The 66,743-nt window shown below is 41.8% G+C and overlaps 1 protein-coding gene and 1 pseudogene across 6 annotated transcripts; both read left to right on the top strand.

The window, feature by feature from the left end:
- LOC119485677 overlaps window positions 1–2,269 on the top strand; it is a 14,191-nt pseudogene extending 11,922 nt beyond the window's left edge.
- Window positions 2,270–19,771: 17,502 nt separating this feature from the next.
- On the top strand, window positions 19,772–60,564 carry LOC119485093 (high affinity choline transporter 1-like). 6 transcript variants are annotated; one of them, XM_037764386.1, is made up of 10 exons: window positions 19,772–20,329; window positions 21,652–21,966; window positions 44,276–44,484; window positions 45,356–45,469; window positions 46,525–46,680; window positions 52,808–52,956; window positions 55,013–55,156; window positions 55,408–55,561; window positions 56,826–57,043; window positions 59,599–60,141. In XM_037764386.1, the coding sequence occupies exons 3-10, from the start codon at window positions 44,301–44,303 to the stop codon at window positions 60,139–60,141; spliced, it is 1,662 nt and encodes a 553-aa protein (XP_037620314.1). In that variant the 5' UTR covers window positions 19,772–20,329; window positions 21,652–21,966; window positions 44,276–44,300. The 6 variants fall into 6 exon arrangements, with proteins under 6 accessions (XP_037620314.1, XP_037620313.1, XP_037620315.1 ...); XM_037764385.1 differs by lacking the exon at window positions 21,652–21,966; XM_037764387.1 differs by lacking the exons at window positions 19,772–20,329; window positions 21,652–21,966 and adding an exon at window positions 35,514–35,877 and having other exon boundaries at window positions 59,599–60,564.
- The last annotated feature ends 6,179 nt before the right edge of the window (window positions 60,565–66,743 follow it).

The raw sequence follows: 66,743 nt of genomic DNA on the forward strand, positions 1-66,743 counted from the left end.
TCGAGGGGAGCTGAAGCCGAGTCCAAGAAGTTAGGTTCAGCTGACCAATTATAACAGTGGGCAAACTGACCAATCAGAGCAGACTAGGCTTTTGAGGAGGGCGGGGCAGGAGCTCAAACAGAGCGTTTCAAACAGAGCGTTTCAGACAGAGCGTGAAAAGAGGTGCTGCATCACAGCCGCATGAGAAAAGTAAAGCGTTTTTTTTTTTACTTTAAATCTTGTAACCATGTTCTAGTAAAACCCCAAATACAAGTATGCACCTGAAAATAATCAAAATAGGGTGCTCTTAAGCTGCTGTAAACAGAATACATATGATTCTCTCTCACCTGTTTTCAGTGAAAAAGCTCTGATAAACCCCAAAGTTAGCGACTAGCTGGTGAACATTTAGCATTTAGTAGGTAAAAAATGGATGCAACAAGCCGGTCAAGCTCCCATGAATTCGTGACATTTTTTAATTTTTTTCAATTTGTTTTCTTTTTGTCTTTATTACTGGAGCACGTATGGCATTTGGCAGGGGATACACTCATCAACGTTGGAAAAGGAACCATGGGGATTGGATAAAGTGCACCGCCCATGGCATCTTCTGACCACCCAGCAAAACATCCACCCAGCCTTGAATCCTTTAATTTCCCTCAGGAATTTCAATTAGGTGGCCAAAGACACAACTCCAAATTAATGCTAATGTTGCTGGATGTGTAAAAATGAAACTATTTGCTAACACGTTTGCTATAACAACTTTATAAGGTCATAGTATGTCACTGATGTGTATACATGTTGTTCCAACTTCCCCAACAAACAAAAAAGCCATTAATGCAGCTTTAAAAATACACAAATGTAATATAAAACCTTCGATAGCAAAAGATTTCAATTACAGAATAGAGCCTAGGTTCCTATGAGTGCTGTATGGATCTTGTATTCTGAGGACTTTTTACAAGTATTTATTATTATTATTTATTTTGTCCAGACTGGAACCTGACACTGTACGGTTCTCCATCTCCATATGTACGTGGTGAGCATAGTTTGGTCCTGCCCCTGACCCTACAATACCTCACTCCGTCTTACGTCTCAGTCATTGGAATCGGAGCTGTGGCCGCTGCTGTCATGTCATCCACAGACTCTGCCCTGTTGTCTGCAACTTCTGTTTTCTCTTCAAACATCTACAAGAACATCCTGCGTAAACAGGTGAGTACAAGATGTTGATGGTGGCTCAATGTGTCTCTAGAGATGAGGGTTAGGATGCACATTTGTTGCAAATTAAGAAGTACAAACAAATCAAATCCAAATCAATCCCATTTTGGAAAGCACAGGTATGTGAATGAATAATGAAGCATCTCTGTATAACTCCATGTTTGTAGGCATCAGACAATGAAATGCAATGGATGATTCGGGTCTCAGTGGTCGTGGTGGGTGTGGTTGGGACATCCATAACATTCTACAGCAAGAGCACCCTGATCCTCTGGATTCTCGGAGCAGACATTGCCTACACCCTTACATTCCCCCATCTGGTCTCCGTGCTCTTCTTTAAAGTGACGAATGGTTACGTGCCGCTGTGGGTTATATCGTAGGGCTGACTGTCAGTAATTTTGTTGGGTAGGAGAACGTTTTAGGCCTTCCTGTTATTCTTCATCTTCCCGGTTGCATATTGGAAGATGGCGTCTACATCCAAAAGTCCCCTATCAGGACCGTCTCCATGCTCTGCACTTTGGTAACTGTCTTAGTTTTTTCATTTCTGGCTTTGTTCATGTTCAATCACGGCCTGTTGCCTGAGAGGTGGGACATTTTCAAAGTAAAACGTAATGTTACTGTGTCAACTGCGGATCCCGTCACAAAGCATCTCAAAGAAGAAGCTGGGAGTGATGCTGAGTGTGACGAGAACAGACATGGAGTTGCTTTACAGCCAGTGTTGCAGACTCAGGATCGTGACCGGTTGTCTTCCCTTTTGAAAAGTTGATGACCTGAATTTTATTATGATCCTGATAAGTGTGTATATTTAGAGAAATTGCAAGTTAAAGTTACCTTTATTTTAAGCTGTTAATTGCTAATCGGTGCTGATGAGGTACCCTGCTGTTCAAAAGTCTGGAATTACCTGTTTTATTGATGTTTTTTTTTTTTCAGTCAATATTAACATAGATAGAAACTGTATAATTCAGACACCAAATGTATTATTTACACGTTACACACCCCAAAAGAATACCAATTTAATGATTAACCTTATTAATTGAGCCTACTTCTCACTTGATTTATTACCTCAGTAACATTGTGAACATGAGTTTATGGTCTCAATAACTAGTTTTAAGTCTTCTTCAATTCAACATGATGTTCATTTCGTAAATGATTGTCCCATTTAGAGTCAGGTAGACCATAAAGCAGGGGATGCTTTAGGGCGTGGTTACCTTGTGATTGACAGGTTGGCATAGCAACATGCCGTTGTCCGGTCTGGAAATTGTCTGTGTTTTATCTTAGAACTTTAACCCTTTCACAGTGTGTTTTTAGTTGTAGTTGTTTTGGTGGCATAAAATGGCATTTTCAGTGTTCGGACGGCTCCACCCTTTTGATGTCCAAAAACCAAGATGGCGACGGCCAAAATGCTGAACTCAAGTTCCTCAAAACCGTAGTGCACAAACCAATGGGTGACGTCACAGTGACTATATACACTTCTTATATAAACTCAGAAAAAAAAAGTTCGGAAACTTGTGTTTGGTGGATTATTTCTCTGTTGTTACAATGCTAATGGTCATTGTATTTTACATGGTTGGAAAGCCTGTTTATTTACCTTCACAATGATGTCCAACTTGTAAGGATCATGTATTTGTGGGATGAGCAGCACAGCTGATTATGTGGGTAGCGGCCCAAAGAAAAATTTGCCGAAATGCTCTGCCAATGGTAAACAGTGTATTCCCCTGTTGGTGTTGACTCTTGTTTTGAGTTGTTTGGTGGATTGGATGATTGAACTCTCTATCAGTAACAAGGAACAAACAAGAATATTGGCAATTTGACACTTTATTCATTTAATACCACGTCAGGAGCCTCAGTAGCGGTGGAAGATCCATACGCAGCCACAACAGCCTGGCACCTCCTCCTCATGCTGGTCACCAACCATCCCACAGCAATGTGTGACCAGGTTGGTGACCAGCATGAGGAGGAGGTGCCAGGCTTGTTGTGGATTCGTATGGACAAAAATTCCATAATAACCTTTCAGCATATTGTAATTCAAGTGTTCTGAGAGAAAACTAGACTTCTGCTCCTCCTCATGGCTCTGTTTTCAGGCTTTAGAACATCTAGCCCGAGACGGGAGACTTTGACCAATCACAGGACATTTCAGAGAGAGAGCGTTCCCTATTGGCTGTTCATTCAACGGAGGCAGCTGTCAATCACTCGTGAACTCCAATCAAACGGTCAACTAGGCAGCGCTGATTAAATATGAATCAATATTCTGTTACTGTAACGCCTATTTTTCTCCTCTGATGTTGTCAGAATCATCTTGTAGTGTACTGTTTAGCTGTAAAACGACAAAGTTTGCCCGGGCTGGTGGGCGGTCCTTGGTATTTCCTCAACTGATCTCAACATGGCAACAGTCTCCAAGTAAGGAAATTAAATATTAGTTTGCATAATTTGGTTGAAATTAATATCTTTTTTTGCTCTCTTAAAGATCCATCCATTACTATAAAGCGTATGTCATGCAAGAGAGCTGTGAAACAGCTGTGCCAATTAAACGTGATACGACAGCTCAGCAAAGGGAAAGTTTTAGCTCATATCTCGAAGGTTCAATATGTCACGACATGAACACACATCACCACAGATCTGCACCCAAAGACAGATGGAGTATGATTTTCCATCTGATAGTGACCGATAAATAAACAATAAGGAAATTGATTTGGTGAAACTGTTTATATGACTCGGACCAATGCTATTTTAGCAATAATACTAATGTATCTCACCTCGTAGGCCTACATGGTCACATAATTTATTAATTCATTTTAGCATACACAAGTTTCAAGGATAAAACATGAGACGCTACTTTTGCTAATAAGAAAATGTGAAAGTCTGCTCCGGCTGGTGGGCGGTGCTTGGTATTTCCTCAACTGATCTCAACATGGCTGTCGAGTCACAAACTTTCTCATTTTACAGCTAAACAGTACACTACAAGATGTTTCTGAGAACATTTTATGCTAGGCATTACAGAATATTAATTAATATTTGATCGGCGATGCCTAGTTTGACAGTTTGTGAGTGATTGACAGCTGCTCAGAGACGGCAAGGCTCCAGCTCGGCTCTGATTGGTTGTTTTCCTCCGGTCTGTGAAGTCTTGCAGATGCCATTAGGAGGACCGGAGGACACAGAGGCAGATGATTTTTTTCAGATTACCTGTCTCATACACTACTGTCAGGATATAGTGACCGTTTTGTTAGAATAACTTTTTAAAATCATATTTAAGACCTTGGTGCTTTTAGATATTTCTTGAATAATCCCATTCTGTCCAATTTGCCAGTTTCATCAGGGCATTTGATATTTGACTACCTCGGTCTCTCAAGGAATGATAATCAGTTTGACAATCAGTTCAATAAGTTTGAAAATATTCTTGTTCACACAAGTTTTAATTTCTATGTGTTGTCTTTTGCTTTGTTATTGTGTCTGTATTTAGTTGTTCTAGTTAAGTTAGTTACACATGTGCATACAATTAAGGTGGATTTGTCATGTGTATTAGCACATTTTTTAGCACCAACTGTCTGTTTTGAGTATTATTATGACTATACAGTAATAATAGAGAGGGCATTTACCCTGTGTCCTATACAGACACTGATACTCTGCTTGCTGTTATGTAATACTTTTCTTAGTCCCCAACAAATCTGGCCAGTGAGCTAAATTTGCTCTTACATTAGTGTAACATAATATTTGAAGGGCAGATCATCTTCTGCAGCTGGCCTTGTGCTACAGTTGGCCTTCTGATTTTTTAACAGGGCAGATTCATTCTGCAAAAAAACCCAGCATATAGATTATGGCTGTGTAAATGCAGTAGTAATCACTTCAGGGATTCCCCATTGGTTTAGCTGAATACGCAGAATATGTTATCTAAGCTGCAAAGAGGCTAGCTGATTTAATGACATGTCTAGAGTTGACCTTTTGTCAGCATGAGGTTGTCACCATATGCTTTTGAACAGATGGATGGCATTGTATAGGGCCTAAAAAGGCCGCTGAGTAAAGAAATGGGTCAATCTATTTTAGAACAGGAAGTTAATAGGCCTGCACCATTCAAATTTAGACAAGAATCCCTGACATACATGTTTCTTTGTGATGACACTGGTGTCATGAAGATGCCAACACCAACCATGTTACCATGTAATCAGAAACAAAAATAGTTCTCAAAGAAAGTGACAACTAACCCTATGATGGAGGCATACTGTATTTACAGCCACTAAAGACAGACATTTAACATTTGAGATGTACAACAAGATATTCATGGACAACCTTAGACCCAGTTAGTGTTATGTCATAACCAACTCACAGAAGCAATTCATCCCATACCCTGACAGTCAAAATGGTCTACTTCTAATGCCTTAAAAACTCAATAAAATCTAACAAAATCAAACTCGTTATGGCACAGGATGTAGAGAAGAGTCATCACTCTGTTGGGGTTATCTGAACAAAAACATGCAGTTGTACAGTTGTGTTACACAGGATGGAAGTATGCAGTATGGAAAAATATGGAATTTAATTTAAGTCATTTCCAGGTATGCATAAGTATGGAACAAGATAAAAGAGAGAATGGAAAAATATTTGTGTTTCAAGACTAGGGCTATCACAATATCAGATTTTCACTAAACGATTATCATTGCTAGAATAATTCAACGGTTATAAATGAGACCCCACATGTTTATCCATGTCTTTGCCTGACCCAGTTTCCTGTTCCTGACCAGCCAGGGTCTGAAGCGGTCTACAGTAAAACCTGGTTCCTGTTTTACTGTTGGAACATGTTGCTGGTTACCCAGTCATATGTGTTATTATTCCTCAGCCTTACTGAGCCTCAGCCCCGACTCCGCTTCTATCGTCCCTCTGGTTGCTCCAGTCAGTCCGTCTTTATTTGCAGCCTGAGCCCCGGGTCCTGTAACACACTCCCTGTGGCCAGCATTCTGCCTGGCTTCCAGTTCTACCGTGTGTGTTTGCATGATCTAACCTGCCCGCCTGCTGACAGCTGCTGAAAGACCTTATCCTTGTAAACTGCCTTTTAACTCTATCTGCTCTGTACTGGTGTCTGCATTGGAACCAAATTTCCAATGTGAGCTACCTGGTTAGTTGACAAGTTAAATGAGCATTATATATCCAGCTTGGACTTAGGCCCATCCTAAGAAATGCATTTCAATGAGGCCCAGTCGATATAATTGAACCTGATTATTGATTAAAACAACAAACTAAAAAGACCAAAACAATACAGTAACTAAGGGGTTAAAAAAAACCTAAAGAAATGTGCACTGACAAGGATTTGTCAGAACCAATTTAAGAAAAGCTTTTTTCTGTTTGAAACTGTCATAAGCTGAGTTTTGTTGAAGGCAAATGATAGTTACATTTATCTTCTTTTTGATATTTTAAACCATTTGTTGTTGTTTATCATTTGATCATTTGTAACCATATAATCTTTTGATCATTTACAACTGTATTTCATTTCATTATGTTCATTCACCATTTGAAAATTCTCGTCTTGAGTTACTTTAAAAGTGATTCATTATATTTTTGTGTGATTTCTATGATGTGGAAGAAAAGGGAATGAGGCGTCTTGCCTCTGAAAACAAAACGGTTCTTTGAAAAGATTTTACATTAATAATTTTTACTAGATGTGATTTTATATTAAAGCTTAGAAGAAGATGGCGCCGTAGAGAGAGGGCGACATGCCGGGAGCTCTGTAACTGTTTTGGTTATTTTAGTTTTCTTTAAGGTTAGTTTTGTATTCTTAGGCCAGTTTTAGGTCATTTTGTTAAGTTTTTCTAGTTCTAGGTTTCTTGATAGTTTCAGGCTCTCTAGCACCATGTGAGCGTCAGCCAAGCTTACACTAATGCTGCTGTCCCTCACGACTGGAATGGACGACAGCGACAACAACAACAACAACAACAACAAAGCCCCCAGGGTCACTTACAACAGAGAGACACCTCTGAACATCAGAAAGACGAGCACTCACCACAGCCCTGACCTCCTCACTCCGGATTCAACACTCTTTACCGAACTGAGGAGGACAGACAGGCGAGTCGGGGTCCAACCATGGTCTGGGTCCCAACATAGAAGGAGAGGCAGGCGAGCGTAACGGGGGTGGGGGGGTCTCTTCTTCTGTTTACTTCCTCTATAAACAGTTGCTGCGGTGGCAGCCAACAGTCTCTGCGTTGTGTTTGATTGTAGACCAATGGCTGACGGTTAACGTTTCACTTCAACGAACCACAGACAGCTCCGATGTCGATTCAACATATTTATTTGCATACAAGCACTTCGGGACACACGTTCACCTGGGAGATACAAGCCCGGTCTGACTCGTTCCCCCAGTGATGAGCTTTTATAGCTCCATCGTTACCATGGATACTGTAGTATTAAATTCTAAATATAAAATAACTGCATAAAAATATGAACATAGCACAAATATGTACACCTGACGATTATCAAGTAAAGGTAAAATTACTAAAATTATTAATAGCAACAATAAAATTCAATTCAATACAATTCAATTCAATTCAATTCAATTCAATTCAATTTATTTTTGTATAGCGTCAAATCACAACAGAAGTTATCTGAAGACGCTTTATATATAGAGCAGGTCTATGACTGTACACCATAGTTTAGAGACCAAACAAGATCCACCAAGCGCGCTGTGGCCAGGAAAAACTCCCCGATTACTGGGAAGAAACCTGGAGCAGAACCGGGCTCAGGGTGGGCGGCCATCTGAGAGAGAGAGAGAGAGAGAGAGAGAGAGAGAGAGAGAGAGGGAAGCAGTCACAATAATAGCCCAGCAGCTGTAATAACTAATTCAAGTAGGACTAACAACAAAAAAACAATAGTAGTGGATGTAAAAGAGGAAATTGGGAATTGATGTCATTGGGTCGTCCTCAGACGGGCTTTCAAGCGGAGCTTCCAGCTGTCTCAGTCCACCATACATCTGGCTAGCTCGCCAGCACTGTCCAGCATCTCTCCTCAGTACGTCCATGTGTGTTGGTGTGGGACGTCCCTGTGATCGATGCCTGGCGTTGGTTCCCGCAGCATCAGCATGCTTGCTGGGAGTTCTTGATGTCTTTGGCAGTGACCGAGAAGTGTCATTCTCCAGGCTGCCACTTTGTCACTAAGTGTTGGTAGTCCCTCATTAGCCTTGGTAGCCCCTCGTAAAGACGGAATTAATTAATGATGGTAGCAGTTGGTGTAAAGCAGGCACCGGACGCTGTAGCAGATGCAGCCACAATACCGGAGACATCCAGATCCAGGTGAAACCCCGCTCCATGTGTACCCCTGCTCCAGGTACAACCTCGCTCCAGGTGTGACCCTGCTCCACGGTTACCTGCGAGACAAGGAAGCACAGGGACTCCCAGGAAGGAATGAAGTTAGTAACAATGAGTGGGACATACTTTTGGAGAATCTAGGAACCTCAAGTAACCCTGCTGCATACTGGGAGCGCAGTGCTCTAGTGGGGTGATAGGGTACTATGAGCTCTTTAAGATATGATGGGGCCTGACCGTTTAGCGCTTTGTAGGTGAGGAGGACGATTTTAAAATCTATTCTGGATTTTACAGGCAGCCAGTGTAGAGAAGCTAATACAGGAGTAATATGATCTCTTTTTCTAGTTCTTGTCAGTATCCATGCTGCAGCATTCTGGATCAACTTGAGAGTCTGAAAAGACTTATTGGAGCAGCCTGATAATAAGGAGTTGCAGTAATCGAGTCTAGAGGTAACAAATGCATGGACTAATTTTTCTGCATCGTTTTGACACAGGATGTGTCTGATCTTCACAATGTTACGTAGATGAAAGAAGGCAGTCCTTGAGGTTTGTTTTATGTGAGAGTTAAAGGACATATCCTGATCGAAGATAACTCCCAGATTCCTTACGGTGGTGCTGGAGGCCAGGGCAATGCCATCTAGAGTAACTATATCATTAGATAATTTGTTTCGGAGGCGCTCAGGGCCAAGTACAATAACTTCAGTTTTGTCTGAGTTTAACATCAGGAAATTGCAGGTCATCCAGGTTTTTATGTCCTTAAGGCATGCTTGAAGTTTAGTTAACTGGTTTGTTTCGTCTGGCTTGATCGATAGATATAATTGGGTATCATCTGCATAACAATGAAAGTTTATGGAGTGTTTTCTAATAACATTGCCTAAGGGAAGCATATATAAGGTAAATAGAATTGGTCCAAGTACAGAACCCTGTGGAACTCCGTGACTAACTTTGGCGTGCATGGAGGACTCATCGTTAACATGTACAAACTGAGATCGATCTGATAAATAGGACTTAAACCAACTTAGTGCAACTGCACTAAGTGAGATTCTTCCTGTTTGGTGGAATGACATATCCTTTCCAGTTTCCTCGATGCTTGCTTTAATTTGCGTGTTTGAGGGTTATACCATGGAGCTGACTTCCTTTGTTTTATTAACTTCTTTTTTAGAGGGGCAACAGAATCAAGTGTGACTTGCAGTGAGTCTGTAGCACTACGTATCTACAAGATGATCAATTTGGGTGGGGCTAAAGTTAGCATACGAGCCCTCTGTTACAGGGAGACATGGTATTGAATTTAATGCTGATGGAATCACTTCCTTAAATTTAGCTACAACACTATCAGATAGACATCTAGTGTACACACTTTTGTCTTATGGTGTATAGTCTAGTAATACGAATTCAAAAGTGATTAAATAATGGTCTGATAAAAGAGAGTTCTGTGGAAAAACAATTAAATGTTTAATTTCAATGCCATATGACATAACAAGGTCGAGGGTGTGGTTAAAGCGGTGAGTAGGTTTATGCATGTTCTGCGAGAAACCAATTGAATCTGGAGCGAGGCATGGATATCGGAGAAGGAAATCTAGGCTGCCCAGTGTCTCAGCGGAATCCAGGCCTGCTCCTGTGTCGGGGGGTTCAGCCGACCCCTGTTCCACGCGTCCTGTCGGCGGTCCGGTCGACTCCTGTTCCAAGTGTCCTGCCGGCGGTCCGGCCGACTCCTGTTCCACGTGTCCTGTCGGCGGTCCGGTCGACTCCTGTTCCAAGTGTCCTGTCGGCGGTCCGGCCGACTCCTGTTCCACGTGTCCTGTCGGGGGTCCGGCCGACTCCTGTTCCACGTGTCCTGTCGGAGGTCCGGTCGACTCCTGTTCCAAGTGTCCTGTCGGTGGTCCGGCCGACTCCTGTTCCAAGTGTCTGTCGGTGGTCCGGCCGACTCCTGTTCCAAGTGTCCTGTCGGTGGTCTGGCCGACTCCTGTTCCACGTGTCCTGTTGGCGGTCCGGGCGACTCCTGTTCCAAGTGTCCTGCCGGCGGTCCGGCCGACTCCTGTTCCACGTGTCCTGTCGGCGGTCCGGCCGACTCCTGTTCCACGTGTCCTGTCGGCGGCCCGGTCGACTCCTGTTCCAAGTATCCTGTCGGCGGTCTGGCCGACTCCTGTTCCAAGGGTCCTGTCGGGGGTCTGGCCGACTCCCGTTCCAGGTGTGCTGTCGGGGGTCTGGCCGACCTCCGTTCCACGTCTCCTGTCGGGGGTCTGGCCGACCTCCGCTCCACGTCTCCTGTCGGGGGTCTGGCCGACCTTCGCTCCACGTCTCCTGTCGGGGGTCCGGCCGACCTTCGCTCTATGTCTCCTGTCGGGGGTCCGGCCGACCTCCGCTCCACGTCTCCTGTCGGGGGTCTGGCCGACCTCCGCTCCACGTCTCCTGTTGGGGATCTGGCCGACCTCCGCTCCACGTCTCCTGTCGGGGGTCTGGCCGACCTCCGCTCCACGTCTCCTGTCGGGGGTCTGGCCGACCTCCGTTCCACGTCTCCTGTCGGGGGTCTGGCCGACCTCCGTTCCACGTCTCCTGTCGGGGGTCTGGCCGACCTCCGTTTCGGTTGGGCCGCAACCGCCACCTGCTTTTCCGGTTGGGCCGCAACCATCACCTGCTGTTCCGGTTGGGCCGCAACCGTTACCTCCTGTGTCGCCTGGGTTTCAGCCCAAAAACCTTGTTCCTGTGACTGCTGGGCCACAGTTCCAAGCCCCCGAGTTTCCCGGCTCTGACTCTGCCTTGCCCCCGGGTCATCTGCCGGAGTTTCTCGGCTCGGACTCTGCCCTGCCCCCGGGCCATCCACCCGAGTTCCCAGACTCTGTCCCGGTTCTGCCCCCGGGTCATCCACCGGAGTTTCCCGGCTCTGTCTCTGCCCTGCCCCCGGGCCGTCCGCCTGAGTTTCCCGGCTCTGACTCTGCCTTGCTCCCGGGTCATCTGCCGGAGTTTCCCGGCTCTGTCTCTGCCCTGCCCCCGGGCCGTCCGCCCGAGTTCCCAGACTCTGTCCCGGTTCTGCCCCCGGGTCGTCCACCGGAGTTTCCTGGCTCTGTCTCTGCCCTACCCCCGGGCCGTCCGCCCGAGTTCCCAGACTCTGTCCCGGTTCTGCCCCCGGGTCGTCCACCGGAGTTTCCTGGCTCTGTCTCTGCCCTGCCCCCAGGCCGTCCGCCCGAGTTCCCCGACTCTGTCCCGGTTTTGCCCTCGGGCCGTCCGCCTGAGATAATCGGTGCCCGCTGTTCCTCTTTTGTACTTAGTTCCCCTTCCTGCCTTTTGTTGTCTTTTGGATTTTTTCAGCTCTATTAAAGCTCGCTTTTATTTCGAACTACCTGTCCTGCCTGTTACTCTGCGTTTGGGTCCCCTTGTAAACTCAACATACGACAGTTTGGGGTTAAGCTATGGGTGGGTAACTGCTCTAGTGGAAGCGCAGAGAAGTGTGTAAGACTACAGCTCTGCGTCCTGGAATGACCTCTGGTTTGTCATGGATTTGGTCCAATAACAATCTTGGTCAGATTTCTGGATAAGAGAGCCGCACCATCCAAAGTAGGATGAATGCCGTCTCTCCTAATCAGACCAGGAGTCCCCCAGAAAGAGTTCCAATTGTCAATGAAGCCCACATTGTTTGCTGGACACCACCTCGACAGCCAGCTGTGGAATGACTCCATGTGGCTATACATGTCGTCACTGGTCAGGTTGGGGAGGGGGCCAGAGAAAACTACAGAGTCCGACATTGTCTTTGCATATGCACACACCGACTCCACATTAACTTTAGTGACCTCCGATTGGCGTAACCGGGTGTCATTACCACCGACGTGAATAACAATCTTACTGTATTTACGCTTATCCTTAGCCAGCAGTTTAAAAAATTATTCAATGTCGCCCGCTCTGGCCCCCGGGATGCAGTTAACTATGGCAGCTGGCTTCGCTAACTTCACGTTCCTCAAAATGGAGCTTCCGATAACCAGAGTTGGTTTCTCAGCGGGTGTGTCGCTGAGTGGGGAATATCTGTTAGAAACGTGAAGTGGTTGGTGGTTAACCGTGGGCTTCAGGGTACGACTATGCGTCCTTCGGACAGTCACCCAGCCTCCCGGCTGCTCGGGGGTTGCCAGGGGGACGGCTAGCAGAAGCTACGCTTGGCCGGTCCGCACCGGCTAGGGGCTGGCTAACTACAGAAGAAGCTAGAGATAAAGTGCGGAACCGGGCTTCTAACTCGCTAACCCTCGTCTCCAATGCAGCAAGTGCACTACACCTAATACATGTACCATTATCTCTAAAGGAGGCAGAGGAATAACTAAACATGACACACACAGAGCAGGAGAGAGCAGGAGAAGGAGGAGAGGGAGAGAGAACAGGAGAGCAGGAGAGAGCAGGAGAGGGAGAGAGAGAAGCCATCGCTAACGGCTAAGCTACTGCTAAGCTACTGCTAAGCTACGGTACGATAGCCCAGCTAGCGTTAGCCGAGCTGAATATGTGCGGTTAAGTCTCTAAAAAGGAGCGAGTTATGAGTTCTTAAGCAGAACTAGTGTAGGTAGAAATGTAGCGGGTAATTAGCCGCTGTAGTGAAGAGTATTGTCAAGTCAAACTGAAGTTTCAGAAAATTAAGATTTATAAATATTAATAAATAGAAATTAATAAATTAATAAATAGAAATTAAGAAAATAATATAAATAGAAAAATAGAAAATAAATAAATCAGAAAGTAATTTGTAAATTAATAAGTCCAGTAGCAAAACTGAGTGCTCAGTGAGTAAAGCAGAGGGAGGGAAGTAATTAATCAAATTACGCCAGGAGTTTATAAAAGCAACACTCCTCAGTGCCACAGGGAAAAGGGTCCTGAAAATATAGCGGAGCGCTAACTAGCAGGGCTTTCATTTAAACCAGGACTGCAATCTGCAGTAAAACTGTGCGAAAAAGGACATCTACAAAGTGTGAGAGGCAGCCGGTAAGGATACTGAATCACAGAATGAGAGACGGAGATCGCTGTTGCTGGTGTTTTAGTTCGTCTGTTTGTGCCGGTGGTTGACTTTGTTTGTGGTGGATCGTTTGTTTGGTGCTGCCGATTGTTTGTTTTGAGTGTCTGGTGGATGATGCGGTGAGAGGCACGGTGAATTGTGGGGGCTTATGGGAAATGTAGTTTAGGATTGCTACGTGATTTGATATGAACTCAAAAGTAATTATAAAATATAAGATACTTTGTGCTTAATTAAATAATTAAAAATAGTAATTAAATAAAATAATATAATGCACATATATGTATGTATATGTATGTATATGTATATATGTATATATGTATGTATATGTATATGTATATGTATATATGTATATGTGTGTGGGGATATGTGTATATATATGTATATATATATATATATATATATATGTATGTATGTATGTATATATATACATATATATATATTACCTTTATGTTAAGGCTTATTTGTATTTGACATGAGACATTTAATGGGAGTGTGTCTATGAATTTTGCATAGTCTCTCTTTGTTCTTATTTATACTTATTTGGTAATAATGTGAATATTTTCTTTTCTGTATTTTTTCTATTTGAAAGGTTTTTCACCTAACGCCTAATGGCTAATGGCTAATCACTAAATGGAATGGATAATAATTCCAAAGTGAAATGAACCTGCAATTCAACCTAAAAAATAAAGGAGAGAAAAAGGAAAAGCTGTTTCATTGAGTGGATTCCAGTTAAAATCTTACAGTGGATGTTTCAGTCTCTTTCAAGTTTGGACACCGCACATATTTAAACAATAACTTGACAAGTATAGAACTATATTGCCCTGGATGTGCTAGAGCAGCTACAGAACACAGCAGCACACAGACAGACAGGCAACCGGAAATGAGGCAACACGCTTACCGTCAGCACGTCAGTAACAATTTATTAATGCTGAAATTGTGTATTTAATGTAACATGCAAGAGGCATATGTTACACGAGCCGGGTCCTGGTTCGACGAAGGCGCTCATAGCCCCCCACTCCCATGTTACCGGCAAACGTGCAGTCTCTCAACAACAAGCTGTGCGAGCTGTGGGCTTTTTCCAACCGGACATCATCACGGAGACCTGGCTATCAGCTGAGGTACCGGACCACGCCATCGAGCTACTGGGTTTCACCATTCATCAGGCGGACAGAGACCAGGAGCTCTCCGGGAAAACGAGGGGCGGAGGGGTATGTCTTATGGTTAACCGGACTTGGTGTGACCAAAAGAACATCAGGACCATCAGCACCTTCTGCTCCCCCGACTTGGAGTACCTCATGTTGCAGTGTCGGCCTTTTTGGATACCCAGGGAGTTTACATCGGTCATCATCGCCGGTGTTAATATTCCCCCCCAGGCAGACACGAACTGAGCGCAGTTACACAGAGCAATAAACGTGCAGTAGACTGCGCACCCGAAGACCGCATTCATTGTTTCGGGGGACTTCAACCGAGCCAATCTTAGGAAAATGTTTCCAAAATTGTCGCAAAACGGGCTTACACACAGGGGGAAAACACACTGTACCACTGCTACACCCCCTTCCGCAACGGCTACAAAGCCCTCCCCCACCCGCTGTTCGGCAAATCGGATCACTCCTCCATCCTCCTTCTTCCTGCCTATAGGCAGAGACTGAAACGTGAAGCCCCCGCCTATAGGACCGTTCACTGCTGGTCAGACCAATCAGAAGCCATCCTTCAGGATGTTTTGATCACGTGGATTGGGAGTTGTTCAGGACTGCGAACGACAGCATCAGTGACTTCACAGACACAGTCACCAACTTCATCAAGAAATGCACGGAGGACGTAGTCCCCCACAAAAACAATAAAAACCAAAGCAAATCAAAAGCCCTGGATAAAAAGTGATGTCCGTGCAGCCCTCAATGCACGGAACACAGCCTTCACATCAGGCTCACCAGAGGAATACAAGTACTCACGTTACTCATTAAGGACAGTAATCAAACAGGCAAAGAGGGACTACAGACAACGGGTGGGGTCCAGGCTCACTTCCAACACCACGTTACTCATTAAGGACAGTAATCAAACAGGCAAAGAGGGACTACAGACAACAGGTGGAGTCCAAGCTCACTTCCTTAACACCACTAATATCCTTCACTGACACACCCTTTCCCTCTCCCCCCACCTCAGCTGAAAACCTGGACTGCCCACCACCCCCACACCCCTCCTCCACGACTGCTGCAGAACAGGACTGTCCCCTTTCCATCACAGAGGCTGTCGTTCGCCTGCACCTCCTGCGACATGGGCCACCCACACCACCGCTGTAGTCAGGAAGGCCCAGCAGAGACTGTACGCTCTGAGGCGGCTAAGGACCTTTGGACTGAAAGCACAAATCCTCAGGGACTTCTACCGGGGCACCATAGAGAGCCTCCTGACAGGCTGCTTCACCACCTGGTACGGCAACTGCACCAACTTGGACCGTAAGGTGCTGGGAAGGGTGGTGTTCTCAGCCCAACACATCACCATGTGCGAGCTGCCCGGCCTGCAGGAGTTGTACACCCTGCGGTGCCTCAGGAAGTCCCTGAGGGTCATTAAGGACACCACATACCCCCACAACAGCCTGTTCTCCCTCCTGCCCTCTGGTAGAAGATACAGGACCCCCAGGACTCACACCAGCAGACTGAGGAACCGTTTTTTCCCCCAGGCCATCAGACTCTCCATCCTCCTTCTCCCCGCCTATAGGCAGAGACTGAAACGTGAAGCCCCTGCCTACAGGACCGTTCACTGCTGGTCAGACCAATCAGACGCCATCCTTCAGGATTGTTTTGATCACGTGGACTGGGAGATGTTCAGGACCGCAAACGACAGCATCAGTGGCTTCACAGACACAGTCACCAGCTTCATCAGGACATGCACGGAGGAAGTAGTCCCCACAAAAACCATAAAGACAAAGACAAATCAAAAGCCCTGGATAAACTGTGATGTCCGTGCAGCCCTCAATGCACGGAACACAGCCTTCACCTCAGGCTCACCAGACGACTACAAACATTCACGTTACTCTTTAAGGACAGTAATCAAACAGGCAAAGAGAGACTACAGACAACGGGTGGAGTCCAAACTCACTTCCAACAACCCAAGGCACTTGTGGCAAGGACTCCAAACCATGACAGACTTTAAAGGACCCAGACAACAGATCACAGACACAGCACCCAACCTCCCAGACAAACTCAATCATTTTTATGCCAGGTTTGACTCCTCTGTCAGACCCTGTGTCATGTCCTGCCCCACCCCCACCCCTGCAGACAATCAGAACCCCCCCTTACAACCACTACCATCCAACACTGACAACCCCCTTCCCTCTACCCCCACCTCAGCTGAAAACCTGGATTGCCCACCACCTCCACACCCCTCCCCCATGACTGTTGCAGAACAGGACCGTCCCCTCTCCATCACAGAGGCTGATGTTCGCCGGACCCTCCTGCGTATCAACCCACGCAAAGCGGCCGGCCCAGACGGCATTCCTGGACGCGTCCTGAAGTCCTGCGCACACCAGTTGGCGGGGGTTTTCACAACAATTTTCAACCTGTCACTATCTCTCCGGACTGTCCCCACCTGCTTCAAATCCACCACCATCATCCCCATCCCCAAACAACAAAAAGTAACCAGCTTAAACGACTGGCGCCCCATAGCCCTCACCCCCATAATCAGCAAGTGTTTTGAGAAACTGGTTAAATCCCTAATCTGCCCCATGCTTCCCCCCACACTCGACCCCCTACAATTTGCATACCGCCCAAACAGAGGCACAGAGGACGCCATCGCCCATGTACTACACACCGCCCTCTCCCACCTGGAAGGAAGGGACACCTATGTGAGGATGCTGTTCTTGGATTACAGCTCAGCGTTCAACACCATAGTGCCCTCCAGGCTCGTCAGTAAACTCAAGGATCTGGGCCTGAACACACCACTGTGTGACTGGATCCTGGACTTTCTGACGGGACGCCCCCAGGTGGTGAGAATCAACAACCTCACCTCAACTTCACTGACTCTAAGCACAGGAGCGCCTCAGGGCTGTTTTCTCAGCCCCCTCCTGTACTCCCTCTACACCCACGACTGTGTGGCAACAAGAGCTTCAAACACCATCGTGAAGTTTGCGGACGACACAGCAGTTGTGGGGTTGATCTCCCATGGCGACGAGATGGCTTACAGGGAGGAGGTGACCACCCTGGAACAGTGGTGTCAGAACAACCACCTCTCCCTGAACATCTCAAAGACCAAGGAGGTCATCGTGGATTACAGGAGGGGGGGTTGCACTCACCCCCCAGTCATCATCAACGGCACAGCGGTGGAGAGGGTGGACACCTTTAAATACCTGGGTATCAACATCCATAAGGACTTGACATGGGCCACCCACACCACCGCTGTAGTCAGGAAGACCCAGCAGAGACTGTACGCTCTGAGGCGACTCAAGACTTTCAGACTGAAACCGCAAATCCTCAGGGACTTCTACCGGGGCACCTCCTGACAGGCTGCTTCACCACCTGGTTCGGCAGCTGCACCAACGTGGACCGTAAGGCGCTGGAAAGGGTGGTGCGCTCGGCCTAACACATCACCGGGTGCGAGCTGCCCAGCCTGCAGGAGCTTTACACCCAGCGGTGCCTCAGGAAGTCCCTGAGGGTCATTAAGGACACGACACACCCCCACAACAGCCTGTTCTCCCTCCTGCCCTCTGGTAGAAGATACAGGACCCCCAGGACTCTCACCAGCAGACTGAGGAACAGCTTTTTCCCCCAGGCCATCAGACTTTTAAATCTATAATTAATTTGACACATTCTTACACAAAAATATTTCTTATACTGTATATACTGTATATATTGTTAATACATATGTTCTTAATATGCCCTTGTATAAAGTATTTCCTTTTATAATTGTAATGTAAATGTAATTGTAATGTAAATGTAAATGTAATATAATTTATTATTTAATGGAGCTTCCTAGCGAAAAGTATTTCACACGTTTGTACCTGTACAACCGGCGTGACAATAAACATCTTGAATCTTGAATTGAATCTTAAACAGATAAATCATGCATCACTCTCTCCCTCACAAAAAGTGCAATAAACAAGTGCAATACTTCAATCAATGCAATATGTGCAATATATATATATATATATAAAAAATACCTGTGCAGTATTTTTATAGTATGCAAACTCTACTGCTCCCATATATATTGTGCTTCTATATTTACCATATACCAAGTACTTCCTTTATTATTATACTGTATATTATATTATATATTGTAAATACACTATCATCTTTATTTTGATTTGATTTTATGCTACTTAAAGGGACTATTTGTAACTTTCAGAAATGCTTCTTAACAGCGACACCTGTGGCCGTGAAATCAACGAAAGTCAGCGTCAGGCGCGTGCTTGTGCTCGCTCTAAATGGACATGAACGAGCATCGCTCAAAACAGTGAGGCGACACACGTCAGCTAAAAGCACAATATCACTCTATATTTCAGCTGCTTGGCAGTAATGTTAGCTGACCAGACGAAGGTCTCTCCATGAATCAATGCTGATACTGTGTATGCTTCTCCTGCCTCAGCGCTGGCTTCAGCAGCGGGGCTCCCCAGCGAGAAACTCGTCTCCCTCCGCCCGCAGCCGGAGAGAGCAGGAAGACACCGGCAACCGGTCGGTAACGAGACGGTAACGTTTCTCTCTGCGGAGCCCCGTTACTTCCCAAGACACGGGAAACCTCTGTTGGTCTGGAGGAGCTGCAGCAGTTATTTCTGCACAAACGTCCACTGTTCATTCACTAGATATTCTCAGAGCTAAACTAACTCTTCTGCAGTGTGGAGTGAGCGCGCGTTCACGTCTAGAGGTAGAGCGAGTACGCAAGAGCGCGCATGTGTGCCGACCCACTACATTTATACGCTTAGAAAGTTACAAACAGTCCCTTTAACTTACTGTTTTGTTAATGGAGCTTCCCAGCAAAAAAGTATTTCACACGATTGAACTTGTATAACTGGTGTGACAATAAACATCTTGAAGCATTTAATCAACCTGGAGTGCATTTGTTGAGTATAAAGTAACTGCGTAGTTAGACACACGTGTTTCAAATATGTGAGGAGTGTGTGTTTAACACTCGCACGTGTTTCACACATGTGAGGTGTGTGCACTTATGTCTCTTTTGTGTGGACATTGCGTGCCAAGAAGAGTTCCTGTTTGTGTGTGACTGTGTAGGAAAAGTACAAAAAACGCCTTGGATTGGCACGTGGTCAAAAATCTGTAAGGGTGGCACCAGTCCAGCCATTACAGTTCCAGCTTGCACTAGTTGTGCAATGGTACGTGCTGTGAGGAATGCACTGGGAAGGAAAACAAGTTCACTCTAGTCATGTTTGTTCCCTTTTCTCTTTTCCTGTCCCAGCACTTTCTTCACTTCGGGGCTCACGATCTTGTTGCACCGGGAGGTTTTGTCAATTTGGCGAAGAATACCTTTTGGCATCTCGCACTTTGCGAGATATCTTATCGGTGGAAAGTTGTTTGCTTTTGGAAGGCAAGAAATTGTGAAATTGTAGTAGAACATTTTTTCTCTCTTTTCAGCAGCTATTGAGCACCAGCCAATAGACAAATTAAGTTAAGGGAAACGTGGAAAAGTAGAGGGCTTTTTCTCTACTAAGCACACGTTTGCTTTGACAAAAGAAAAACCTAAAACAATCAAAATTTAGGAGGTTACAGTACTTTTGCTTTTTAATTTGAGTTTTTACTTTTAATTGTAATAACCGACTGCTGTGCTGAAGTTTTAAATAAAATAATCGCTTGACCGTCAGACGTTGTTGAACTTTTCTTCTGAAGAGACTTTTTGCATCCAAGAAAGACTTTTACGTCAACACGAGGCGCAGTTCGGCCCCCCGAGAGGTAAGCACAGCGACTCCAGCACTATGGCCACATTACTGATATAGATAATACACATACATAACTATCAGGTATTAGGTCTGCGTAGCTTCCTCCCCGGGCCGGACTTAGATGTTCCATGCCTGGAGAGATCCATATCTGTTGAATTTTTCTGTAGGCTAGTGTAGCCCAGAGTGGTTGAATCATCAATCAGCAATAAATAAATAAATACATCTACATGAGTTAATATTCAGATTGTCATGAATAATCAGTAACAAATAGATGAATACATCTCTGAATATTTAGAACATCATAATATTGCACTACAAATAAATAAACCTCATATTGTGTTTGTTTAAGATAGTGTATTGGATGTGAAAAAAAAATGTTTTGTTGATAAGCTGGGTGAAAAGCCAGTGAAACAAACTTGACCTTCACCCGAGCCAATCAAAAGCTTAAGCCCACCTTCCAACAGTCCACTGATTGGTCATGCTAGTTGAGGTGAAAGGGCAAAGCACCAGGCTTGGTTGAATCCTTGAACAGAGCGTAGCCATTTTGTTACAGCGTGGATCCAATCAGAGAAAGAGAGAGCTTTGTTCGTCCTAGCGGTGGACTGAGGCCTCACGCCATTCTGTCACTGTGTGGATAAAACCAGAGAGAGAAGTGCACTTGAATTCATAGCGCTGGTGAGTCAAGCAAACTGTTGACATGTAGCTTGAAGTCCGCTAACCGTGATGCTAGTTTTTGCTATGTTAAACTAATGCCATGTAGATCCCATTTGGTTAGGCCAAAAGTGTTAGTAGTTTATAAAACTCGATCTGTCATGGGTTAAAGAATACTGCTGAGGTGTAGTGGACATGTTCTGCCGTGTTGATATATTGAACATGACTGTTTTATGTTGCTTTTTATGTATTTGTTTGGATTATTTGAGTAAATTGCTGCAGTTTAACTGCTGACTGGGGTATAGTTGCTAGTTGATGTCACTGTTAGCACTAGTATCTGACAGTTAGCACTAGTACCTGACAGTTACCACTAGTGTCTGTGCAGCTCACAAGAGTGTAGTACATTGACTATAATTGAGTTGCTATTTGTGTTTTTCAATTATGCACCTTAACTAACACTACAGTTGAGTTGTACTAAAGGTATTAGCTCTCTGGAATTATTTTGGTGGTTATTTCTAAAACAATATCATTTTGAAATGTGAAATTGAAGTGACTTGCTTCCTGTATGTTGTACAACAGTAATTGTGAATTGGAGTACTATGTTGATTACATCAGCTTTATCCTATGATCAGAAATGCTCATGGAATTAGCATGAATGTAATTTTATTCTGACCTTATTTATAGGTCAAGTTTTTCAGTGGGGTCATCTTTTATGACTGCCCGAGACTTCAGAGGAGATTTCAGAGTAGAGATTCCAGAGAAACCCTTTTCCAGTACTGGATGGCGAGCCCAGCCCACAAGATAATGAACCTGTTGCCTTCAGCCAGCGGGCTGTGACTGAAGAACATTCACGTATTTCCCACCTTCATCAAGTGTGGTAGGATTGAACCGTACACACAAATACAGCCCTGGACTACATACATACCTCTATTCATATCGGTCCCACACCGGAGTGGGAGTGAGAACTGTGACTCTTGTAAAGACTTTGACAATACACAGGTCTTTATTATTTTCTTTATTTTTGTGCGCACTGTTTTTTATTTTTCTTACTGGTAATTTGTAATTGAATGTTGTAGTTGGATTTGCATTATAACTTGAACCTACCTTGATTCCCACCTGGTTATTACCTGGTTTACATGCAGTCAAAATTTATAGCTGTGTCTGTGTCTCTGTTTCACTGTTGTCACTCATCCTCTTGCCTCCCGACGATCCTAAATTCTTCTGAAGCTTGTCCCATCCTTAAAGTTACTAAAGCTCATAAAGTTTTTCAAAATTAATGGCGGTGCCTCCAATAAGATTAAAGAAATACAATAAAAGCATGTATCCAACTAGGTTTTTAATCTGGTATATTAATTCAATTGACCTTTTGTAAATAGTTCAACAAAACCTGAAATATATAAGATGAACTACACCACGAGTATGCTTTAAATACAAAACTCCCAAGCTGTGGGTATTTATTAACAAAGGTGCAAATAAAATAATAAAGTAGCAATGAATTCAATTCACTAATTAAAATAAAAATACCAACCCAATATTAATAAGCAAAATTAAATATTAGTGTTTATCAGCATTGACATATAGACATCATCAATTCACTGTGGGCCCACGCTCACACACACACACACTTAATCAAACCACAATGAAACAAAATAAAATGTTGCAGGCCCGTCGTGGCTGGGGAGCATTGAGGCCTAAAAACTGTATTGGCCGTTTCACTTGTAAACACAAGCAATAAAATAAAAGGCACGTGCAATTTCAGTACTCACGACTCCATGGAACATGCAGGGGGGTAGGTGAGTGGATGAGGGGAATAGGGGGCCGGCAGAGCATAGACGAGCACCAGCTTGCCGGTCCAAAGCCAGCAGCGGCGGCGGCGGCGGCGGTGGCGGCGGCAGCAGCGGCAGCAGCGGCAGCAGGGAAAAGCAGCTCTCTAACAGTGGTCCAAGAGAGTTTTCCTCTCTCTCACAGTCCAAATGTCCGTCTCCTCCTGAAGGTCACACAAGTCCAAACCATAGGATAACTGGTCGTCAACCCCGAAGTTATGAACGTTATGCCTCTCGGAAGCGTACAATCTCAATGTTCACTTGACCGTGACAACTGGCGTCTGCTTCACTCCAAAACACTGTGACCTGCAGCTTACGCTAAGCCCCACCCCTCTACCTGAAACTTGACTTTGATTGGCTGTTTGCTTTAGGACATAGCAATGAAAACAAAGAAAAACAATGATTGACCTCTATGCTGCTAATCAAGTTAGACTGTAAGGCTGATTACACGTGTTGGATCATGTACAAAACAAACAGACTATGCTCATTTGCATAAAATATGAACTTTGAACTCTTTTTGTTTTTAAACCATATTTATACATTTTAACCAGCTTTTTAAAACATTTAGCCTTGTTTATTTTTTAAAACTATTTGCATTCTGATATCTAAATGAATTTTAGCCAGGGCTACAACTGTAAGATGGATATTGTTGATAAATTGGGTGTTAAGGTCCCAAATGCAGAGAGTGGTTTAACTGAGACTGAAAAAGATGAGGAGGTTTTCGACTTTTTAAAGCAATACGGCTCAATAAGTGGGATCTTCGCTGTAAAAGATGATGCATCAGAGTTTAACAAAAACGTTATAGTGGAGTTTAATGCAGGAACCTTGCTGCAGGCATTAGAGCCCCTGTTGCCCTATACCTACGCACTGCCTGATGATCCTGATGTTACATACTGTGTTCGAGCCTTAGCGGATGTGTACACACATAAGGTAGGGGGCAGTGTTACAGACACTTACCTGAGTGAACTGAAGGGGCTAGCCAAGCTAAGTGGGAACGATTTTGAGGATGTGCTTAGGGATGTAATGTCAAAAATAGAGAAATCCATCGGCGCCACTGAGCTCAGCGAACCCCTTGGTGCTCCTCAACATGCACATGACTCTGAAGAAGCTGAAGGACCCAGTCAAAAGGCTGTTCCGTTCCAGCCCTTGCTTAACGTTTCTTCTTAGACTAAATATAGCCTTTCTACCGGGGGCCAGAACTTGGCAGCTCACTGCCCTAGACCCAAGACACCTCTAGCTCTCAGTTCCACTGAACTCAACCCACCTGAAGTACAGAAAATAGTGGTAGAGCACATAGTTAAAGTGAAGACAAAGCCACTCATGCACATTCCTCTTTGAGACTGAGAGCTTTCTCTGGGAAGACTCCTAGACCATACAGTGAAGCTGATTTTGACACTTGGCGTTTCCATGTTGAAATCATGATGAAAGACACTTCTGTCTCTGACCTCGAGAAAACCCGTAAGATTCTTGAAAGCCTTCTTGTTCAGCTTTTGATGTCATCAGACATCTCGGTCCTGAAGCTCCACCGAAAGCCTATCTGCAGTTGTTAGATTCTGCCTTTGGCACAGTTGAGGATGGTGAGGAACTCTTTGTGCGATTCATGAACACATTACAAGATCCGGGAGAAAAGCCCTCCACCTACCTGCACCGTCTCCAAGTGGTGCTGAATCTCACTGTGCGCAGAGGTGGCATGTCACCTCAAGAGGTTGACAAGCATCTCCTCAAACAATTTTGCACAGGCTGTTGGGACAATGCCTTATTTGCTGACCTTCAGCTGGAGCTCAAAAAACAAACTCCCCCTTCATTCGCCAACCTGCTGCTGCTCTTACGCGCGGCAGAAGATCGACAAGAAGCTAAAAATACTAGAATGGAATGGCATCTCAGTGTCACAAGGCAGAAAGCCGTGTCTCATGTACATGGTGATTGTGAAACCGATGAAACAAAGGTGGAATCTGATGCAAGTGGTATTAATGAACTGAAAAAGAAAGTTGCAGATTTGAAAAGTCAGTTAACAGCCCTAATGAAACTAAGAAAAGATACAGCTCCTAGGAAAGAGCAAACAAAGAAATCTGAAACTAAAAAACCTGACCAGTCAAGAACAGCACCTGAACCGTCCCCACATGACACTGTCACTACCAAGCCAAAGCCGTGGTACTGTTTTCGTTGTGGGGAGGACGGTCACATTGTTGCCACCTGTGAATCTGATCCAAAACCTGCCCTAGTAGCAGCAAAGAGGAAGGAACTGAGAGTGCAACAGCAGTTATGGGAGAGCCAGAACAGTGGTACAGCTACTTTAAACTGAAGTCAGTTCCTGTTGAGGGACAGACGGGAACTGCAACGGGTCAAACACGTTTGATAGGGACAAAAAGTACCGCACAGGTGAAGATAGAAGGAGACTATGTCAGTTTCTTATCAGATACGGGCTCCCAATTCACCACTGTTCCTCATTCGTTCTACCAACAGTGTCTGTGAGCACAACAGATTAAACCACTCTTTGAGTTACTAGAAGTTGAAGGAGCCAATGGCCAATCTGTACCCTATTTGGGATACATTGAGATGAGCGTTGTATTTCCCAAAGAGTTCCTTGGGTTTGAAGCTGAAGGGCCAATGCTCGCACTGGTAGTTCCAGATTTGCGGGCAGCTTCTCAGTCTCTGGTCCTAATTGGTCCCAATACACTTGATGTATTATATGAAACATATCTTGATGCCACTCTTGACATGCAGCCACCAACATCAAATGGCTCTAAGACAGTACTGAAGATCCTTAAGCTCAGGCTACCAATAGACGGTGGCTGGTCACAATGCGTGACAAGGATCCTCAACTCATCCCAACAGGCCAAACGGTGGTATTAGATGGTTCTGTTACCATAAATGGCTTCACCACTGAGAAATCAGTCATCCTTGTGCATCCTTCTTTGTCGTCTTTGCCAAGTGGGTTACTGGTAAAAACCTGCATCGTTGATCTGCCTACTAAAGCACCATATAAAGTACCTGTTGTACTTACCAATGAAACAAGGTTAAACGACGTAACTCTATGTTTGATTGTTCGTTCTAAAAATATCCAACAGAGGTCGGTCAATAATCAAATAAGGGGCCAGGCTTCTCCTCCTCCCCTTCTTCTCCGTCTTCTCTCTGGCGTTACGTGCAGAGTTTACTCCAAGTCGAGAACGGAGCCGGCTAATAGCCGAGAGGAGTTCGAGTCGGGGTGTTACGATAGCAACAGGACGTGGACAGTGAGAACTAGCCGCTTCTTTCAAGAGCTACGGGCTCGCTAGCTGCTGTGATATTGATCCTTGAGTGTTATAGGCAGCCGATTAATGAATGCGCCGTTTGCCGGCAAAAAGCCTCAGTTTCTGACACTCTCAGGGCAATCGTCTTGTAAGTTCTCGGTTTATAAAAAATAAGCGGTAGAGGGTATTACAACTCCTAGCAAAAGGGCTGTAGTAGTAACGCTTTTCTAACGGTTATTTAACAGTGCCAAGTGGGGTATTACACGTCCGGCCTAGCATGAGCTGATTTTCTTTTCTAGAAATAACCACTATTATTAATATGAATTTATCTGATTAAAGGTATTTATTTAAGTATAAACTTGACATTGCTGTATGAATGTGACATACCAGAGTAATAGCAAATATATTCAGAGTGAAGAAAAATTGCATGTTAATTAAGGCAAGCAAACATTGTATTTTTATAGTGTGTGTTATTTTAATATGACTTAAAGCTAGGGTAGGTAATGTATGTTAGAAATATTTCCGTTTTATTTGTTGAAATTCTCATTATATCCTGACAGCAATCAATAAATCAAAAGAACAGAAAGAAAAGATTTTTTTTTCTTAATTCAGCCCAAATGAAATTAGGTGCTATTGATAACATTAATAACATTCAGCCACTAGATGTCGCATTCTCCCTCCCCCGTTCCATTGCATTTACTTCACAACAAGTCATTGCCAATTTTTGACTAACTTTGTTGTTAGGAAGGCTGGACAAATCTAAATTTACTTTTGCTTGAGTGGTTTACAAGACATCAAGGATGTGGTTAAGTGTTTGTGTGTGTGTGTGTGTGTGTGTGTGTGTGTGTTGTGTGTACATTAATGTACATGTACACAATGTACATTAATGCTGAATTAATGTTGCAGTGGCATTGTGATCACATAGCTTTGTCTTGACTTATTGTTGACGTATTGTCTGATATTGTGACTGTCTTTAGTGCAAATTAGCAAACACTGAGATGCTAACACGCTAAACTACAATCATGAACAAGGTAAACATTACAGTATACCTGCTAAACATCAGCTTGTTAGCATGCTGATGTTAGCATTTAGCTCAAAGCTCCACTGTGCCTAAGTACAGCCAAAGAGTATAGAAGTAAAGAGAAGAAACTGGTCCTTTTTTGACAACAGCACTGCCGCTATTTTGGATTGGAAACAACAATGAGTCCATTGATGTATAAAGGGACGTCTGTAAATCAGAGGATCATTTTTTTTTTGAGGTAAATCAATTTCCCAGTATGAACAATTAAATAGCCGTCATTTAAGTCATTATGTCGTAAAATTTGTAAAATTCACTAATAGCCGAATCCAGAGTTATTTTCTTCGGCATAATGAACGGTCATCAGACCCACGGGACTGCACTGCCCTGCAAGCTTGTACGACATATCCGGTTACATATCCAGCTTCCTGCTAGCTGTATGCAGCTGTAATAATGGACATAGTCTCTGAAATTCATCACTTTTATTATCCACTAGATAGATGCGCTGTATGCTGTAAGCCTGTACCGTGGTGGATGTATTAACGTCTCTGTTCCCAAACAACCGGCTATCGGCCAGTAGCTAGTAGTGCTAGTAGCTTGACATCAACAGAATTTAATGTAGTTTTAGGCTATTCAGTAACATGCAGGGTAAAAGCACAGGATACAACCTCTTAGGTCTGAGGTCTATTGGACATCCATTTTTTGACATGAAAAAGTTTGAGATTGCTCTCAAAATTTATGTCCATCACTCACTTTATGCTCCTCTGGGAAGCGGCCGGGCAAAATAGTTTCATAAATAAATAAGTAAATTGTATAATAGTATATTTATAATATTTTTACTGTCCAACACAGGCCATTTCGGTAGAGACATTAAATATGACAATAGTACTACTACTTACTTTTGTATGACACTTTGTAGGCGTACATTTTACTGGCGTTTTACTGATGTTGCAATGGAAAGACCAATTGACTTTTACTTCTTATCAATATACGTTCTTTGGTACAGCCTCACAGATCCGCTAACATAGCTGATACACTTGCTTTTGGTTGTTTTAGTTAGTTAGTCTATTGTGTATTGTCTCTTGTCTTGTTGTTTAGTTGTAGTTTTGATTTACTCTACATTGAATCTAATATTGGCATTCATTTATTCTAATGAATAGATAATTGTCTATTATTATTATTATCATTATTATTACAATGCAGGAATTATAATAATCCATAATTAAATAGTACCTCTCATAGCTTTCTACTGTTTAGTTATACAGACTTTGTTATATCATTAAATTGATCTATCTTATCTGAGTTTTCTAATACACATTGTACCATTGAGCTCAGTTTTCCCCTCTACTGTAATTGCCATAACAACAATACCCCCTGTGTCAGAATCGGCAGTTATGCGATGCTAGCTGTAATAGAAGTAGCAAATATCTGTGTTAGGTTGCCAGAATGGCATTCATAAGGCCACTCATTGTGTTTTTGTTGTGGTTTCGAGTTCTACTGCTATGGAGATTAAATGATGATTGACTTATTAGTATTCTATCAGAAGATTATGCTGGTGCCAGGTGATCAGGGAAACACAGAGAAGGACACGTAACAGTATACCTGCAGATTATTTCACATTGTTGCTGTGATGCTGAGCCCAATTGAATGCGGTCTACGGGCAGATTTGTTCTGTCAATAAAAGACTAGTATCTGCAGGAGCTCACTGTAATTAGCTATGGATTTTATTCTTGATTACCAACAAACTACACTGAGTGACCTCATTGGTATGTTAGTGCAGTGCTTAAATTAAGTTGGAGGTGTAATGCTGTTGTCACTGTTTGCAGTAACTGTATGTTGTGGCATACTCCTCTCTGTCAAGTATGCAGGTTTGTCTACAGTATAGCTGTCAGTAAAAACAAAATATTAGAAATGATGTAATCATGATCCACACTCTGACATGAAAGTGAAACTCTGGTATTGCTCTGGATTTTATTACTTGTCACTCTGGTTTCAATTACTAGTGATTAGATGCAGTAAAAACAAACAAACAGCAGAATGGTACACGCAGCAGTTTCCAGACAGACAGAAACCGAATCGAACCAAAGACAGTGTCAAATCACCAAAGTTTGGCATGAATCAAACTTGTTGCCGCAATATACAGTGCAATCAGGAATCATTTTGTGTTATACAGCAAATGCTGGGACAGGAAAAGAGAAAAGGGAACAAACATGGCCAGAGTGAGCTTATTTTCCTTCCCAGTGCATCCCTCACAGCACGTACCATTGCACAACTTGTGCATGCTGGAACTGTAATGGCTGGACTGGAGCCACCCTTCCTGATCAAAAAAACACCTGCTATGACGTCAGAATGTTTAAAATTGACACCCACAAAGATGTTTTTACCAGGTGGCAACTGTTGGAAATATATCATGATAAAACTGTTGTTGTGTAACAAACTTAATTATGTTGTGAGTTTAGCGAGTTTAGTGTTAAATACTAGGCTTAGACTGTCTACAGATAATTGACTAATGTAAGACGGGGCAAGAATGATCACCTGGATTATCTCGTGATGGAATGTTGAGTGGGCCTGTACAAAGAGCAGTTGCAAGGTCAAAAGGGCATTGGGGGTAAAACCGGAAGGGGGAAGGGACAGGATGTTCGTGCAGACCCAAGGTTGTAAAAGATGGAGTCAGACATAGGATGGAAAAGTATTGGTTCTGCTAAAAGCCTGACCCCTCCCCCAGGGTGAGCCTGCTGTGTATAAAGTTAAATGTATAGCAGAGATCGGGGTTCATTCTCTGCGAACTGACAACCGTGTTGCATGGTACCAGGGACACATTGATGAATCCAGAACTTCTGTAATAACTCTGTGCAACTTTGATGAGTATATCTTCGGAATAAATTGATACTGATTATGCTTTAAACTTACTTGTATTTGTTTATGATTTACTCTGAGCTTGCAGCTGCTTAGAAGATAAACCAACACGCATGAAGGTGACGACTCCCTGAGGGGAATTCCTTCACAACATCCGGGTCTGAGAAGTGAAGCCAATGCAGAAGTGCCTTAACCTTGCATTCTTTCTAATAGCCAACATGAGTTTATGTTCTCAATCTCTAGTTTCAAGTCTTCTTCAATACAGCATGATGTTCATTTAGTAAATGATGGTCCCATTTAGAGTCAAATAGACCGGGGATGCTTTAGGGCATGGCTACCACAATGTTGTCCGGTCTGGGAGTTGTCTGTGTTTTTCGTCTATAACTTTTACCCTTTCACCGTGTGTTTTCAGTTCATGAAAGTTAATTGTAACATTTTGGTCGCCGAAAAATGTCTTATTCAGCGTTTGGTGGTACTTAGCTCCACCGTCTTGGGGTGGATGTGGCTCAGGAGATAGAACAGGTTATCCACTAATCAGAAGATCAGTGGTGCTCCGCCAGTCCGCATGTCAAAGTGTCCTTGGGCAAGATCCTGAACCCCAGATGGCTCCCGAAGGCTGTGCCATCGGTGGTTGAATGAGCATTTAGATTAAATCCTGATGGGCAGGTGGCACCTTGCATGGCAGCCTCTGCCATCAGTGTATGAATGTGTGTGTGAATGGGTGAATGCTGACAAAGAGTAAAGACTAAAGAGCTTTGAGTGGTCAAAAGACTAGAAAGGTGCTATAAATGCAAGTCTATTTACTCTTGTGTCACTTATGGTTCCAAAATCCAAGATGGCGACAGCCAAAATTCCGTCCTCAAGGCTTCAAAACGACAGTCCATAAACCAATGGGAGACTTCACGATGACTAAGTTCACTTCCTATATACAGTCTACGGCGGGGGTCTCCAACAAGTTGCTCACAAGTGACCAGTAGCTTGCGACCCATTTCTGAGTCGCTCGTCAAAGGTTCAAAGAATATGTAAACAAATTTCATAAAGCCTCGTCCACACTGGGAACGTCAGGAGCGCGTGGCCGCTGCGTTACCTGTTGTTTTCTATTTTAGCGTCCATGTTAACAGGTTAGAGTTGCCACGTGCGTCTCACGCGTGTCTCTTCTAGAGATTCGAGGTCTCACCTTTTTTTGACGCGCGCCACTCTGTTCACAGCAACAACAGACAGTGAAAGTGATCCATTGACTGTATATTGACATCATACCATCAACAGTACTACAGTTTCGATGTCTATCTGTAGAATATGTTACAGAGATGAAGATGAGTAAAGACTTATTTTTAAATCAACACTTCCTGCTTTAATTTCAAAATAAAAGCCCTTAAGCGTTTTTTCTGTGGACAGAATTCATTCGTTTGTTAACAGGAGGCTTTTATTCTGAAATATGTGCCGGGCAGTGTTGTAGAACATGCAGTGACTTGGAGAGCTCCATGAATTAATATAATACCAGGTTTTAATTGTGGATTATTACTATTACTTACAATTACATATACATAACTACATACCATTGTGAAGCAGCTTTTTCTGACATGAATGTCATGAAATCTAAGTTCAGAACAAGACTGACGAACATTTAAATGACTCCATAAGAGTGAACCTAAGTTGATCCACTCCAGCAGACACCTCTCTTGTTGACTCCATGCAGTGCCAGTCATCTCACTGACTGTTAAAAAGACTGAATGCATGTAATACATGCATGTGAACTACAGATGATGAAGGGAGTGAAGGGAAGTGATGTGATACAGTGACAGACAGAAAATAAGTAACAACATAGCTTTGTTTTCTATGAAATTAATCTGATGTGAATTTAATAGTGTGAGCTTGATACATTGAAAATATAAAGAAATGCATACAAAAAAATAACATGCACATGCTGCTGAATTTAAGATATTGATGATGTCAAAATGTGAGTGTTGGATATCAAAATTTTCTAAATGTTAACACAAAAGAAGCTTATTCAGGTGGTTTGGATGGAGCTGAGCAATGTGAATAAATGTTATTAATTATATAAAATATGAGGAGCTCCCGGCCATTTTCATTTTGTCGAAGTAGCTCTCAGAGGAAAAAAGGTTGGAGACCCCTACTCTACGGTTTTTACTTATTTGGCTTGAGTCTTTTGGCATCCCAGTGTCTGTCTGCAGCTTCAGGAGACACCTGCGCCAATCAAGCCCAAAGCCAGAAACCAGAGAAGTAAGTCTCAAACTTGTGATGTCATAGGGTATAAAGTGTGGAGCTGCTCCACAGACAATGAATGTTCTGAATGGAGACTGACTTTGTGGACCCACAGAATGTTTGTTTACTTTTTATACTCAAATGAGCTTTATTCTATTGAAGTGTTGTCAGTTGTGAAACAGAAAATGTCCCCATATACTCAGGACCTTCCCCAGGGTGCTCTCAGTGTCATCTAAATAAAACATCTCTCCCGATTCATTGTCTATGGAGCAGCTCCACACTTTATAAACCTATGACATCTGAAGTTTGAATTTTAGCGCTCTAGTTTTTGGATTTGGGAGAGAGCTGTTCATGTTAAATACTACTTATTGGACTGTCTTAGACCATAGGAATAATATGTATGAATTTTGAAAATGGGCATAGTTCCCCTTTAATCCACAATCATACCTGTCATCATGCACATAGTAAATGCCTTTCTGCCTCAATGATATCTCAAAATGGATGATGAAACACCAGAGTGTAGAAGAGGACTGATTAATAATATAGAATTTGCATGCGTACACAGTTTCTGAGGTTTTCTTGGTGCAGGAAGAGGGGCAGGGGCAGCATTGCCTCAGCTCTGCACAGCTGATCTCTTTGTTGTTTCAAGCTGAGGAAAGGAGAGCAAAAACTCAAATCAAGCTGCTAGATATCTGTAACTGAGGTAGGGTGAAAGTGGTTATGTTTTTATATCCTCAATGAAGAAGAACTCATGATCTTTACCAGCATGTTTTTGTTAGTTCTATTGGCACAGTTGTCAATTTAACAACAATGTATTCATATTAGGATGGTTTGTACATTTTATTTTGTTTATTTTGAAGGCTGGCTGCTGGATGATGAGTTGCCCTGAGAATGTTGCTCTCTTCTTTCGCTGTTAGGAGGCAAGAATTCACACATATGTCAGGTTTGTTGAATGTGACATGGTTTAGTGTTCCCCCACTAGTCTGAGAATATGTGAAAACTGTCTGAAAATGATTGGCTGTGAGACAGTGTGTGACAAACAGCTAACATTTGGCTTCACCTGGACCATATAAAGACTCCTTTACAGTGGTCTGTAAATCAAGACAGATTTTGATATACTCATGTCCAAAATTCTATAACTTTTAGTGCTGTCAAAGTTAACGCGATAACACAAATTCGCAATTACACAAATTTGTTTCAACGCCACTAATTACTTTAACGCATTAACGCAACTTGAGATTTTTATGTTGTAGTGGTCTCAGTTTAAGTGAAGATACTGATATCATAGGAAACTAAAAAACCTAAGGAATCCATCGGTACCAACCATGTCATACTGGCTTGTTAGGGAGGAGGTTCAATAACATTCCAAACTTACACTAAATTTTGGCGAGGAAAAATGGCATGGCCATTTTCAGAGGGGTCCCTTGGGTTCTATGGGTACCCACGAGTCTCCCCTTTACAGACATGCCCACTTTATGATAATCACATGCAGTTTGGGGCAAGTCATAGTCAAGTCAGCATACTGACACACTGACAGCTGTTGTTGCCTGTTGGGCTGCAGTTTGCCATGTTATGATTTGAGCATATTGTTTTATGCTAACTGCAGTACCTGTGAGGGTTTCTGGACAATATCTGTCATTGTTTTGTGTTGTTAATTGATTTAAAGAGAAATATATTAATACATTTGCATAAAGCAGCATATTTGTCCACTCCCATTGATAAGAGTATTAAATACTTGACAAATCTCCCTTTAAGGTACATTTAGAACAGATAAAAACATTTTTATTGACAGCTCTAATTATTATATATCAAGAAGGGAGCTCCTCTGCAAACATGAGCACTTTTATTATTAGGTCTATTTTTGACCAAACTCATGCCTATTTCTTCACTGCAACTACTGCTGCCCCATGCTTTCTGTCTGGTTCTTCCCAAAGGCTTGATACACTAAACTTTATGGACAGAACAAGCAAAGCTTTGTGAAAGTCCTGGTCAAGGAGGCAGTTGTGTGTGCCCACACTCACACATGAGAACACTCTAATGCAACTGAAGGAAAAAAAACTGGGACAGCCTGGAGAAGGAGATGTTTTTCTCCATGTATTGCGGGTGTGTGAGGAACCAGATGGCATCTATCCCACTGGCTGTACAGTCACTGTGAAACACAGCAGGTAGGTGAGAGATAGAGAGGCGCAGTGAGTAATTTCTGATTTTAGTTTTAGAATAGGTAGAAATAGAGAAAGAGCCTTGATGAGAAGCTGACCGTTTGAAGATGGTGAATAGGGACATTAAAGCTGCAGTGTTTTTGGCATCATTGGGCAACAATCCCATAATAACCTTTCAGCATATTGTAATTCAAGTGTTCTGAGAGAAAACTAGACTTCTGCTCCTCCTCATGGCTCTGTTTTCAGGCTTTAGAACATCTAGCCCGTGACTTTGACCAATCACAGGTCATTTCAGAGGGAGAGCGTTCCTATTGGCTGTTCATTCAACGGAGGCAGCTGTCAATCACTTGCGAACTCCGATCAAACGGTCAAACTAGGCAGCGCTGATCAAATATGAATCAATATTCTGTTACTGTAATGCCTATTTCTCTCCTGAGATGTTCTCAGAATCATCTTGTAGTGTACTGTTTAGCTGTGAAATGAGAAAGTCTGCTCCGGCTGTTGGGTGGTGCTTGGTATTTCCTCAGCTGATCTCAACATGGTCGCCGGGTCACAAACGTTCTCATTTTACAGCTAAACAGTACACTACAAGATGATTCTGAAAACGTTTTATGCGAGAAATAGGCATTACAGTAACAGAATATTGATTTATATTTGATCAGCGCTGCCTAGTTTGACCGTTTGATCGGAGTTGATCAGCGATTGACAGCTGCTCAAAAACGGCAAGGCTCCAGCTCGGCTCTGATTGGTTGGTTTCCTCCCATCTGTCTAATCTTGCAGATGCCATTAGGAGCACTGGAAGACACAGAGGCACATGATTTTTTTTCAGATTATATGTCTCATACTGTCAGGATATAGTGACCGTTTTATAAAAATAACTTTTTTTGATCACAGTTGCTCCAACCTGCCTACTGCAGCTTTAAAGAGAGGAAAAAAGAATGAGAGATGCTTTAGTTACAGAGAGGCAGAGTTGAACAGAGAAGGGAGTTGTTAATGAGGTGATCATGAGCTGCTGGAGGTGCAAGTGACCCCCCCCCCCCCGTAAAGCCAAAGTCATTCTCATGTGGACCAAAGCTAAACAGGGGCTGGATCTGCCCTGCATTCTGGACACAGCTAATTGGCTGCACACAAGAGCACTGATGCAGTCACCAATCAGGTGGCAGTGGTGGCAGCTTTCTCCTTTGTATCCCGTCTGACCCTCCCACCTCGAGAGGTTTAAAACCAGGGGAGGGCTGATTGCTGATTCTAGAGAGTTCCGTCCTTCCTTGTTGACCTCATGGGCTGTGAACATCAACTCTGACTCTTCTCCCTCTTCACTGCAGAGCACTTTGTTAAAAACTCTTTTTTGAAAAGAGAAATAGTTTTGAAATAGCCTTTTTGTTTTCTGAAGTGTAAGAGATTGAAGAGCACTTGTTAACTTTTTGTGTTGCCTTCCATCTCTTGGCAAAGTTTTCCACTCCCCAATACTGTGGATGAGTGTCGCAGGAATCTTTCTCCTCCTGGACTGAGTTTATCACCTGGCCTGTTCTCTGTTCTGTGAGAGGAGCCTCTGTTCCCTCTTCACATCATCACTAAGAACTGACACGTACTGTTAATCCTAGGTATGTATCCAACCATTCAATATGCTCCTGTGCTCCGTTTTTTTTCCTCGAGTGTTGTTTACCTTATCTACATCTTTTTGACTTAGCGTACGTGTTTTTATCTAGTGTGTGTTTGTGTGTGTGTGTGTGTGTGTGTGTGTGTGTGTGTGTGTGCATGTACAGTATGTGTGAGTGTTTTTCTTTGAGAAAGCTTGGTCAAGTTAGGACACACCAAGTGAGAGTGCATGCCTGTCCTAGAAATAGCCCTGAGGGGCACTGCTCTGGAGCCAAATAGGCTCTTCTTGCTCGTATTTTGTGACCGCAGCTGCCTATCTTTGTTTTCTGTATTCTCTATCAATGGTTTGATGGTTGATAAGCTGTAATTTTCCGCTGCACTTGGTCCGAGAAGTAACGGAGGCTGAGACAATGGTCAGACTGACTGATGAAAATATCTTTCAGTTACATTATAATGATTATAACTTGTTTTGAAGAAATAGTTTGTTGAAAAACTAATTAAAAAATCTGTTGTTTTTTTTTGCTTAAATAACTAAATGATTTTCCAGAGTGGCTGTATAGCATGCAGTGAGCAATTGTTGTCATTTATCTTGTAAGTTACTTGATGCAAGTTTTTAAAAAAAAAATGTAATTTGTCGGTTCTTAATTTCCTTTTTCTTTTCACGGCGGTATTTCACTATATGGAATAAAAACTCTTTTTGCCTGACTTCCTCACTGTCACCACGTATTCTCTCCTCTCATCAATCGTCACTCGTAATCCAAGTCCTCATCCCAGAGGGCTGATTCATTACCTCGCCTCGAGTGAACTAACAAAGTGAGCGGCTCCCTCTGAGGCTAAGAGATTAGCATTAATTTGTCCTGCTTTGCCTTCGATGCCGCCAACATGTACTTTTGACAGATCCTTTTGTTGCACCTGCCTCTGTGTCCTGTGAGTGACTTTGTCAGAGATAGTGAACGTCCATCTTTGGTGCTCTTCCAGCACCGTTGCACAGCAGTTCGTGAAATAGTCACAAGATTTTTATTATTGATTCATGTACATAAACACGAATTTCACATTTTATTCGTGATGGTCAGCACAAAATCAATTCGTATGTAATCCACATAATTGTGAACAGGGAGGTATAGAGAGTGGCGAACAACACATAGGGAGATGTTAGGGTGAATGGGTGAGTCATAAAACACAGGACTTTCGCCCAGGAGACTGGAGTTCATGTCCCGTAAATTACAGCACATCCACAGTTATTTTAACCCAAACCACGATCTTTTCTTAAACCTAAGTAGTTTTTTTTCACATAACATCCGTAATTAAGTTACGCCATTACCATAGTTATTTTAATCCAAACTGCGATCTATTCCTAAAGCTACCTAAGTAATTTTTGTCACGTAACTTCTGTACTTACGTTACGCCACTTCTGGTGTTATTTAATCTCAAACCGCAATCTTTTCCTAACAAAGTAGTTTGTGGCCTAAGCCTAACCAAGTCGATCTTTTCCTAAACCTAACTAAGTAGTTTTATTTTAAAAAGACTGAAGCGGAAATTGACACGTGCGTCACGTGTTGCTGGACATTCGTAGGAAAACACAAGAAAATTACGTTGTTGAAAGTCGTTCTGAGCAAAAACAAAGGGAAATTTGTGTCTATGCACATGAATCAAATAGATTAAATTTTACTATTTACTATTTCACAAACTGCTGTGAGACTGTGTTGTATCGTCTGTGTCTAATCCACATCTTGTGACATCTAAAGCAAGAATCAATCAGAAACCATGTTAATGTCCACTGGCCGTATACAGCAACATGTAACATTCTGGCATAGTTTTAAATGTACAGATACTGCAGGTATAGACACGTACGTGAGTGAGAGAGACTTTAAATCTAACTTTAACAGCCAATATTTCAAACTCTTATTAGTTGGTAGTTAGTTAGCAGTAATTCAATGGGCTGTTTATGGTGACTGCTGACTCTTCTTTGCAGTTGTCTTGGTTGTTGTTCTGCTTAATCGGTAGATGATTTCAAGAAACCTTCTAAATCAAGGCTGGATCTGTTCCAGAGAACTAACCTCCGAACTGTTGCGGGACGTAAGAGTCAGCTTGTCCATATTAAGAGAGGAGAAGAAGGGAGGTAGCTGCCAGTTTTGTTTCATGATCTCTTTGTTGGCCCTCTCACTTTCTTTCTCTCACTTTCTTCCTCTCACTTTCTTGCTCTCACTTTTTTCTTCTCCCTTTCTTGTTTGTGTCTGGAGCGTAGCAAGGTCACATTTCACTGGTGCTTTAAATCCACTTGAAGTCTTGTAGCCTTATAGCCTGTGTGAATGTGCATGTAGACTTGTAGTGAAATTTGCCATTAACACTCAGGTCGGTGTTACCTGTTAATAGCACACGATATCGTCCATAAACACTCTCCACATCGCCAAATTGCAAGGGGTGGAGAAGGAGAAGAGGGAGGCGACAAGCACACAGTTGTCAGAAGAGTTGGTGAACGGAAAAGTACTGAGAGGCAGGGAGAGGAGGAGATGTTTGTGTGGGGGGGTATTCATAGAAAGAGTGTATAGCTGCGCTCATGCCAAGACGCACTTCTGCACCTGTATGAAAGAGAATACCACATGGAATATTTAGACAGAGAGAGCACTCATGACTAAAGATACTCTCATCACAGAGGAAATCAATCCTGTCGCTTACCTGCTTTCTCTCAGTCAAAGGTTATATTTAATCTCCGGCAAAAAACCTTCAAATATCAATGTGCGAAGTCAAACCTGCAGTATATCTACTGTTAAAGCTGGGGAGGCAGATTATTTTTGGTGTTATTGGGCAAAAAGTCCATAATAACTTTTCAGCATATTGTAATTCAGGTGGTACCCCTGGGTAGGAAGTTTTCTGGAAAGGTAAAAGAAATGGCAGAATTTGAAAATACGGCCCTCATCCTGCAGCTCTCCTCTCTGTCCTAAGCCCTTCCCACCAGACAAGCACGGGCACATGCACACGCATCATACAGTAACCTGTACGAGTACTTGTCATTCATTTCAAACATTATCCCGATCATCATTGTGATCCTGATGCCGTAATGTAGTGGCGATTCTATGAGAACTACCCTCCTGTTTTCTTTGCTAACTCGTGGGCCTGTAAATTCCTTTGAGATAACGTACTGTGCTTCGAGGCTCTAGCAATCCGCAAAATCAGGGAAGCGTTTCAGAGATGGAGAGAAAGTGTTGCTAATAGTCTGGCCCTCTGCTAACTGTAGCTGTCATGTCTGCTCTGCAGTGGAGTGCTACATTCTCTTTATACATCCATGTTGAGCTCACGCAGAAGGCTAAACTATTAGAGAGATAGAGAGAAAATGCTGCTTTGCCCGAGCTACTGCCGTAGCTACCGTAGCCGTGAGGCTAGCTCACAGCGCTAGCCGCAGCCGCAGCCGGTGACCAGACGTCCCAGTTTGTCCCAGAGAACTCCCCGTACAGACTTAGGCCTTTCTAAAAAATTCTTTAAACTCGGGTGATATTTGCTTAAGTGGAGACTGCTTTATACACCAACGGGGTCCAAAAACTTAAATGTCTTAAAGCATCTACGTTTTACCAAGTTATTTCCATGGTTTAGAACAAAAACTTTACATTTCTCATAGAATGAGGAACAGTGAAGAAATAACAAAAACTGTTGTGATTGAAAAATGTGGATCATCCCCAAAACAAAATACATGATGGGGATTTTTTTTCTTTTTGTTTGCACCCAATGACCAAAAATGTAAGTTTCTTCCACACTTAGACATTATGGTAAATAGACATTGCCTCAAGAAATTATAATTCATTGTGAAAATGATTGCACTGTTGTCGGCCCAAGATGCAAATTAAATACAAATGTGTATATATATTTAGAAAAGTATAGGCCCTACCCTTGTGCGTGCTGTCTCTGTTACATTAATGTGCCTGCACTGTATTCACCCTTGAGCGTGTAGGAAGAGTTATGGAAAGCTACCAGGTGCTGAGTAAGCAAATTGTAAAAGCAACATGTACAGTACAGTGGCTTGACACTAGTACGTTAAAGTGATTGAACAGCTCTTAATGTGAAAGGGGCTGCTGAAGTTGTTTTGTGTGTGTGCTTGACATATATTGATATTGATATATCATTATATATCAATATCAAAACCCTGTTGCTGTGCGTATGTGTCCATGTTTGTGCAAGTCAAACAGAATGCTTCGCAGACTGAGGATTTTTTATGCTTTTTCTACCAACTACTGTTTCTAGCTTCTTGTGTTACACCCTTATCTTTAGTTTTTCTGGTAACAGATTATAATACCTTCAGATGATTTATAGTTTGGCCTAAAAACTTGTTTTATTTGGCCACGTGAGCCCTGACTTGTAACTTTTGACTCAAGTTTATTCTCCGGCATCTTCTCAAGCCATCTTTTAAGACACTTTAGGAAGTGGAGCTTTGACTTGAACTAAAGAAAGTTTAATTATTATCATTCTGATCGTACTGGAGAAGATTTAGGAAGAAATAAAGCATAGAAATAGCATTTGCTTGACTGAATCATCACACCTTTTTGCTCCAAAACTTGTGCATTTGCTGACATCTGTTGTCCGCATCAGAGGGGAAACCTCAAAGTGCAGTGAGAAGATAGTCTTCAGTGATCGGATCACAAGTGGACGGGTTTAAGTCCGTCTGTTCACACCTGGCATTAGAATGCGTCTCCATATGCGTCTTGTCTTGAGTGACCACTTGTGATCCGATCTCACTTCCCCGCTCTATATGCAAATAAACATGTAGTGAACACAAGGCTACACAGCAGACGTTGCAACGTAATATTACGGGATTGTCAGTAATAATATCCTACATAGTCGTGAATTCGGGTACATTTTATTAACATCAAAATATAACGTTATTGTCTACCGCCGTTCCCTGGAAAAGGCTTCAGAGAGCCGGGGATGAGAGTGAGCGGGCGGGTGTCTGCAGAGCACCAGAGCAAAAACTCAGACACATCACCGACAGTATGACAATACAAAATCTGTAGATATGTGGCCTATAGATAACATATATTTAACTAGAATGGCACTCGGAGAGCACAGAACCTTCCCCACCCCACCCCCCCCCCACGTTCAGCTTGCACCATCATTCACGTGTATTTATGTTTATGTTGAGATCAGCTGTACGTAGCGGAGCATCGTAAAACACTTCATTCAAACTGGACAGAAACAAACTAAAACTCACCTAAACCGTCGCCGTTACTCTTTCCAACAATCACCAAGTGTGCTCTGGTCCAACTAAACTGGAATTTCACCGAGTTTAATGTTAAAAAACGCTGAATCTACAGTTGTCCCCCCCCCCCCCCCACTCCCCACCCCCCGCTCTCTCTCTCTGAAGGAAGAAGGCGGGGTCATGCGTCATCAACGTGTCATCAGCTACCCTGAGCATGTGTTATTCCCAGAGGTCTTAATGTTCTGGCTGATCGTAATGCTTAAAAAAATTCCTGAATCCAGATCATGATCCAGATCACCACCGAAATCTAATGGATTGTTCATTGTGCCACACTCCACCCCTCCAAAAAATGTCATTCAAATGCATCACAGACTTTTGGAGCAATCCTGCTAACGGACGGACCAACAAACCAACAAACCAACAAACAAACCAACAAACCAACAAACCAACAAACAAATAAACAAACAAACAAACAAACAAACAAACCAACAAACCAACACCGGTGGAACCAGAACCTCCTTCCTAGGAGGTCGGCCTTGGCGGAGGTAATAAAATACAGTTTTACCGACAGGACACAATAGAGCACAGAAGCCGTTTCCATGCCGCGAGGCAGACAAGCACTCGCGTCGGCCTGTCTGTTCACCTGAGGAACTCAGTGATCCAGTGGATCCCGTGGATCCCAGCGGGACGTCAGTAGAGTAGGCGGTCCTTAATGTGGCCCAGGACACATTCACTACACACTGCTAAAAGAATGTGTGCCCAGACCACTTTTGAATGTGGTCTGAGCGATCGGATCTCAATGCGTCCTCAATGTGTCTTGAGTGCGTTCACACCTGTACTTAGAGCTGTCCACTTGTTATCGGATCACTCAGGACACATGTTATTAGCAGGTCTGAACAGGGCCTTAGAAATAGACCTTTGTAATTTGCCATTGCTTCTCTCTAGCATAGGAATACCACATTTTAAATGCAAATGAATGACACAGACCTCTGAACCATGTCTACTTGGTTCATGCTCTGGTACGGACCATAAAGTCATGAATATGATGTGAAGTGAGAGCGATGGGATCGTTATGTAGTTCACATTCATCACATTGAAAGAAGAGGGCGAGGAAAGTGTATGTTTATGTGTGTGTAGTGAAGGAGGGGATAATATAATGGGACATTCTTTTCGACTCCAAAATAGGTTGTGTATATCCCTATAGAAGGAATCCAGGCCTCTCCCTGCTCTGTGAAATATCTTGCATGCTGTTACAAAGTGGAGAGGGTTCTCACTAAAATAGTCTGGACTGTAAAAATCCTGCCAAGCTGAAAAGAAGTGAGCATACAGTAAAGCATGAGGAGTAAGGCAATTACAAAGTGAAATTCATTGATGTAAAGCTTCACAAATCAACTCTTTACCTTATCAATGAATCAAATGACTACATGCTGTATACTGTTAATGTCAAATGGGTCACTCTGAGTAACAAACCTTGACAACTATTGCCCAATACGGTAATGCTCGGTTTAGCTCATTATTTTAGTCATAAAGCACATTAACTGTATGGTTTAGTATCGCTTCTCACATCAACCTCTTTTTTCAACATATTCTCACTCCCAACTCGCCCGTTGGTCAGTGCCCCTCGGCATCGGAGACCAACGCACGGGGTACCCCTCTTGCATAACTTTTGGAAGGACCAGGGACGGTGTGTCAATATACACTCGTTACATGCATAGTGTCCTTTCAAAATAAACTTCGGCTTTCACAGGAAGTTAGGTTAGGAAACGGTCGTGGTTGACATTTGTATAATTTTGTAAGATATCATACAAACCGTTGTATGAGAATATGTTGAGAGGTTGCAACAGTGTGCAACAACACACATACAGTGGGCTACAGAATACAGAAAAAACACATGGACCACGTGAGTTTGGTTTTCAGGCTTTTGTTGACTTTTAGAGCCACCCTCACCCCTCACTCCCTCACCTATTACGTCCATTCCGTCAGATAGATAACACACACGCATACATTTGCCTCTCACCTGTATTTTCAATCCATTCCTTTCACAAACATCTCCTTTTTTCTCTCTCCCTATTCCCACAAGTGGTTATACATTCTTTCCTGCAAAGTTTTATGATTTGGGCCAAAGCTTTTTATATAACAATGCTTTTTTCACTACAATCGGCAGGGGACATATCTTGTTTGTCACCATGAAAATGATGGCTGTGATAATGGGTTTCTGTTTATAATAAAGAAAATGTTTTTCTAAGAAACTGCCTTACTGCGATATTTTAGATAGAAAACTTGTCTCGAGTCCTTCACTTTTCCTGGACTGCATCAACACAGTTGATACAGTGTATAGTCAACATCAGCCATGTCAATGTGCAGAGAAGTGGGTGCAAGTAGGTGCAAACCAGTTTGAGATTAACGCTTTTTTTATGGACGCAAAGACTCGTCTCATCTTTGAATCCTTTTTTTATAAAACCATCTGTCCACTGCACAGTTACAGTAACCGCACACACACACACACACACACACACATACACGAACATGTGTACACACTAACGTGGCTCTGTTCAATTCACGATGTTTGGGGTCAAAACCCGGGCCACCCAACCACTGAGGACGGGGGACAACATCTGTCCGCCATCTTTGTCAGTGCTGCCAAGTATTATGGTGAGACCCCTTACGCCTCTCCGACTCTTCATCCCTTCCATCCCTCAATCCTTTGGCTTATTTTTTCTTCCTCCTCCACTCAACCTCTTCTCCTCACCCCATCTGCCAAGCAAGCAGAGCCAGGTCATCTGCGATGCTGCTCCTTTCTTTTCTTTTTTTCCCCACTGCAGCCTCTTCTTTATTCACTGTCTTTCTTTAAGAAGACATACAGAGTTCCTTTTCCACCTCACTCACCCTCCTCTGTGCATTGATTTGAATACAAGCTACTGTCTTCTATTCATTATTGTTTATTATTTGCGCTTGATAGCTTTCTGCTCATGATGAATGTACCTTTTGTTTGTCAGAATCATCTTAGATGACACTTGGATTTGTGCAAACTTGCCTCCCCCGCCCCTCTTGCCCTGCAGTCCTGCAAATACTTTTTACACAAAAATGAAATAGAATATGTATTGTAATATGATTTTGTTTGTGCATTTTGAGCTGTGTGTTATAGTGATTTAAACAAGCTCTTCTTTTTCTAGCTAGCAACTCAAATCTTCATGTTTCTTTATTCTGTCTTCCTACAGGAAACGCACACAGAAATAGTTGAGGATGGCTCTCAATGTGCCGGGTCTGGTGGTGATGGCGGGGTTCTATCTGTTGATCTTGGGCACGGGCATCTGGGCATCCATGCGCTCCAGGAAGGCAGAAAAGAAGTGCTCAGGAGATGGAATGGAGATAACACTACTGGCCGGACGCGAGATTAACCTGCTAGTCGGCATCTTCACTCTTACTGGTAAAGCAGTCAGAGTGTCAGTGTTTACAACAACTCATTAGTTTCAGTCTTTCTGACATGTTTATGATATTAGAATTATTAGAATTATTAGAATTATTGATAACACTTTATAATAACCATCATTTATAAATGGTAAATTGATAGTTTATTAAACTTAGTTAATAGTTATTTTACTGTTAATGAAATGATAATGATTACTTTAGAAAACTATTTATTAACAGTTTATTATTGCACACATTATAACATTATACTGTATGTACTATATTAAGTATCTGTGAGTGATTACCAAATGATTTGTAAACCTTTAAGAATCGTTTGTAAAACATCTATAAACATTACGTAGATAGATGGACCAGAAACCTATTATTAACCATTGACAAAGTATTAACTATCTATCTAAATAATGTTAATAGATGCTTTACAAAGTATTTATTAACCTTTTAACAAGTTATTATAATCATCATTTGCAACTTTACAATAGCCATCCATCCAAATAATGTTTATAGATGGTTTACAAACAGTTTCTTTAAAGTTTACACATAATATCTTAATCATTAACAGATACTTATAGATAATATATAAAATGTTCTAATGTGTGCACAATAAATTGTTAAAATAACAAATTCTTGTATTACTAATAATTAGTAAACATTAATTCTCATTTCATTTTTGTTAACAGTAAAACAACTATTAACTAAGTTTAATTAACTCTCAATTTACCATTTATTAATGAGGGTTATTATAAAGTGTTACTGAATTATTTGGAGAAAAAATAGTGTCAAGTAATAACTGATGTCTTGTGGTGGTGTGTCTAAAAAAAAGTTGTCTATGTCATGTTTCCCCTTTAATATGAGTGTTTGTCTCTCTGCAGCTACGTGGGTGGGTGGAGGCTTCATCCTCGGTATAGCTGAGGCAACATACAACCCAACACTAGGCGCGGTGTGGGCTCTCATGCCTGTGCCTTATGTCCTGACCTTCTTCTTAGGTGAGTAGCACCACTGACCCACTTTGAACCATAAATCCTTTGCTCTTAATGGCACTTGAATGAGAAAGTTTGCACTGGCCGATGGGCGGTGCTTGGTTTTGGCTCGACTGTATTCAACATGGCTGCCGGGTCACAAACCTTCTCATTTTACAGCTAAACAGTACACTACAAGATGTTTCTGAAAACGTGAGGATAGAAATAGGCATTACAGTAACAGAATATTGATTCATATTTCATCAGTGCTGCCTAGTTTGACTGTTTGATCGGAGTTCAGAGCTTCCTGAGCAGTGATTGACAGCTGCTGTAGAGACTGCTCGGCTCTGATTGGTTGTTTTCATTTGAGCGCGGTGAGGAGGACACAGAAGAGGAGGATTTTTTTCACATAAAATCTGTCTCATGCACTAGTGTCAGGATAAAGTGACAAAAATAACTTTTTATCATGCTCAAAGTTACCGACTGCAGCTTTAAATACAGATTTATGTCTTTTTCTGGTAGAATCTTTTTGATATCTCTCAGTTAAGTTCCAGAGGTCAGGACTCATGTGGGATAATGACCCTCGGACAACAATGTAATTCATATTTTCATCATAATTCATCAAAAGAGTGCACAAACTTATTCAGGAAAACTTTAATATTAAGTTCTCCAAAGTTTCTACACACAGTTAACAAAATACGACATCAAAATGAACTTCACAGACTTCTGTCACGAGCTGAAGCGTTGTTGACCGGTAACATAGCTGCCATGTCCCCAACTCCCATCTGACTCCACGCACCAATAAATGTGTCGCTCACGTTAAAAATAGGACCATGAGAAATCAGTTGAGGATTGTAACTTGAGGCGACAGGTGCAAAGGGAGAGTTCACCCAGAGACACAGATCGCCCACTCCTGAATCCACCAAACTGACAAACTCAGTGGTCTGTCTGTAAACATTTGCAACAGGCGAAATATAACATTCCCCATTCTTGGCCAGGTGGACCCATGGGTTGTTGTTGCCATGTTTGGCTTCATCATTTCAAGAGAAATGCTAATGCTAATCCCTTCCCTCCTGCTCCAGGTGGGTTTTTCTTTGCCAAGCCTATGAGAGAGAACAGGTATGTGACAATGATGGACCCCTTCCAACAGAAATATGGGAACGTTATGAGCATTGCGCTCATCTTCCCCGCACTGGTGGCCGATGTACTGTGGGTGGCACGCACACTCGTCAGCCTGGGTAAGTTACTTCACACTGTAAAACTGTCTGGCACTATAATGTGATGCGCACACATACTTAGGAAATCATGAAGGTACACATAGGTCTGGGTACACAATGTGCACAACACCATAGTAGAAAAACAGCTGGGTGTTGATGGTTGGTGCCGTGCTGTGGATTACTGCAAGACAGCAGGTGAAATAAATAAAATTAACACCTGACAACAAAATAAAATCACCACCACAAACTACAGCTTTAGGAATTAATGGCGTATAACACATTCAAAACTGTTTTCACAAACTATTTATTAGTGAGCCATTATAATGGATTACATTTTATTGTCAGGTGTTTCTATTTTGACCCCAGGCTGTATATAGCTGCTTTAGTTCAGTAGATTACAGTTACATAACAATAAGTATATATTAAGTTCACTATCGTGTTGTGGATATAGTTATCCACAACACGATAGTGAAAATCAAAGGCCATTGTCCGGTCGCTAACCTCCTTTTTCGAACAGCAATTGTCCAATCATATCTTAGCAAACATAGGCACGGCTCACCTGTCAAGCTTTCGGTTACTACACATGTCCAATCAGTGTCTACGGCTGTAGTTTTTACTTTAAACTAACCGCTAATAGTAATAACGCTATGCTGAAGAGTTGCTGTGTAGCTGGTTGAACCAACAATAAATCAAAAAACGCTGATCTCTGATTTGTTCCCCTGCCGTGTCCTAAAAAAGATATAATAGAGGAGCTTTATGGCTCCAAGCTATAGACCAGACCAGCATGGCTTTATGGCTCCAAGCTATAGACCAGACCAGCATGGTGTCATCGCCGAGGCTGCGCTCCCTTTTGGGGAAAGAAATTTGCTGTCAGAGGAGAGAAAATGATGAACAGCTGTTGTGTAGCGGGTTAACGAGGCTTTTACACTGAGATCTGAGGCTCATACGATACGTGAATATTCACTGTCAGTGTGCTAAATGGCTAATTGATGCTGGTGATTGTGACTAGCATGGCTAGCTAACGTTAGCTTGAGTGTAAGGCTACTGCAGTAATACAGTCATACATTAACGTTAAAGCAGCATCAGACTGATGAATGCAAACAAACTTGTCAAAATTACAATGCAAACACACCTCAAACTGCATTGAAGTCTTTGGGATCTTCAGTTTTCTTTCCCCCTAAAGGGCCGCGGCCTTGACTTTTTGCAAAGTCCTGTATGTGCCGGTCTGATGTATACAGTATACTCTATATATAAAGAGTAAGGAGGGTCTTTTTTACAAGCCAAGTGTAAGAAATGGGTTAAACAGTGTGCTATGATGTAAGCTGCAATCATTAGCATGTCCAGCTAACTACCAGATATGACCATATTATTACAGTAGTAACTGATCACATCTACTGATTACATCTAAAGCCAAGGATTATGTCATTAAATAACTACATTAGTTTTTAGGGTTACAGGTTAGCTTACCCTTAGAAAAGGCCCAGTTTACAACTAGCTCGTCCACCAGTGTTTAGGGTAGCATTAGTAGCTCCTCCAATACTCTTTATTGGACCCCAGCAATGTTAACCAAGCTAGCATTATATTTGGTAGACAGATCGTCATGATGTTATTAGTCTAGTCATAGTCTTAACCTAGTTAAGACCCATTTACAAGATTCTCAGTTGGAGGACTGAACCTGCCAAAATCAAAAATAAATGAATAAAAAAAACAAAATTGATCAAATGTGACATTAATTTAATTTAATTTGTTTCTTTATTTATTTATCTTTGTGTTAATTCCCTTATTTATTCACTCTTCTGTTATATTTTCCCTTTTATCTATTTATGTATTTATTTTTATTAAGTTTTAAATTTATTTATTTTTCATTAATTCATTTCATTTCATTTCATTTCATTTCATTTCATCATTTCATTTATTTTTATTTATTTATTTTTGCAATCATTTTTTATTTATTTCATATTTATTTGTAACTATATGTATTTATTTATGCATTAATGTATGCACATTGAATGACAGTCCCCTCATTTGCATGATGAGGCAGAAAGGCATAAAGACATGTAAAAAGAAATGAGTAAAGAAATGTATAAAGGAAAGAATACAGAAATAAACAAGTTTGGGGAAATAAATAAGGATTGAAATGTAAAATGAAAATTGTGCAGAAATAAATAGATGCATAAATACATAAATAAATACATACATTTAAAAATATATATAAAATAAGTAAAAAATAAATGCAAAATAAATAAATAAATACAAATAAAAAATATAATATATAATAAATAAACTAATTTAAAATGTAATAAAAATAACTACATCAATAAATAAAAGGGAAAATTAAACAGAAGAGTAAATAAATAAGGGAATTAATACAAAGATAAATAAATAAAGAAGCAAATTAAAACAAATATCAATTTATGTCACATTAGATCAATTAATTAATGATTAAATATATTTTTTACATTATATTTGCTAAATTTAATGACACATTTATTTATTTATCGAGTCATTTATATATTTATTAATTAATTTTTTACAGATTCTACAGATGATAGAATCTGCCAGCGACATTTGTAATTTCAATTTCTTATAAATAAGAAGCCTGCGTTTGCCTACCTCCGTCTGAAATCTAGGACCCATCGTTTAAAAAATGACCATGAATTACAAGTTGCAAATATGCCAACTTTAACACAGTGAATTGCATAATGTGCCGTGTGAGGAAAGCTTGACAGGCGTAGCATCAGTGACGTTAAGGGATGCTGCTTAGCAAACGGTTAATCAACTTAATAAAAAAACGACAGTGCCTAATGAACCAAGCTGAGCTGTACCATGCTGGGCTTATTTTATACTTTACAATTTACAATTCCAAGCTCTAGATAGAAAAGATTACAGGCATATTAAATGTTTTCCACCCAGATGCTGTAGACAGTTTGCTGTCCAGTTGACCTTTACAAGCACATTGAGGGTCAGTCACTAAAAATAACTAACTGCTGCAGTGTATTATTATTATTATTATTAATATGGATTATTATTGTGTCATGTGGAAAATTGTTCAGATGACAAGATGATTCATTTGAATATTAAAGTGGCACTAAGTGATAATTTAAGTATGTGCGTATTTGTGTGTGTTTATGCGCTTTCATAGTGGATACAAGTGTGTAAGTGCTCTGCAGTGTGACTGTGTGTAAGAGAAAATGTCTCTGTGTGTGTGCGTGCGTGCGTGCGTGTGTGCGTGTGTGCGTGTGTGTGTGTGTGTGTGTGTGTACATAATGTTTTCTTGTGTTTTAATGCTGTTTTCTTTTCCAGTGTTATTTGAAAAAGGGGGTTAAGCATCGAGCAGCCTGTTGATTGTGAAAGGTGATCAATTATTCAAACCAGATTGTTGTGTCATTAGAGACTTGTTTTCCATTGTTTGTTCCAGGGCTCTGACTGATTGACAGAGGGTAAATGTTACATGCTGAATTATCATGTCTTGTCTGCGTGTAAAAAGAAGGGAAACAGTGAAATCCATTGACAGTGTGAATCACCAAGGTAGCACTGTATGCTGTGCTGACGCTCCACACAAGGACCGGTAGGGAGGCAGGAATGATCCTATTAAATATAGATATATATTTTAAAAAATCAGGGGACCCCTCACTCCTCAGTAACTCCTCTGGGACAGTTATGCTTTCATCCCAGACGCACGTCACATAAACACTTGACACTCGAGAGACTGAGCATTTGACCCACGGGACTTGTTGCTGGGAGACTGTTTGTTTATGTGTGTGTATGTGTAGTATAAACTGAGCTTCATGGTCTGCTTGAGCGGGTGTGTGTGGTGGTTCAGTGCCAGAAAGGATTTCACTTTTAAAACACACTTCCCATGTGCTGTCAGTCTGTCAGTCAGCACAGTCCTGGTCAAATTTCTGCCGGGAAGGAATAGGGGACGGGACAGAACGGCTGCATATGGTGTGTTTTGGTGGTCGTGCACGCACACACAAGCATGAGTTGTGTGAAAGTAGGACATGGATCTAAAAACAACACGGGGTATTTAGGTAGCTCTTTCAATCTGTCCATCCCTGGTACTGCCCATTAAGTCCCAGGGGACCCTAAATCTCATTCCACCTTTACAATTGCTAAATTTAGCACGGAGGGGAACAGCATAGCTCAGCACAGAGCAGAACAGATAAGAGATATAGTGCCCTGTTGAATCTGGATGTGTATCCAGACATATCCAGAACAGGTCTAGATGTAGTTGAGATGGATTTCAGTTCACACATGGCATCAGAATGCATCTCGACTGACCACTTGTGAATAGGGTCTAATAACATTTCAGTTATTATAAATGAAAAAAGTGCACAAACAGCCCGGTCACACAGCAGTTCATGAAATAGTCATGAAATTTATTGTATTGATTCGTGTACATAGACAAATATTTCACAATTCTTTTGTGATGGTCAGCACAAAATCAATTTGTTTGTAATCCACGTCATTGTAAAAAGCAGCTGCTTAGGGAGGAGGTCGAGGTGGATGGGTGGGTCAGAAAACACAGGACAGCAAACCGCTGTCGGTGTCCCATATGAAACCACAAGTCAAAGTTAATTTATTTGTCATGTAACTTCCGTACTTAAGTTATAGCACTTCTGGAGTTATTTTAACCCAAACCACGATCTTTTCCTAAAGCCATCGAAGTAGTTTGTTGTCTAAGCCTAACCAAGTCGATCTATTCTGAAACCTAACTAAGTAGTTTTATTTTGAAAAGACTGGAGCGGAAATTGACACGTGCGTCACGTGTTGCCGGACATTCGTAGGAACACACACGTTGTTGAAAGTCGTGCTGAGCGTTACAAAAAAAAGGAAATTTGTGTTTATGTACATGAATCAAATAGATTAAATTGTGTGACTATTTCACGAAGTGCCGTGAGACTGTTGACACAAAACACCGCAAAGCAACAGAGAAAAACTGAATATTTTGTATTTTGTAATATTTGTAATGTATCTGTATTTAGCGCTCACCTAACAAAATGCATTTTTGTGCCAAGTGTGAACAGGTTGTTAATAACTGTAGTATTTACTATCTTGTTTTAATGGCAATTAAGTGGGTTAGGTCAGTCTGTCTGTAGAGTAAAGAAACAACAACCAACTATTTTAGATAATACGATAAAGCAGCTGGGGGAAAAAAGGAGGTGACGAAAAGTAAGATATCAGATTTCAAAAATGTCAAACACATTGGGTGAAAGGATAAGTGGTGAGGTGAAAACGGTGAAGTATGCATCGTAAAGAGGGTGCAAAGACGGGGTGGTTTTAGCTGGGTGAGGGGTCAGCAGGGTGGTGAGTGGCGATCGATGGTGCCGATCTGACACTTCTCTGTTTAAGGGCATTGTTGTGGTGTGGCTGCAGGCTGCTGCTGGGGGGACCCTGGCAATGTGGGAGAAGAGACGGTGAAGGTAGTGATGTTTTGCTTGCCTTGATTGAGTAACAAGATGTCTTTTTTTATTATTCACATGATTACATTTACTTATACATTATTTTTACACATTTCTTTCACTACTTGAAGACACTTCTTTTACCTTCTGCTTGATTTTGTTTACTTAATAAAGAATTATCAGTATTAGGGTGATAATTCATCCAAGAGGGTGAAAAAGGCATACTTTGGAGTCACAATCAATAGGCTGCTTCTGTTAAGTGTTTCTGTACAGTTTTTGTTTTGTTATAATTTTATCATTATCACTTCTATGTTGGCTTGTTGCTTTATCTAAGCTCTTGCTGCTTTTTAAATACTTAAACCAAAGCCACCCATGCTTACGTGTAACTTGTTTAGCTTTTTTTTGGTAAAAGTTGATTTGTCAACGTGTTTTTGTAAAATACTGCATTAAGATATATGAACATTATAACAAGACAATGGCACTGCCTACCTTCTTAGTACATCTTTAGTATAAGTACAGTACATATGAGTGGATGCATGTATATGTACAGTATGTGTCTGTGTGAGAGGGAAAATATTTAAAAGCGAAAGAGAGACTGAGAACCTAATAAAACACTTAATTCAACTATCACAGTAAGCAGTTGCATGTATCTTTAGCAACCAACGCCTGAACATTAGACAACTTGCTGTAAAACTTTTTGTCTCCGTCAGTCCTCCGATGCTCACCGCTCTGTTGTGTTGCTCCAGGTGGAACTATGAGTGTGATCCTGGACCTGTCCTACGTCTACTCCATCTGCATCTCCTCAGTGGTGGCCATCATCTACACACTGCTGGGGGGGCTCTACTCTGTGGCCTACACAGACGTCATCCAGCTCATCCTCATCTTTGTCAGTCTGGTGCGTAACATCCATTGACACATTCACACAGCGGCCATTGTGAACGAACAGGTCGGGGAACCTTAGAGCTCCAGCTCCATTCTTCTATTAGTATCATGTATCCTATCAGATTACTCACTCAACTACATCATAGAAACAAGTGGTTGAAAGAATACAGAGGGATCAAATGTTCTTCTGCAGAGGTACCTGGTAGCTTATTAACTAGCTGATTAAATTACCTGCTAAATTAAAGCATGTACTGATTTCATACGCTTATTTGATAACTGTGACAGCTATACAGAGGCAAAGTCTCACCCCTTCCGGTGGACCCCATGGGACCATAGTTCGGAAAAAGTATGAATGGTAGTCAATGGCGAAAGACAAATATTTTTTTAATTGAATTGCGCCACGAATCACACATATGATGTTTGTCCATCTAAAAGTGTTATGTTCTAGTTAACAAAACGTGGACCCACACCTCCTTACACACAGACAAACTAGACAGACAGGGTAAAACACACAGGAGACAAAAGGACAGGGAAACAGAGGAAACAGGGAAAACTAGACTGCCAGGTGACATCATGACAAAAAGATAATTTTGCAAGTCAAGAAAGTCGCAGTTTGTCATAGGTTTGTTGTAGTATCATTTAGTTTTGTGTGAAACCGCTCAGTGAACTACATCTCTCATCTCGCACAATATACACTATTTAGCTAATTTACCTGATGTGTTTTATCGATTGACTCCTGGTCTTTTTAGCAGCCAGGAAGAAACAGAACGAGCAAGACCCGTTGCTCATGTCAGGTCATCCCAGTACAAAACACACAGGCATCGTAGCTTCAGCGAGAGAGACGTCATTTACGCGACTTTTAGGGGTATCGTCTTTCTAATTAAGTATTTTCTTATACTTCAACAGTTTTACATCAAATTGGGACTTTCTTGACTTCAAAATTATGTTTAAATTGACAAATATCATATGTGTGATTCATGGCGCAATTCAAACCGGATCAAACATTTTTTTGTCTCTCGCCGTTGACTACCATTCATATTTTTTCAGAAATATGGACCATGGTGGTCCACCGGAAGGGCGGGACTCCACCTCTCTATTTGACTCATGTAGTGTTCAAAATGGCTTCCGTCTAAATAAGTTGATAAATCTTTGTGAAACATGTGGTTGTAGAAGTTTGGTGACGTAGGGTCGTGTCTAGAAGGTAACCCTCAAATTGCAAAAATTCTTGCGAGACTCGCTGCCCGACAACCTATTCTATCCTCAACCATTCAAGGTCAATGTCTAACCTTCACCATCTCGTGATAGTTTTGCAATTTGAAGGTTAGACATACTTGACTACTTTCAAACGTTAAAGGCAAGCTAGCCGCTAACGCGCTAGTCAGTCACAACAGCTCTCTGAACTCCTTTCTATTTTCCCTGTATTGTGTTGTTTACTCCTCCTGGCATTGCGTTCCCAGGATTTTACATTTTGTCGTTCAATAAAACGTTATTTAAAAAGGGGAGATAAGCTCATCGATAAAAATTACTTAACAATTAAGCTTGCCAGAAGCTTGTTAGCTTGCTTGCTAACAGGTCAAAAGAAGCAAGATTACTTTGATGGCCACTACACCACTGCTAGCAAACTGTAGGCTGTGGTAAGTAAGTGTTGTAACTCACCATTGAGTGGGAGAACCATCATGCTATATAGGCCTAGTGTTAGGTGAGGTGTTATGCTAAGGATAGCTCCAGTGCGTCAGTGAGCCATGATTTCAGGCCATTTTAGGCAAAATCCTAAACACAAAAACGGAGAAAAACAGTTTAAGAGTCTAACTCCACAATTCAGTACTACATGGTCACAGTCTTTTCAAGTTTTCAGCACTTCTTTTCTAACATGTAGGCTATAATGTGTTAAAAAACAAATCTCTGATTTTACTTTACCCACACTTTAACCATGTATGTGGTATAAGAGTGCTGCAGATAGTGCAACAGTCAGAAACCAGAGCTTTAACTCTAACTTTGTTCAGAGAGACAGACTGAAAACTTCCCCCACTGAGCCCATGATCAGATTAGCTGTATCTTTGTGTTTACAGTGGGTGTGTGTTCCTTTCCTGTTGACCAACCCTCACTCTATGGACATCTCACTGACGGCCTACAACCAGACCTTCCAGGCTCCCTGGGTCGGCACGGTGGAGCTGGATGAGGCCGGCAAGTGGTTTGATGACTTCATGCTCCTGGTGAGTGGAGTGGGAGAGGTCATTATAAATACACACACACAGACAGCGCTAAATGTTGTCTAATTCACAGCTTATGCAGTATTTACATAACTCCTGCCATCACAGCAGTTAAATTAAATGGGCTTATTTCATTAGATGAACAAACAGACAAGTGTAACAACAGCAAAGTCAAGAGAGGATTGTTCCTTCTTGTCCTGTACTGCTGTACCAACTGAATCCTGTCATCATGTCTAACTGTGTGTTTGTGCCAGGCTTTGGGTGGTCTGGCCTACCAGGCGTTCTACCAAAGAATCCTGTCCGCCTCATCTTACACCCAGGCTCAAGTGACCTGCTTCGCCTCTGCAGGCTTCTGCCTGGTGCTGGGTATCCCCTCCATTCTGGTGGGGGCTGTGGCTGCATCTACAGGTACACACTCTTAGATTACAGCTCTTGAAAATTCTTAAGCCAGCTTTCCTTTTCAAGATTCAAGGTTAATTTATTGGGTAACACTTTATAATAACCATCATTTATAAATGGTCAATGGATAGGTAATTAAACTTAATTAATAGTTGTTTTACTGTTAACAAACAATGGAATGATAATTAGTAATTAGTAATGCTATAATGTCTGTTGTTTTATCATTAGTTTGTGTAATATGAAATCATTAGTTTATAAATTATATATTGTATCATAGATGATAAGAGACGATAACAATTGCATTCTGATTACATTAGTAAACTAACAGTTTATTGTTGCACACATTATAATATTTTATATATTATATTAAGTATTTGTTAGTGATTATTAAATGATTTGTAACCCTTTAAGAAATCGTTTGTATAACATCTATAAATATTACCTAAATAGATCAGAGGACCAGAAACCAATTATTAACCATTAACAAAGTATAAACTAACTATCAAAATATGTGTATGTGTATGTGTATAGATGCCTTACAAAGTATTTATTAACCAAGATATTATAGTCATCAGTTTTAACTGTATAATAGCCATACAAATAATGTTTATAGATAGTTTCCGAGCACCACTCTGCAGGATTGTTGATTTCCTCTCTATATTCAATTCAATTCAAATTTTTTTTGTATCACAACAGAAGTTATCTCAAGACGCTTTATATATATAGAGCAGGTTTTAGACCGTACACCATAGTTTAGAGACCCAACAAGATCCACCAAGCGCGCTGTGGCCAGGAAAAACTCGCCGATTACTGGGAAGAAAGCTGGAGACCATGAAGTCTAATCATTTGTTGTTTGTAATCCAGTATGTTATGATGGTGGTGTCGCCCGCAAACTTCACAACTGTCAAAGTTCTGTCCATGTCGGGGGTTGCAGTTGTGGGTGAACAGTGTGAAGAGCAGGGGGCTGAGCACACAGCCCTGGGGAGCTCCCGTGTGGAGGAGGTGTAACCACCAATCCAAACTGACTGGGGTCTGTTTGTGAGGAAGTCCAATAGTCTTAGTTTAGTCCAATCCTAAATCTACTGTCTTCATTGGCCTTCGTCTTTTGCATTTGAAAAAATCAGAATTTATAAATTTTTCTCATCCTTTCACTGAATTAAGCTCTGTTTATCAGATTTAACCCATTTTTCTTGCTTGATTCATTTATTCCTCCCCTCGGTTTTTCAAACATCCATCAGTCTCAATCCAAATATTCATCTGTCCTTCCTCCCAGACTGGAACTCAACCAGCTATGGATTGCCCACCCCATATGAGCGTGACCAGGCAGGCTCCATCCTCCCCATCGCCCTGCAGTTCCTCACCCCCCCCTACGTCTCCATCATCGGCATCGGAGCTGTAGCTGCTGCTGTCATGTCTTCCATGGACTCAGCTCTTCTGTCCTCCGCCTCATTGTTTTCCTCAAATATCTACAAGAACATTATCAGGAAGCAGGTGAGAATCTTGGAGAAAAATATTGACTGTGCGCATGTCTATAACCAAATAATGAATACTGCTGTTGAGAAAAGAGGGTTTGAAGTTTGAGGGCTCTTTGCTAAACTGTGTAACAAAATCTTAATTGTATGCCTCTGTTGTAGTATGATCCAGTCATTGTCACATCTTTAATTTAATATGTTTGAATATGAACTTTAAAGGTTGATCGTGTGAATTCTACTGCGGGCTGCAGAGAAGGTAGTTACTGCTAGTCTGCTAAGCTAGGCTAGTTACCTTTTAGCAGGACTAGTTTATCTGGTGGCTTATTTTTTTCTGTTATGAGTTGATTTTTTGCTATTGCTTTATTTATGTGGTATGTGGATTTGTTTATTTATTTTTTGCACATTTGTCATTTGTATGTGCTCAAACAGTGGTCAAAAAGTCTGATTCTGGTCTTAGTTATTACCAAATATGTACATACTGTGTTTTAGATTTGTGGGGCAGTAAGTTCTGTTAAACCTTCTTATGTTCAAAGACAAAACTCACCCAAGCAAATAGCCTCTATTGATATTGATTTTAGATTGAATCTGTCTCCTCCTAATTTATGCAATACTGAATCAATATTAAATGTCTGGAATACCCCTATGATGAAATTAATTTGCAGACATTTACAGCCCAGAGACTGTGTCAATATAAAAAAGTGAATATCTACAGATGGGGGCCATTTGCAGCAATAAAACAAGCATATTGTGTTTATTACTCCCATACCCATGTTAGCTTTGGGCCAATAGAAACTCTGATATGATTGTGACACATCACAACAATCTGTCATAAATCAGTCTTTTCAATCAGGACGCAACGGACCGTTCCTGCTGCTTAGCTTAATTTATTAGCCAGCCGGCTAGCTGGCGAGCATGGAGAAATATTTGAATCAGTCCACATCGTCAAGTGATGCTAATTTGAAACTAGCTAAACTGAGAAAATATGACAACAGTTATATTGAGCGACAGCAACGGGAGACTAAAATGTGTCTTGTGTCTTCTGGTGCTAGCGAACGAAGCCATGAAGCCGGTCAAACTAAAGCGACATCTGATTACAAAGCACAGAATATATCAGGGCAAAACAAAGTGGTATTAACATCATTCAAATTGAAATGTGTCTCTGTTTATCATTATCAAACAGATCCGAAGTATTTAGGTTGAAAGGTTTTAGAACACAAATAGTTCCAATGGCATCTAAGAGTACAAATGGTAGTAAGCGTTATGCTTAATCGGAGTTACGATTATGAGGTGGTCCTTGGAAAATGTTCTCCCATTTTTGCCCCAAAGAAGTTTGAGAACCCGTGCTGTAAATTAGTTTTTTTCAATGAGTTCATCTTTGGGCAGGTTACCACAATATGACTGTTATCGGCAAATCTGGTGTTGTGGACATGTGTGTTATTACAGTAAGCTATTTGGTCGAATAGAATCTTTGAGTTAATTGTACAGCTGAAAAAATGTGGCCATGTTTGACTATATGGTTTGCTCAATGGCGAGCCATGAGAGGCTGGAATGTAACTTCTCAGTGCTAGTTTTAATAGAGCAATAGAGCAGCCCTGTTTGTAGCTACTGACTTTACAATAATGTAAATACTGGGCACAGTATGTGGGCGTACTGTGCAGTATGTACAGTATGTACATTATGTACTTTATGCCCACTGTTTCACATTGAGTCTTGTTTATGATGTTTGCTCTCTTACAACAATGATTTCATTATTAGGCCTCCAAGGAATGTTCCATACAATGACCCACTTCACTGTTGGGATCTTGTAGTGCTGTAACCTTCTGTATGGGTACTGTGTCTTCATTAGAGGATCTCTTGGCGCAGGAGGCCTCAAGACCAGTGGGCCACTTCCCGGGTCTGAGAATTGAAGCCAATGTGGAAGAGCCTTAAACTTGCATTCTTTCTACCAGCCAGCAGGGGGCGACTCCTCTGGTTGCTAAAAGAAGTCTGATTGTATAGAAGTCTATGAGAAAATGAGCCTACTTCTCTCTTGATTTATTACCTCAGTAAACATTGTAAACATGAGTTTATGGTCTCAATTGCTAGTTTCAAGTCTTCTTCAATACAGCATGATGTTCATTTAGTAAATGATGGTCCCATTTAGAGTCAGATAGACCATAAAGCAGGGGATGCCTTAGGACGTGGCTTCCTTGTGATTGACAGGTCACTACCACAGCGTTGTCCGGTCTGGGAGTTGTCTGTGTTTCCGTCTTAGAACTTTAACCCTTTCACAGTGTGTTTTCACTTCATGAAAGTTAATTATAACTTTTTGGTCGTCTAAAAATGGCTTATTCAGCGTTCGGTTGTACTTAGCTCCACCCTCTCGTGTCACTTCTGCAAGAAACCAAGACGGCGACGGCCAAAATGCCGAACTCAAGGCTTCAAAACCACAGTCCACAAACCAATGGGTGACGTTGCTGTGACTACATCCACTGTACTCAAGACCAGATGATCCTTAGATCCTTACTATAGCAAGGTGTGATGTGCAACTTAACTCTGTTTGTCCTTCTTGTTGTCATTCTCTTGCTCCTTCAGGCGTCAGACCGGGAGATGCAGTGGGTGATCCGTATCTCAGTGGTGGTGGTGGGTCTGGCTGGCACTGCCCTCACCTTTCTGGACAGCAGCGTCCTGGTCTTCTGGCTTGTGGGCGTGGACATGTCCTACACCATCATGTTCCCCCAGCTGGTCTGCGTCCTCTTCTTCAAGGTGTCTAACGGCTACGGAGCCGCCGTGGGCTACCTGATAGGAATCATCATGAGGATCCTGAGCGGCGAGCCCCTCATTGGCCTCCCGCCCGCCATCCAGTTCCCCGGCTGCCGGCTGGATAAGGAGGGAACATTAACCCAGTACTTCCCCTTCCGCACCGCCATCATGCTCATCTCGCTCGTATCCATCCTGCTCTTTTCCTGGCTGGCGTCCATCATTTTCAACAAGGGTTTGCTGTCTGAGAGGTGGGATGTGTTCAACATCAAACGCAAGCAGAAACCAACGTCCAGAGCCGTGGCCGACAAGAAGACCGACCCCAGTAACAGAGAAGCCAAGCAGCTACTGGACACTACCACCACCACCAGCTGCTGAAGAGGTTCATGAAGAGGGAGAGAAGATGGGCACTGGCAGGAGTTCACAGAGGGGGAACAACGGCAAAGGCTGGACACAGATTCTGTGCAGTGTCACAGTGAATTTGTGGTGATGACATTTACATTAGCAGAGTGTGATCTGAACTCTCTGGCACTCTACTTCATCAGATGCCTCATTGTCTTCTACAGAGAATACATTGAAAATAGGCTCCCTGGCTAGGCAAGCCATTAGCCAGCATAGCATATAGTGAAGGTGATTACATACATACAGGCACCGAATGCCAGAGATTGTGCTACATTATCCATCCATCCATTATCTGTAACCGCAGGGGTGCTATATATATATATATTAGTGCTGTCAAAGTTAATGTGATAATAACGCGTTAACGCAAATTTGTTTTAATGCCACAACTTGCAATTTTAAGGTTATAGCGGCTCAGTTTTAAAGCTAGAGTGAAGATACTGGTATCATATGAAACTAGAAAACATAAGGAATCCATCGGTACCAACCATGTCCAGCTTGTCAGGAAAAAGGCTAAATAACACTCCAAACTGGCATGGCCATTTTCAAAGGGGTCCCTTTACCTCTGACCTCCAGATCAGTGAATTTAAATGGGTTCTATGGGTACCCACGAGTCTCCCCTTTACAGACATGCCCACTTTATGATAATCACATACAGTTTGGGGCAAGTCATAGTCAAGTCAGCACACTGACACACTGACAGCTGTTGTTGTCTGTTGGGCTGCAGTTTGCCATGTTATGATCTTAGCATATTGTTATATGCTAAATGCAGTACCTGTGAGGGTTTCTGGACAATATCTGTCATTGTTTTGTGTTGTTAATTGATTTCCAAAAATACATTTTATTAGTTGAGTATTAAATACTTGACAAATCTCCCTTTAAGGTGCATTTTGAACAGATAAAAGATGTGTGATTAATTTGCAATTAATCGTGATTAAATATTTTAATTGATTGACAACCCTAATATATATATTTGTACCACATCGCACCTGAATTCAGTTCCCAAAGACCATTGCGCTTTGGCAACACAAAAGACACTCGCACAAGACTTCATCCCAAAGAAACAATTAATCCAACAGAATGATGGTAAAATAGTTTACAATTCACATAAACAAAAGTTTAAATTATTTATTAGATTGCATTTTGTAAGAGAGATTGCGTCATGCAACAAGCCATCTGTCCCTTCCTTTACTGAATAAAAATGAATCGATGGCTGTACTGCAGGTCTCAGTGTGAACCTCTGTAAATGATTTGCAGCCATGTGCAGCTTAGCTGCGTGTTATCAGAAATTTCTGTTTTGCAGCAGTCCACACAAGGAGAGGATAATCAGAGATGTAAACTATCTAAGATGTGAAGATTTATAGTTACATGTAAATTTTCAGAGCAACGTTTGCCTCTATCTCTCAAATACTCAAATACTGCTCCGTAGACACTCGCAAGTTTAAGACTTTTGATTTGAAAGCGCCCAGGTACGGATGAGTGAAGTGTCCCACCCTGCCTGACTGCTCTGAGTCGGGTCGCAGTGCAACGCTGGCGGCTTTGCAGTGCAAGCAATATTGAAAATCATAAGCAGCAACCAAAAACACTTGGACGTAAGTGACACAAAAACTATTACGACAATTGTGACTATTTAATATGACCTGTTTTTTAGCAGCAGGGAGAGACAAAACTAGAAGAACTTGGTCTCCCAGCATGCCACACTTATTGTTAGCCCATTCCCCTCACCCCACCCACATGATAAATAACTGAATGTAGCAGTTTTCTACAACTGCACGAGGAGCAAGAACACCAGATGTGTCCCTCATTTTCCTTCTCCTCACCCATTCCTCCTGCTCGTTTTACTTCTCCGTCAATCCGTCTGTCGGTGTGAGAGATGTGCCTTTCGGTTTGTCACTGACTTTGTACTGTCTAGTTCTGTTGTTGTTATATACTGTATGCAAAGCTCTAGTTTACGGTGGGATAATTTTTTCCTCTGAGGTGGTGAAAATGTTTGCAGCTAAGATCCTGATAATTTCTCAATAGTACAAATTTGACTCCATTTGAATGATTAGATTTGATTAGAGAGCAGACTGTTCAATGAAACTTGTGTTTTTTAAAGTATGTTTTGCGTACTGATTGTAGTTTGTTGTGCAAATAGATTCCTCCTCATCCTCTACCATACTGTTGCTCCTGATATCACTGGAACCTAGTGCCACTCCGCTTATTTGCTGGTAGTCGTAAAAGGGGTGTATACTCTCGTCACTGTTCAAATACCTCATGAAATGGAAATGTTGGTATACAAACCTTTAACCTGTGATTGTGACTTCTACCCAGAGCATACTGTATGAAATGTCATTTTCCAAAGACTGATTGCACAGAACAAACTGTTCCCAAATCAGGACGCATTCAGGACACAATGCCTCCATCTTTTTACGTGTGATTGCTATTTCTACCTTATTATACTCTTGTATACTGTACAGTCTAATCATGATTTGTATATTTACACTTTTTATTTTTTAACAAAGCTGATTGAACGTTGTGAGTTCTAGAAGAAAAACAGAAAAGTGTATTTTCTGTCAAGTTAGCAACGTTTAAAGTGAAAAAATTAAATTCACCTTCAATTTTGCAGAACATTAGATGTAATTTGTTTAAATCACTGGGTTCATTTGTGTCAGCAGTGATTCTGAACAGGTGTGCATTGTACACATATCACAGGAAAATGAAAGTAATATCAATTTAAAATGAACACTCCCGCCTGATAATATCTCCAGACACCATTTGATGGAAGAAAACTTGGAATCATGGAGTCAGTTTATATTGTCATCTGTGCATTTCGTCGCTTTTTGAGGAGAAATGTTTTATTATCTATTAGGGATGCACCGATCCGACTTTTTTAGTCCCGATACCGATAGCAGCTTTGGGTATCGGCCAAAACCGATCTGATACCAGTGTTGAATTAATAAGCTGTATGCCTCGCTGTGTGGAAGAAGTAACTGGGATCATTCTTTTATGTGAAAGACAACATCAGGCTCGACTTAAACATTGCTTTCCTAACTTTGTAAAACAAAATGTAATAATTAAATACATAGATATACATTTACTGAATTGTTTATTATTAAAATAATAAATGTACACCAGCAACTTAGTAAAAAAAAAATCTTCAAAATTAACAGGAATTGCAGTTCAGGTGTAAACCTTTTAAATGCTGAAACACATTGGTCAAAACTTAAACAGGAATTAAAATTCCATTATATAACGTATATAGTATATAAACATAGAATTGAACAGATCGGTCCCATTGGCACAGATCCCCGATCCAGCTATTTGACTCGTATTTGGAGTTCGTCAAATATCATCGATGAAACTGCTGAACAGTTGTAGTTAGTTTTAGAAATACACAGTGAGTTCTATGTTGTATTTTCCCCTAATATGTATTTGTTTTTATGCTATTATGCATGTTGATTTTCATAAAGAGGGTTGTTTGTATACTGAACTTTTGTGAAGGCTGTTCTCTCTTGCCACTTGGCAAGGTTATACTTTGTTATCGATTAATATAAATCCCCATGGGTGGGGAGGGGGGGGGGGGGGGTGTTCTGTCAGAATAAAGTCTGAAACCAAATTACTGTTTCTTTGTTGTTTAAATCATCTTACAGCCCATCCACACTGGGAACATCAGGAGCGCGTGGCGGCTGCGTTACCTGTTGTTTTTTATTTCGGCGTCCCTGTTAACAGGTTAGAGCAGTCACACTGCCCGCATGAGACGCTGCGTCTCTTCTAGAAAAAATAGAGGTCTTGCCTATTTTTGTCGCGTGCCGCACACGTTTCACAGCAACAACAGACAGTGAAAGTGATCTGTTGACAGTATATTGACATCATATCAGTTTGGGGTTTAAATCAACACTTCCCGCTTTCATTTCCAAATAAAAACCCTCAAGCATTTTTTCTGTGGACAGAATTCCTTCATTTGTTAACACAAGGCTTTATTCTGAAATATGTGCCTGACAGTGTTTTTAAAACATAGAGTGACTTGGAGAGCTCCATGAATGAATACAGTACGGAGTTTTAATTGTGGATTATTACTATTATTTACAAATTACCACACGTTTCTTAACCTTTCTCGGTCTAAAATAAATATAAATGATATTTATAATGAAATGAAATGGTCATTAAAAGGCAAACTCTATGTAGAAAGAAAGGGCTGACAGCAGCAGCAGAAACGCAGCAGACACGCAGCTGAAATGCAGCTGGTGTGAACGCCTGACGCGTGTATCAGGCAGCCACCACGCAACGCAGCCACCACGCAACGCAGCCGCCACGCGCTCCTGACGTTCCTAGTGTGTCTGGGGCTTTAGTGGCTCATGCGACACATGTGAGCCTTCCAACAAATGTTTTCGTGAATTTTATTTCCCCAAGCATTCAGAACACTTTATTTGTCTGATTTTTGTCCACATCAGTCCCAATAAACCTAAAGAAGCCTTTTTGTTTGTGTTCAAAAGGTGACGTTTCATGCAGTTTTACAACATGTTAAAACGTGTTGCCTTTAAGTTTCACTTTCACTTTTACAAGGTAGGCGTAGTAGGCCCTTAATGACCCACATCTATGGTGCTAGCGACTGATAACGCCTATTTAATGGCCTGATAACAGTCGAATCGGGTGGCTATGCTAACACACTAAACTAAGATGGTAGACATGGTAAACATTATACCTGCTAAACATCATCATGGTAGTATTGTCATTTTTATGTTATATTATGTCATATTAGCATGCTGATGTCAGTAGGCTCAAAGCACTGCTCTGCCTATAAGACCCTGCATGGCTGTAGACTCTTGTTCAAAAGTCAACACAGTAAAATGTCACATACTAACAGCACTCATGTAGTTTAGTGGGTTTAAACTGACATTAGTAGGCTACCAAGCTTGGACACTGGCTCCTCTGTCTTCTATGTATTTTCTGCTAAGCTGAGAGAGTGAGAGACACCATGTGAGAGGGAGGAGTTGCTTTTTCACCAAACCCGAGGTGTGTAACATCTCCAAGAAGTGCTTTATCCTATCCTATTTTGAGACTTGAATTTTGTTGTGGCAGTCCAAATATAAACTGTGGTCCACCGGAGCGGTCTGCATGCAACATTTCAGAGGCCAGTGTTAATTTCTGCACTGGGAAGACACGTGGTCCGAGGCACATATGTAATATCAGGTGTGTGACAGTTTAATATGGCGACGATTGCTTTGGTGTCTTGCTCTCAGTGTAGAGGCCTTCCCAGTGGTTTCAGGAGGTAAAGTTAAGGTCAAGGTCAGTAGTTTCTTAGAACTACTCTCTAGTAGTTTGCTACTTCTGAACATAAAGAGTGCTTAGAAAAGTATTAGAGGAGTATTATGAGGTTAAAGTGCTGACTTTTAGCTTAAAAGAATAGTTAAACATTTTGGTGGAAAAAGACTGCTTATTTGCCTTCTTGCCGAGAACAAGAAGAGAAAATAGTAGGCTACCACTCTTGTGTCTGTCTGTATGATAAATATGAAGTGCAGAAGCCTCAGAGTTACTTTAGGCTCAGAGGTTAGCATGTCAACAGTCATCTAACACGTTTACCAGTGTTGGGCAATTTGCTGTGCATAATATAAAATACGTAATCAAAGAGACTAGTCACAGCTGCGGCGAAGAGCGGCCTGCAGCAAGCTGCCATGCAATGAAAGCTGCGGCGGCTGTTCCTAAGCTCAGCGAGCTGCTGCTAGTTTTGCAACTTATTATACAGACTTTCTTGTATTCTACTTTTTTTTGCCAATTTTTAGGAAAATGTAAGGTCCAGACACAACAACCCAACATCAAAGAACTAGCGGTGATGAAGGCCGACTGTTGAGTCTCCTCACGACGCCTTTGTCTTGCCCAAAAAGTTGCACTCCAACACATCGCAAAGACTACAGCCGACAGCAAGTTACAGTAGCACCTTCTGCGCCTGCGTGAGATGAAATAACTCTCCACACCAGCAGGCAGCGGTAGTCTGTATTCGTCATTCAAACAGGGAAACTTAAAGACCGAGGACTTAGGATATACAAGCTGTTGTTATGATACAGTACGTACATGAAACAAAGCGGTGTTTGCCGACCACTTTCACACCACTCTCACTCACCACTTAGTTTCATTCCAGATGTTCATGTTGCTGTGAAAATATCCGTGTGTTGGAACGATCAGATGAGATGAAGATGAACAATGAGAAGAGCCTTCGGTGTTTGCCCTCTTGACTTTACTTGTTGGCTTGCTTTCCTCACTTCTCTTCTTGTGCACTGATTCGTTTAAGCTGAACAGCCAATCAGAGTGATTTCTCTCACCAACGAGCTCTGCCGCTGTTTCAACATGCTGAATCAGCTGACCATCAGCTTGGTGTGACAGGGCCTTTAGAAAACTTACATTGACCTTGATATGTTTTAATCGTACTACAGTTTGCATTGTAGATTATATTGACTCAATCACCAGATCATCAACATCCCACTGTTAAATCATTTTCTTCTACAATTACAAATATATTCCATCTCACAACCAACTTTACGATCACTATCCCATGATATCAGTCTCCCTAACACAAAAATTGATCCTCCAGCTTAACAGAAGGC

Source organism: Sebastes umbrosus, chromosome 3 (assembly GCF_015220745.1).
Source record: "Sebastes umbrosus isolate fSebUmb1 chromosome 3, fSebUmb1.pri, whole genome shotgun sequence".
NCBI classification, from domain to species: Eukaryota; Metazoa; Chordata; class Actinopteri; order Perciformes; family Sebastidae; genus Sebastes; species Sebastes umbrosus.

Coding starts and splice junctions, on each gene's coding strand:
- LOC119485093 (XM_037764386.1), top strand. CDS start 44,301: ATGGCTCTCAATGTGCCGGGTCTGGTGGTGATGGCGGGGTTCTATCTG. Junction 45,470..46,524: donor TGTCCTGACCTTCTTCTTAG/GTGAGTAGCACC, acceptor CTCCTGCTCCAG/GTGGGTTTTTCTTTGCCAAG. Junction 52,957..55,012: donor TCCTCATCTTTGTCAGTCTG/GTGCGTAACATC, acceptor TTGTGTTTACAG/TGGGTGTGTGTTCCTTTCCT.